Source organism: Haemaphysalis longicornis, unplaced genomic scaffold (genome assembly GCF_048455015.1).
Source record: "Haemaphysalis longicornis isolate Haplotype H1 unplaced genomic scaffold, Haemaphysalis longicornis Haplotype H1 scaffold_1, whole genome shotgun sequence".
NCBI lineage: Eukaryota > Metazoa > Arthropoda > Arachnida > Ixodida > Ixodidae > Haemaphysalis > Haemaphysalis longicornis.
In genome coordinates, this window is record NW_027526203.1 from 33,529,276 (window position 1) to 33,601,364 (window position 72,089).

Genomic DNA, 72,089 nt, shown 5'->3' on the forward strand with positions numbered 1-72,089 from the left:
ACAGGAATGTTTGGATGACCTCGGACATTTTTCGAGGCTGGCTGCAGCAGTTAGATCGGCACTTCACGTCTAAGAACCGCAAGATAATTATGGTTGTTGACAACTGCAGTGCCCATAACTGTACAGTGGAACTGATGAGCGTAAAAGTAGTTTTTTTGCCGCCCAACACTACATCTTTTCTTCAGCCGATGAACAAGGGTATCATTCACTACGTGAAGTCAAAGTACCGCAAGCACCTGCTGGAGCAAATGATCTTATGCTCAGAAGTTGGAAAGTTGTATCAAGTGGACTTACTCGGCGCAGTGCACATCATCGCCCACGTATGGGAAAATACACCTCCGCAAGTCATCGCCAACTGTTTTCGGCACAGCGGTTTTGTGAGGCCCGAGCATGCGGCAGTAGCCAACGATGGCGACGACGAGGTGAAAGTCGAGTTCATCGACGATGACTGCCCGACCTTCAATGTTGTCCTTCCCACAGATGTGACCCGTCAGGACTACATCGCGATTGAAGATTGTGCTGTCACGACTGGTCACCTGACCGATGAAGAAATTATTAATGATGTCACGGGCGCCCAGGAAGACCAGGATTCTGACGAAGAGTCATGCGAGGAGGTGCATCCGCGACATCGTAGCACCTCACGAGAAGTATCGGAGGCGCTTTTGATATTGGAGGACGTTTGCCTGAGCAGTTCTGACCCTTTGGTCACTTGGAAGAGTTAAGAGAAATTGTAATTTCTGCCGGAGTGTGCACGAGAAATCATACGGCTATTACAAAATACTTCAGCAAATAAAGGTATGCTTCTCCAACGTGATTTTAATGTGGTTTTTTCTGTTCATTCATTAGTTCGGCATTCAGATAATTCGAACAAATGTATTTAAACCCAACTGATCTGCACTATTTGTATCTTTGAAAAAGACTGGTCCCCGGTCGAACCGTTAGAATAAATGTTATGTTTGTCAGTTTTGACTTCACTATTGTACAGCTAACCTCATAGCCAGGAACCTTTTCTTCTAACTAGATCTATATAAATATATATATATATATATATATATATATATATATATATATATATATATATATATATATATATATATATATATATATATATATATATATATTTATATATATATATATATATATATATATATATATATATATATATATATGATGATCGTTGGATGTTTATGGCGCAAGGCCAACTGGGGCAAAGAGCGCCAAAACAATAGTCGATGATAGGGGTGAAACCTTAAACACTAAGTAAAGTCAGCAAAAACAAAAGTAAAATCACAACACGACAATGAGCATGGCTGGTGTATAGGGCCAGATTTCATGATGCGTGATAGGAAATGAGGTTTAAAAACTTGACGTCGGACAAATACTCAAACACACGTTTCACGGAAACAATGGCTTCGTCACCTAGGAAAAACGATGGATGTAGGGGAATATGTTCTCTGTAGAGTTCTCTGAAGTGTTTGTGTCGTGTTGTGTGAAGTGCCTTGCATGTGATTAGTATGTGCACTACGGATAGGGCCTCTCCGCACCTGCTGCAGTGGGGTCTAGAAGATCCCGTCAGCAGATACGAGTGCGTCGCATGGGTGTGCCCTATCCGCAGCCTACCCAAGGCGACTTCCGTGTGTCTGTTGTGTGAGTCAGATGTGTACCGTCCCAAGTGTGGCTTTATTACATGTAGTTTGTTGTCTGTCTGTTCGTCCCAGTGTGTTTGCCATGTTCTACGCAAGTGTTGTCTTATGTGTGGCTTGAGGTCTGTATATGGTACGGTTGTTATGTCTACAGTGTTCCTGAGTGCAGCAGCGGCTGCCCTCTCGTCTGCCAACTCGTTTCCAGCGATCCCAGCGTGTCCTGGGACCCAGCAGAGGAGCAGCTGATGCTTCTGCGCATACACAGACATGATAGATTGAAATACAAGATTAACTATGTGGTTTTTGGGGGGTGTATGCGATGACAGTGCGCGAACAACACTCAAGGAATCTGTGTAGATGATAGAATTGGGAATTTGATTTTCAAGGATATGTCGTACAATCAGTAAAATTCCGTACGCTTCTGCTGAAAAAATTGTTGTGTGCACGCTCATGGTTCTGGATGCACTGAAATCCGGACCATGAGCAGCGCACGACACCATAGTGGAGGTTTTAGAAGCGTCACTGTAGAATTCAGCAATTGGGTATTTGAACTGCAAAGAAAGAAAGTGCTGAAGTATTGCAGCTCGCGGTACCCGATTTTTGTCAAGTTTCATAAAAGAAAGGTCACAGGACACAGGGCGAACTTGCCAAGGCGGTAAAATGTTTAAAGAGGACGACCTGTACACGTCTAAAAACGAAGCGCTCAGATCCGAGGCTCGCTCTTTCACTCGAAGTGAAAAGGGCAGAGGAACGGATGGGCGATTTACAAAGAGCAGAGATTTGGATGTATCGTTAAAGACAGGATAAAAAGGATGATTATTCAGCGATGAAATTTTAAAAGCATAAAGTAAGTCCATGTACGTCCGTTGGTTCTCAAGGCTCCACTTATTACACTCGGCATACAGACTCTCAGCAGGGCTAGTGCGGAAAGCACCCGCCGAAAGACGAAGGCCCAAGTGTAGCACTGGGTCAAGAATTCGCAAGGCTGTCTTAGTCGCCGACCCATACACCACACTGCCATAGTCTAAACGAGACCCAACCAAAGCAGTATACAAGCGAAGCAAGAGTTCTTTGTCGGAACCATAGGATTGGTGGGAGAGAACCTTAAGTATATTCATTGTTTTGAGACATTTATTTTTAAGTTCCTTGATGTGGGGAATGAATGAGAGTTTGTGATCAAACACCACACCTAAGAACTTGTGCTCCTTATTCACAGGAAGCGACACGCCATTAAGAGTAATGTCTGGGTCCGGATGGACCCCGCGCTTCCTGGAGTACACAACGCAGGAGCTTTTTGCAGGATTCAATTTAAAACCATTCTTGTCTGCCCAGCCTGCAAGTTTCTTTACACCAAGCTGGACTTGACGTTCGCAGATTGACATATTACATGATTTATAGGATATCTGGACGTCATCTACATACATGGAATAAGAGATTGTGGGTGGCAGTGCCTTAACAAGAGAGTTCATTTTTACTATGAAGAGAGTGCAGCTTAGAACTCCGCCTTGCGGCACGCCATTTTCTTGCACGTGTACCTTTGACAGTGCAGAGCCAACTCTGACGCGAAAGGTTCTCTCAGACAAATAGCTAGCAAGGGTGTTAAACATATTACCAGAAACACCGAATGACTTCAGGTCAGTAAGGATCCCATAACGCCAAGCGGTGTCATAGGCCTTTTCTAGGTCGAAAAACACAGTTAAACAGAACTGTTTATGAATGAAGGCATCCTTAATATATGACTCTAGTGCCACAAGTTGATCATTCGTGGATCGCCCCGCCCTGAAGCCTGCCTGGCAGCTCTCGAGAAGGCCGTTATACTCCAAAAAGTACACGAGCCTCCGGTTTATCATCTTCTCAAGAAGCTTACACAGGCAGCTTGTCAGGGCAATGGGTCGATAGCTAGCGGGAGAAGAAGGGTCCTTCCCTTCTTTCAAGAATGCTACAACTATGGCATCCCTCCAAGACTTTGGAATGTGCCCCGAAAGCCATATCTTGTTATATAGGTGTAAGAGTGTTAGAAGAGTGTCTGCGTGCAGGTATTGTATTATTGTATATGTGATGTTGTCTGGGCCTGGAGCTGAGGGTTTACACGTGCTCAGAGCAGCCCTCAGCTCATACAGTGAAAACTCTGAGTTATAAGAAGATGTTGACCTATTGTTATCTAGTATAGGCTTCTTTTCGGCCGTTTGTTTGTGTTTCATGAAAGTGTTTGTGTAGTGTGCTGAACTGGACACGTGTTGGAAGTGTTGTGCGAGTGTGTCAGCCTGGTCTACGAGTGTGTCCCCTGTTGTGCTGACCAGAGGCAGGCTGTGTGTTTGTTGTCCTTTGAGTTTACGTATTCTCGTCCATACTTTCCGTGTGTCTGTGTAGGAGTTAATTGATGTTATGAATGTACGCCAACTATCGCGTTTTGCCTCACGGCGCACACGTTTTCCAAACGCCTTGGCCCGCTTGAACAAGAGGAGGTTACTCGACGTGGGGTACCGACGAAGGATACCCCACGCCTTGTTCTGGGCCTCTCGCGCCCGCCTACAGTTCTCATTCCACCACGGCCTCCGCTGGTTGCGCGGGGCACCAGAGGTGTGGGGAATGGACCTTTCGGCGGCGTCGAGGATGTGCGCCGTGAGCAGTTGGGTAGCTTCTTCAACGTGTAGGTGTCCTATGGATGTGTGGTGTAGTTTGGATGTCTCTGTAAATGTATTCCAGTTAGCTCTTGCTTCATTAAACCTTTTATGGGAAGATGAACTGCTCGGGCCTGTACCTATATGCGTTAATGAAGTGGGGAAATGGTCACTACCATATGGGTCTGTGCCCACGCCCCATTCAAGACATGGAAAGAGAATTGCAGAACCAATAGCCAAGTCAAGACATGAGTATGTGTTATGTCCTATGTTATGGTATGTAGGCTGTTTATTGTTGAAAAGGCATGCTCCAGAAGATGTAAGGAATTTCTCTATCAGGCGACCTCGGGCATCCGTTCTGGAAGAGCCCCAAAGAGAGTTGTGAGCATTAAGGTCGCCTGTAAGGATGTATGGTTCGGGCAGTTGGTCAACCAGCGCCTCGAAGTCAGAGCTCGAGAGTGAGACATCAGGAGGAATGTATATGGAGCATACCGTTATCAACCTATTAAATATTATTGTTCGAATTGCCACAGCCTCAAGGACAGTGTTCAAGGTGACAGGGTGGCATGCTAAGGATTTCAAGGCGATAATGGCCACACCGCCAGAAGAGTGTGTGCAGCCATCCCTGTCTTTCCTGTATACCAGGTAACTATTCAAGAAATTTGTGTGTTTGGAATTAAGATGTGTTTCCTGGACACACATTAAACTTGGCTGATTGGCATGCAGAATCTCATGCACGTCGTCAAGATTATTCAGAAGGCCTCTGCAGTTCCATTGAACAATATTTTCTCTTCCCATTATGATGTGTTAGAGCTACTGGAGTGTGATTATTTATGTAGGGTCTTTCGGGGCTTGCACTCTTGGAAGGGGTTTTCTGACCTTCTCTACTGACCTGGACGTCGCAGCCCGTTCCTTCCGCTGCGATGAAAGCCGGAAGGGCTCGACGTCCATGTCGTCATCTGATGGCAAGGGGGTGGCCAGCGGACTGGGCCCCCTTGACGTGGTACCCTTTCGGGTGTTCTTTGCCTGCGCTGCCAGTGCCGAAGGCGTGGGGAGCACCACAGGTGGCACAGGCAGTGAGGCGGGCGAGGGGGTCGCTGCGACTGCCTCCGTCTCCATCTCCGTGCCCTTGCGTGTGCTTTGGGCCGGTGGAGAGGGGGAAACAGAGGGTGCAACGGCATCCCCAACGGACGTGGATGCCACCACAGCCGCTGCTGACTTAGCAGGCGGTGCGGTGGCGGTTTGGGCCGCCAGAGGCAACCCAGGGGGGGGCGGGGGCGGGACCAAGTCCGACTCGCGGTACTGGGTCCCCGCCGAAACCAGACGCCGCTCCGCCCCCCGGCGAGCTGCGTCGGCGTACCTCCCCAGGGGAAAAGAGGCGAACCTCTTTCGCGCCTCGGGGAAAGTGATGTTTTTTGTTACCTTTATGTTAATGATTTTTTTCTCTTGTTGAAACTTTTCACAGGCGCGAGAGTATGCTGCATGTGGACCCTGGCAATTCGGGCAGGTAAGGTTGGTTGCAGTGCAGTTGTCAGATAGATGATCATGCTGGCCACATTTGGCACATGTTGTTCTGCCACGACAGGAGTTGGTACCATGCCCGAACCTCTGGCACTTGAAACAGCGCCGCGGGTTCGGGATGTATGGCCGGACAGAACAACGGATGAAACCTGCGTTGATATGCTCGGGCAGTGTGCAGCGGTCGAAAGTCAGAATCAGATGTTTGGTGGGTATTTCTTTGTTCTCTCTCCTGATGACGATGCGCCTTACTGCTGTCACGCCTTGTTCTTTTAGGCCTTCGAGCAGATCAGTCTCTGTCTCGGTTAGGAGATCTGCCTCAGAGATCACACCTTGACAACTGTTGAGGCTGCGGTGGGGTGTGACCCTGATCTCCAGATCTGCCATGCGGGTTTGTTTCAGGAGGATTGTGGATTGCTGATTGGTTTTAACCTCAACTAGCACTTCACCAGTTCTGAGTTTTTGGCGTCATATGTTTTGCCGATGATACCTTCAAGGTATTTAGAAACAAGAAATACCGATTGAGAAGAAACCGGCTTCGATTTGTCCACAGATTCCATGATCAAAAAACGAGGGTAGTTATCTTGCTTTGGGAGCGAGATAGAAGGCAAAGAAGGAAAAGATACTTCGGTGCGGCCCCTTTTCAGGGACCGATCACGTTTGGGGGGGGGTTTAGAGAATGCCATACATCATAGTATAGAAGCAGGGGACGGGGGTTCTTTCTTCTCAAACCTTACCCTGATAGCCTGAGAGGTCCCGGAGCTCCCTGCCTGGTAAACAGACAGGGAGCCCATCCGCCGGAGCTTGACCTGGGCTCCGACGGCCACCGTTTACGGCTTCTACCCTTCACCTTTAAACACCTCGCCACGGTTGGATCCAGCTTATGTTTGGGGGCTCGGGGTCCGCGGTATCGCCAGTACCGTCACCAAGATTGCTCAAGGTGCCCCGTGCGGGGATATATATATATATATATATATATATATATATATATATATATATATATATATATATATATATATATATATATATATATATATATATATATATATATATATATATAAGAGAAGAAAAACTTCGTACAAGGTAAAAGCACGATTGTGGCCTACGTTTCAGCAAAGAGAACTTGCTTTCCTCAGGGCTTCCCTGAGGAAAGCATCGAAAGGCGTGGGTTCGGTCCCCACTCTGGGCGCGTGTTTTTCTTTCTTTCTTTCTCACGTAATTAATAAAAATTAATTATAATGTAACGTCACTAACGGTAAAAAATAGTCTAACCACTCCCCTATGCCTTCTCTGGCGTTGTAGACTGCCGGAATTTCTTTCTGTATTTCCTAACGAGCCCCTCAATTCCAAACCCTATATATATATATATATATATATATATATATATATATATATATATATTTATATATATATATATATTTATATATATGTATATATATGTATATATATATTGTAATGCGGGTTTATTGCCTTGACAGCGGAAAACCGGAGGGGCACTCAGAAATGGCACATGGCTCGGTGGTCCAGCCGGCAGAATACAGTTGCGGTAAATATAAATACACGATAAAGTGAAGGTGAACATTCACCCAGATAGCCGAATAGGTTAGGCAACCGAGAATCAATCGGAAGGCATGGGTTCGGTCTCCACTCTCGACTCGTGTTTTTGTTCCTTCCTTTCTTCCTTACATAAATTTAAAATTGTCCACTTCAATAACCGTCATAAACAAAAAGCCTAATCTTTCCGCTATACCCCCTATGGCGTTGTAGACTGCCGGCCTTTCCGTATTTCCTCAAAATTCCCTAATTATTTAACCATTTTATACTGCGAAAGCCTAGCGTGGGCCTGTGTTCTGGCAGACTTGATGCCAAGGTAGAATAGTAATTTTGTCCGCGAGTTCATCGGCCATGACAGGTTGTCGAAGTTCGAGTCACCCTCTGGGGCTTGAAAAGAAGGTCCCTCTCTCCCCGCGTAGTCAGAGAGGTGTGGCTACCACCGTCAAGCCTCAGGTGATATTGTTGTAAATATAAATACCCAAGAAAGTGGATGTGAACATGGACACCCAGATGCCGTATTGGTAAGGCAACCGCAATGAAATGGGAAGGCGTGTGTTTGGTCTCCACTCTCTACGAATGTTGTTCTTTGTTTCTTTCTTTCTTACATAAATTTTAAAATGTGATCTTCATTAACGCTCGTAAGTAAAAAGCCTAGCCATTCCCGTATGCCCCCTTTGGCGGAGCAGCCTGCCGGCCTTGCTCTATTTCCTCAAGAAGCCCCTCATTTCCTAACCACATATTAAACTGCAAAAGCGTTGCGAGGGCTTCAGCTCTGGTAGCGTTCATGCCAAGGTTTAATAATAGGGTACATTAAGTGGACGGTGCATTAATTCGGGTGCATTAAGTGGAGACGCGTCGAGTGTGGGAAGGAGCCGGATTGTATGAGCCGTAGGGTAGTTTGTTGTTCTCTGCAAGAGTCAGGGTAAGGCTAAGAAGGTTTGTTCTAGAGGTAGCCACGATGATGGCGTAGTGCTGCCCTCGATGTTGAGAGGCGTCAGTGTAGATAACTGCATGATCCCCAAAAAGGGTGGTGTTGAGCGCTTGAGCCCGTGCTTGTTGGCGACCCTCGTCGTGTGAGGGGTTCATATTTCTAAGCAAAGAAAGCCTCTTTAGTTCTTGTCGCCATAGCTGCGGTAGTAGATCAAGCGGAGTGACATTCTGTGCTGCAGAGCCAATCTGGTGAAGGATGCGGCAACCCACCGCAGTTCTGGTCATTCGGAGCTTCTGGTTAGAAAGGTGGCCCTCTATCAGCTCTTCCACCGTGTTGTAGAGCCCCGTGCTAAGCAGCCTCTCTGCGGATGCACTCAGGGGAAGGCCAATGGCCTGCTCAACCGCCATTCTAATCATTATATAAATCATCTATATTTACTCCTTGCCGACAAGAAGAAAGTGGGTTAACGCTAGTGATTCTCGAGAGGCCAAAGCTTGAATTATTCGAAAGGTATCAGAATTCTTGAGGCCTCGGTTTTTGGTGGCAACTCGCCTGATCATGTGTATGCGTTGATTGCTCGTGTGTTTGAGGCGCTGCAACGACAGGTCACTCTTGGTGTTGTCCTGGAGATGTAGGCCCAGTATCGTGATGCTGGGGCTTGGAGTGATGGCCTGGCCATCAAGGAGTAGTTGAATGTGTTTCTTGATGTGTCGTTTGGCGTGGGGGCGGACGACAACGAGCTAGGAATTTTTTCGTGAACACTGGAGGCCACAGGCTTTAGCACATGGACGTACTAAAAGTGAGACGCCATGCGTTAGTGTGAGCTTCCTTTAATTTTTGTAACTCTTTGCACACGCGCAAGGCGCGCACAGGGCCGCTGGATGTTCCGGGGACAGAGCGCAGAACGGCGCGTGACGTTGCGTGATGCGATCACGTGGCATTCAGCAAGAATGCAGGGGGTAATCCTCTAGATGTGCTTGGTGAGCCCGCCACCTGTATTCCCCGTCTCCGCGTGGGCTCGTAGCTAAATCGGTAACACAACGGGCTCTCGCGTTGTTACGCTATTATTTCCAGGTGCGATTCCTGGCGTTGCCAGTAAATTCTTTTATTTGTTCGCGTGAGTTTTCTGTTGACACCAACGGTCGCGAAAGAACCTTTGGGGGGTAGAGGTATAAACCTTTGCTGTAAAATAAAAAACAGCGAGTAATGCCACTCACCCTCCCCACATGTGGGCAACAACGTGCATGGTATTACGCAATTTTTTCTCCTTTTAACTTAGGTCCGCCTTAAGAAATTAAGACGTGACCATATTAGGCATTTGGTTATGCTGAGTGAATCACATTTCTGGACAAGGTCATTCATATCGAGGATTGAAAATGCGATATATATAAATGACACGCGAAATGATAGAGGACGGACGCACACTGACAACTGCTTAATCTTACCGAGGAATCCCCCCCCCCTAACTACTCTTCCGCATCCACAGAAACGTATTTTAAGTCATGCGTAACATTAGCAACACAGTATAAGCAATTACTGTCCAAAAATTGCATTTATTTTCGAGAAGGTACGGGAAGAATTCCAGCACACAGACGCGTGCGGGTGTAAACTACGTCCCCGGTTATGTATGGGCGATAGCACACGGGTCGTGTGCATTGCAATTGTTTTAGTTTGTTTCTTCTTTCTGTAAGGACACAGCGCAATTTTGCAGGGGTGTGGCAAAATTGACATTTGGCAGCGACGGCAGTGCAACGACGCATCGTTCCCGGCCTTACGCACGCAGCTGGTTCGCCACATCTACTGAGACCCGTGGACACCAGCCGGTTTATCGGGGAACCGAGCCTGCTGCACTGTCATGGACGACACGTGTGGAGCGGTGGTCATCCTTCTATCTTCGCACTGCGGGGATAGCTGCACTAGTGCTCCTCTAGACGGCTTTACTTCGGCTAGCACCACCATAAAAAAATTGTGCCAATCCACCCTGTGAATGCGAATGGAAAGCAACGCTGCCTCACGGCACCCACAGCGATTACCTCTGCGACGTCCCTTAAATTCAGTCACGTCGCTCTACAAATAGTGAAACAAGAGAGCAGTGAAATGTACTTAGCCACATCCTTTATTAGCTGTATTAGTGTACCACATGAGTGTAAATTTTTTAGATGCGAAGCATCTCATGCTCGGGGCTGTGTCACTCCCTCCTTCGTTGTCGTTGTCGTTGTCCGCCATCCGCACTCTATTGCGTATGCGCGTCTCTTCAGCTCCCGTCAGCATTTTAGCTGACGTCAGCGCAGCCCACTATAAAAAGAAATTCTTAGGCGGCGCCCGGTTTCGATCCCACGACTGCCTGGCCGCTACGGGAGGTACGTGGCGCTCTTCCCACTGCGCTACAAACCAAGACTGGAGCATGTGCTACGAACGCGCCTTATTTACTTCACTCATTCAAACTACATCAACAAGATACTGATACAACGAAGGTACACGAAGCTGAACGTTAACGGAAACGACGAACTGTAAACTAATGGGAACTTCAGTGGACCCCATGGCTGCTTCGCATACTACTAGGGTTCCCCTACGGGAAGATAGTGTAAGTTTTCATAAAATTAAAGCAAGATCAAACCCGCTGTTAGACGATCTCACTTCTCCATCTCTGCCGCCACGGACGGAGGCGACGAGAACGGCAGCTGAGACGGTGGAGGAGGACGAGAATTAGAGGGGGCGGTAAGGAGAAGGAGGAAGTACTTCTATTCAGATTTCGGAACGGCCCAGCGTGCGGCCCAGGGGAGTGGTTCTTTCTTCACTGGAACCAATTTGCAGTCCACGCCGCCGGTACTTTGCTCACAAACTGAAGCTCGGTAGGGAGACAGGGTCTCGTATGCAGCATCTCCGATGTCTGTCGTTCGGTAGTTGGCGTAAAGAGAAGAGGGTGTTCAGGGCTAACGTCGCACACCACGATTATGTGGCGGAGTGTTCCTACTACTCAGCAATATTTACATTCAGCGTCGTAGCGATTCGGGTGCTTTAAGGAAAGACGCGTTGGCGTCGGGTGTGGGAAGGAGCAGGATTGTATGTGCTGTAGGGTAGTTTGTTTTCCTCTGGAAAGGTCAGGGTAAGGCAAAGGTAGGGCCCTTCTCTGAAGGCGATAATGCTGGGTTATGTACCTGAGCAAGACAGCCGGGTGACTGTCCTCGTGCAGCTCCATAGCATGGGGGGTAAAGGCGCAGTCCTATTGGTGGGCGTATTCGTTGTCCTCTGTGGAAGCGTGAGCGGGTGTCCAGATGAGCAGAATGGAACCATTTGAGGAGTGGGTTTTTAGCACAGGCAGTTCACGTCGGGACACCCAACCTCACTGGCAATTCCGGCAAGCTTTTGTTTGGAATCGGTTACTACCTTCCGAACCCCTGGCTGAGTGAAAGCCAAGGCGACGGCTGCCTATTCTGCTGCCATCTTGTCTTGGGTCTTGAGTGAGGTGGACGCGAGGAGGTTGGATCTGGAGGTAGCACGATGATGGCGTACTACTGCTGTCGATGTTAGGAGGCGTCAGTGTAGATCCCCACTGCATGATCCCCACAGAGGGTGGCATTGAGCGCTAGAGGCCGTGCTTGTCGGCGACCCTCGTCGTGTGAGGGGTTAATATTTCTAAGCAAAGGGAGCATCTTTAGTTCTTCTCGCAAAGAGTGCGGGAGTACATCAAGCGGAGTGACATTCTGTGCTGCCCAGCTAATCGGGGGAAGGATGTGGTGACCCACCGCAGTTCTGCTCATTCGGAGCTTCTGGTTAGAAGGATGGCCCTCTATCACCTGATCCACCGTGTTGTGGAGCCCCGTGCTAAGCAGCCTCCCTGTGGATGCACTCAGGGGAAGGCCAATGGCCTGCTCAAAAACCTTTCCAATCATTATATAACGCCTCTTTATGTCGTCCTTGCGGAGAAGAAGACAGGGGGTTGAAGTAGGTGATTATCGAGAGGACAAAAGCTTGAATTAATCAAAAGCTATCGGATTCCTTGAAGCCTCGCTTCTTGGTGGCAAATCGCCTGATAATGTGTATGATTTGATTGATGCTGTGTTTGAGGCGCAGCAACGATACGTCACTGTTGGTGTTGGGCTGGAGATTTAGGCCCAGGATCTTGATGCTGGGGTTGATGTGTCGTCTGGCGTGACAGAGGAGGACAAGGAGCTGTGATATTTTTACGTGAACACTGGAGGCCAGAGGCTTTAGCACATTGGCGTACTATAAGTGAGACACCGTGCGTTGGTGTGAGCTTCCTTCAATTTTAAATGCAGAGCATTTCAGTAACTCACGACGTCACCCGCGTTGGCGTCCGTAGTCCGCACCGCACCCCTCCCTACTATATATAAAAAAAAGTACCATTTGGCGCCAGGTTTCCATCCCTCGACCCTGGGGGCAGAACGCAATGCACATGGTGCTTAACCTTCTGCGCCACAAAGCCGACACTTATTGGGAGGCTACAGACGCGCCTTATATCCTTGACTCATTCAAATTACTGCTGACGAGCGCTCTCTCGTCAGCAGTTGCCACAAGTGCTACAACCTTAACGTAACGCAAACTACTTAACGTCGTGCGCCCCCAGAAATGCTCAGCATTTGATCGTGCCCCTCGCGAGGGGGATGTTGTTGCGAGGGGGGATCTCTTGCAGAGATTGAGTGCAACCACCGAGAGCAAGGTCCCATGAGCGGCGCGCGCGCCGTGGAGTAGTGGCGCCATCTGTCAGACGCGACGCGAACTACTATCATGGCAGTGCGAAAAACGAACGCGCGAAATACAAACCGGGCTTTGTTTCTCTCTGAGCCGTTCCCACGAGTATGCAAATTGTTATGACAGTTTAGTTGGAGCAGTTATTTCAGTGAACGAAAAGCACACATGCGAGCGAAATATTAGAAGAAAAAAAACACACAAGCGAGTTTTAAGTCAATCAAAACAAGCGTAAAAATGAATCTCCCCACACCTTTAGAGATGTTCTACTCCCTCTTATTTGTAAATCCTAGCGCAAGCGCAAGCCGCGCGCAGGGCTGCTAGACGTGCGGAGCGAACGGCGCGTGAAGTCGTGTAACACTATCACGTGGCATTCAGCGAGAATGCAGGGGGTATAGATGTGCTTAGTGAGTCCACCACCTGCGTTTAGCTTCTCCGCGTGGGCTCGTAGCAAACTCGGTAAGATAACGGGCTCTTGCGATGTTACGCTATTAGTTCCAGGTTCGATTTGTGGTGGTGGCAGTAAATTCTTTTATTATTTGTTCGCGGGAGTTCCCTGTTGACACCAATGGTCGCGAAAGAACCCTTGGGGGGTAGAGGTATAAAGCTTTGCTTTAAAAGACGCGGAAACGACGACTGGGCATATTTGGCAGCGACGGTAGTGCAACGACGCATTCCCGGCCGCGGCCTCCGCGCGAAAAGTAAACATCTAGATTCCGGTGCGCAAAGGAGATACCAAACATCAAACCACCACGCCGGAACGCACGCCGATCAACGAACGCCCGCGCAGCTCCCCTGCCGTGGTTTGAACCGTGGCGACACCGACCGGAGCCGGCGGAAACTAGAATGGCAAACTGTTCGCATGGCGACGCAGTGAAACATTCCCCTCGCGTGGGGCACGATCAAATGCAGATCATTTCCGGGGGCGCACGACGTTAAGTAGTTTGCGTTACGTTAATGTTGTTGCACTTGTGGCAAGTGCTGACGAGAGAGCGCTCGTCAGCAGTAATTTGAATGAGTCAAGGATATAAGGCGCGTTCGTAGCATCCCATTCTGTGTCGGCTTTGTGGCGCACTGGGTAGAGCACCGTGTACATTGCGTTCCGCCCGCAGGGTCGAGGGATCGAAACCAGGCGCTGGATAGTATTTTTGATATAGGGTTGGGGGAGGGGTGCGGACTACGACTACGGACGCCTACGGACGTCAACGCGGGTGACATCGTGAGTTACTGAAATGCTCTGCATTTAAAACACCCGTGTGAACGAGATTTCGGCGCACGTTAAAGATCCCCAGGTGGTCAAAATTAACCTGGAGCCCTCCACTACGGTGCGCCTCATCGCCTGCGTTGCGTCGGTGCGTTAAACCCCCACAATCAATCAATTAGTGCAACGACGCATCGTTCCCGACCTCACGCACGCTTCTTTACTGCGCAGGTTAGTACGACTGGAAGGTTCTCTTGCCGTTTGCTTTGCCGTTGCTCCCGCTGATGATGTGTCGCGTATCTGTACGGCATAGCCAAATTCTGCGCAATGCCTACTGTTGGTGATCTGAACAACAAATTTCTTGAGCTTGAAGCCAGACTCGATGAGTGTCCTGATCAACTGGTTGAAGCTATCTTTAACAAGTTCATCGTAAAAGCACAGTTGTCTGGTCTGAACTTTCCTGAAATCAACAAAAGATTGAACGACTGGAAGCTAGTGCTGAACACATGAATAGCCTCGCGGAAGAGTTTCGCACTGATGACACCTCTCTGATTGCGGAGAACAAGGCATTAAAAGCGCAAAACGCGGCGCTATCTCAGAAAGTAGCGCAAATGGAGCAATACTCACGGATAAACAACGTTGAAATCAAGGGAATTCCGGTAACGGAAGGGGAGGACTGCGCAGCAATCATGCAGACGATAGGTGGTACTTTTGATTGCGAACTGGCACCCTCCTATCTCGACGTTGTTCACCGAATTGGGACCGTGAAAGCTGGTCCAAAAAACCTGCTTGCTCTCTTCTGCTCCCGGACGAAAAATGCCGAATTCGAGAGCAAGGCACGAAAGGCTAAACTGTGCCTCAAAGATATCGGATTCCCTGAAACTGCGGATAACCCTGTCTATATAAACGACCACCTGACCCCCGAAAACAAGGCACTCTTTTCTCAGGCGCATTCTCTAAAAAAGGCAAGCAGCTGGAAGTTCCTATGGACAGACAACTGTCAAATTCAAGCCAGGAAAATCACAGAAAGCAAGGTACTCCGCATCACCTGTGAAGCTGACCTATCTAAAACCTGCTAGAGAACCTAATCCAATCCGAAATGCTCCCTCTATTGGACTTAAATACATCCACCTATGGCTACATATTTCTCAACTGGCCAACTCAATCGCCTGTCTCCTCCTCTGCTATTCACATAAATGCAAGAAGCATCAGTAAACATTTTGACGACAAAAAGCATCTTCATTCTTCTTTTGAAAATCGCTATTCTTTTGTCAGTATCTCTGAAACCTGGCTTTCCGACTACGAGAAAAATTTGTTATGTTTCCCTTCTTACAAATATGAGTACTCGAATCGTGCACATAGCAATCATGGAGGTATAGCTATGTACATCAACTCTGCAACTAAGTATAAACGCCGACATGACTTAGAGTTAAATGTAACGGACTGTGAAAGTGACTGGGTGCAACTAAACCATAATTTTCTCAACCTTGACAATAAGAATTTTTTCTTTGGATGTGTCTATTGATCTCCATCCGCGTCAGTCATTATTTTTTGTGAAGCCCTTCATGAAGAAACAAATGTAGTGATTATGGGCGATTTCAATATAAACTTACTTGATCTTTCTTTTTCTAGCTGTTGAAATTTCTCAAGCACTTTTCAGAGCTTTGGTTATGAGTGTTTAATTTCCCTTCCCGCTCGGTGCATTAATGGTCTAAGCGCACTAATTGATCATGCTCTTTCTAATCTGTCACCTGCACCTGACGCAGGCGTTCTTAATGTCGACATTACTGATCATTATCCGATTTTCCTGCGCTTCATCAGCAACACCATTCCAACCAGCAAATCCTTCATCCGAGATGTTTTCGACAAGTAATCGTTCATTGACGCTGTAGAGCACACTAATTGGCCCTCAGTGATACCCTTAGACGATCCCCAAATTGCATTTTTAGAGTTTTCTTCTATTTTGTTGTCTCATATTTAATGCCGTACACAGAAACGTAAATGTAAAAAAACATACGCCAGTCCTCAGAGCCCTTGGATGAATGAAAAATTATTGAAAGAACTAAGAGCGAAAGAGAACCTTTATAAAAAAACAAAACGTAAGCCTTTTAATTTGAAGTTACTTGACCGATACAGGAAATTCTGTAATGCTCTTAGAATACGGCTGAAAAATGCAAAAAGGCTGTATTATGAACGCAAAAGTGAAGATGCTGGATCTAATGTGAAGAAGAAATGGGAGATAGTCAACTCTTTCTTCAACAGGAATGAAAGACACTCTGGCACAACTACTGTTCAGTATAATAACGAAACGTATGACAGCCCGCTAGAAATTGCTGAGGCCTTCAGCAATTATTTTTTTCCATACTGATGACATCCGCAGTGCTGATTACAATCTATCCCTACCTCGGCTGCCCCAATCTTTCTTTTTATTTCCGACCACATCTCATGAAGTTCATGATGTCATCCGTAGCCTGAAAACAACAAGTGCAGGTCTCGATGGTATTCACCCCACCCAAATAAAAATGATTGCGCATGCTGTTTCAGATATTTTGGTAACCATTACCAACCTATCTTTCAAAACTCGCATCTTTCCTGTTGAACTTAAAGGGGGTAAAATCGTTCCCGTCTCTAAAGAAGGCAACTGCAATTATATCGAACTATCGCCCAATATGCATACTACCACTTTTTAGTAAAGTATTTGTAAAATTACTTGAAATTAGCATCGCGAAATACATGAATAAATTAAGATTCTAACACATTCTAAATTTGGTTTTCGCGCGGCATATTCCACTGACCTCGCTTTGTTATCTTTCACCGATAAGCTGAAGAAAGCAATTGATGGAGGGAACTACGCAGGCTCTGTATTTGTAGACTTCACCAAAGCATTCGACACTATCAACCACCACATTCTTTTTATGAAGCTTGAAGCAATAGGAGTAACTGGTCGCACTCTATTATTAATAAAAAATTACTTACTCAACAGAAGTCAGGTTGTTAGTGTGTCAGCAATTAATGCTAGGCCCAAAATAACAAATATAGGCGTACCTCAAGGTTCTAATCTCGGCCCTCTTCTTTTCATAATTTACATAAATGATCTACCGAACTCTCTTAATACTTCAGATTCCTTACTTTAAGCAGATGACACAACAATTGTTAACACTGATAAATGCCTCTAATTTCTTATAGAAAAACTAAACAATGACCTGGGAAGCTTGGCAGCTTGGGGCTCTCATAATAAACTACAGATTAATCCTGCTAAAACCAGGTTCGTTGTTTTTTACTCTCACCAACGTGCAATAAATTATATCCCACGAGTATTTCTGAATCAATTTGCAATTGAAGCACAAGAAAGAGGCTGTTTTTTTAGGGGTTCAGTTGGACCGTTACTTGATATCTCACTCTCACGTTTCTTATCTGAGAAGAAAAATAGCGTACCGCTTATGTGTTTTGATCAAGGCGCGTGATATATTCTCTCAGCCTACATTACTTTTGTGATACTACGCTTTCGTCCATTCCCACATTAATTACTGTATTTCATCTTGGGGCAGTACTTACAGCACCCACCCTTCCTCCCTTCAAACTATGCAAAACCAATGTATTAGAATGCTTACCCGCAGTCCTTACCTCAGCGACGCCAAAACACTCCTTCTTGAGAACAACATTCTAAATATTGAAAACAGTTTCAAATACAAGCTAGGTATCTTATTGTTAAACAAATAACAATCAGCTTCCTGTGTTCATAATCCCCGAATGCAACCTATTAAATACTAACTTCACAAGGCTTGCACGTAATCACAATATAAATTTACCTCTAGTTTATTCCAACTTCGGCCAACAAACAGCTCTTTTCCCCGGTATCCGGTATGGAACACCATACCACCAGAAATAAAAATTTGCAAATCAATTGGAAAATTCAAATAAAGAATGTAAAACGTTTCTCACGTTCAAGCCACAATCACCATAATTTTAAATAGTTTTTACTTTTCTTCGTGTTCTTTGCCTTTCTACTTTCTGTCCGTCTCTTTTTCATAGCAGCCTTTCCACAACCTTCTGCCGATGAATTACCTCATTGGTGTTTGTTGTATATCGCTGCGAATAAATGTGGTTTTTTTGTGCGTTCTCATTTTTGCTACAGTCAAACCTCGATATATCGAACACGGCTATATCGAATTATTGCCTATATCGAACACTTTCTATATCACGCAAAAAATTACATGCATTTTTTATTTTTTATTTCGAACTGGGACGGACATGAAATGGGTATATCGAACTCCGCCACCCCAGACTGCCCAGACCGCTCGCGCTCTGTTGACAGGCGGCGAGCTATCCCGCGGTACCCTCGAGGATTAGTACAGCATGTTGTTGGGCTAGTTGGTGCAGCATCATGAAAGTAGAAAAAACTGCGGGTAAAAGACAGGACCGTGACAAGTAGACAGGACAAGCGCAGACTCACAACTAACTTTATTGAAACAATGAAGAAGAATATATGTCATTTCTGGCACATGCGCACACAGAAGCCAGTTCGTTTATCTTTTCCTGTCAGTGCACCATCCTCTTTAAAAATTCAAATTCATTGCCGTACAAAGCAACGGATGGCACGCTAACACAATTTTTGTCATTCCTGCGTATAAAAAACGCCTCCATCAACTCTCGGGCGATTCGATCACGGCCTTTGCCCAGCACTATAGTTTCATTTATCAACGGCCGACATGGTTTATCTTCACAGGCAAGACAATGGTGCGGAAGGTGGGACCCCGTTTTGTTTTTCATTGAAAGCTGGTGTTCCCTCAGGCGGTCATTGATGCAGCGCCCCGTCTGCCCAATATATACCTTCCCGCAAGTGAGCGGTATAGAATACACAACCCCCGTTGCGCAACGCACAAATGGTGTAGCATGCTTCGTTTGGCATGCTGCGGCCTTGTCGGATCCTTTTAGAATCTTGGGGCATAAGCCAGCCAACTTACGAGGGGCAGAAAAGACTATCGGCACTCCGTGCCTGTTGGCCAAATTTTTCAGGTTGTGCGCTACTTTGTGGGCATATGGCAAAACTACAGGGGTTTTCGCTTAGGGTTTTTTCGTTCAACGTAGGGGCGTGTGTATTGGATCGTGCGTGGCCCCAGTTCTTTGTGATATGTTTTTGGCCCGCATTGATCAATTTCTGGAGCACGACCTCGAAGGAAAGGTACTGAAGGTTTTTAGATACGTAGACGACTTCTTGATTATTTTAAAAGCATCATTGTTAACATTACCTGTTTCTAAATACATTGTCACTGCTAACGAGATTTTAGAAGTGTTTCAACGAGTGGAGAAAGGCCTCTCTTTTACCAATGAAATGCCGAGCGATAACTGTCTCCACCCCACGTTTTTACCGGATCATGTATGCTGGATTTACAAGCCAAGGGTACGTAAAGGGTTGTTGCCTTATAAGTCTGCGCAGTCAAAGACTGTGAAAAGGGCGGTTGCTATGGCATGTCTCCAAGGAGCGCTTGTTAATTCTTGCCACCACAGGGTGCGTGAAAGTTTTGTTGCCCAGGTGTCCAGGTTGCTAACTGCTGGTTTCCCTCTGATGGTGTTGATAGCGGTGGCTGAGTCACTGCTGAAAAAAAATCGCACCAATCCACCCCGTGAATGTGGTTGGAAAGCAAAGCTGTAAACGACACCCATAACGATTACCCATGCGACGTCACTTAAATTCACTCACATCGCTCCACAAATATCAAAACCAGAGAAAAGTGAAATGCACTTAACCACACCATTTATTACTTCAAAGAGATATTTTTCAAGCAAAGCTTTTTACCTCTACCCCCCAAGGGTTCTTTCGCGACCGTTGGTGTGACCAGAAAACTCAGCGAACAAATAAAAGAACATAATGGCACCCCCGGGAATCGAACCTAGAACTAATAGAATAACAAATCGAGAGCCCATTGTCTTACCGATTTAGCTACAAGCCCAAGCGAAGACTGGGAAGACAGGTGGTGTACTCACCAAGCACATCTACGGGTTTACCCCCTGCGTTCTCGCTAAATGCCACGTGAAAGCATCACGCGACCACTGACGCCCGTCTACCGGCCCTGTGCGCACCTTGCTCATGTGCTAAGAGTTACAAAAATTAAAGTAAGCTCACACCAATGCCTGGGATCTCGCTTCTAGTACACCAATGTGCTAAAGCATGTGGCCTCCAGTGTTCACATAAACAATCAAAGCTCCTTGTCGTCCGCCCTAACGCCAAACCAAGGAATACATTCAAATACTCCTTGATGGCCAGGCCATCACTCAAGCCCCAGCATCAAGATCATGGGCCTACATCTCGAGGCTAACACCAAGAGTTACGTCTCCTTGCAGCGCCTCAAAAACAGCATTAATCAAATCATACACATGATCAGGCCAGTTGCCACCAAGAAGCGAGGCCTAAAGGAATCCGGTACCTTTCGATTAAATAAAGCTTTTGTCCTCTCGAGAGTTACTCACGTCAACCCCCTGTTTTCTTCTCGACAAGGAAGAAATAGAGATGCTTTATATAATGATTAGAAAGGCGGTCGAGCAGGCCATTGGTCTTCTCATGAGTGCGTCCACACAAAGGCTGCTTAGCACGGGGCTCCACAACACGGTGGATGAGCTGATAGAAGGCAATCTTTCTAACCAGAAGGTCCAACCCAGAACTGCGATGGGTAACCACATGCTTCACCAGATTGGCTGGGCAGCCCAGAATGTCACTCCGCTTGACGTACTCCCAGACTCTTGGCGACTAAAACTAAATATGCTCCCTTTGCTTAGAAATATGAACCCCTCACATGACAAGGGTCACCGAAAAGCACGGGCTCAAGCACTAAACACCAACCTCGGTGGGTATAATGCAGTTATCTACACAGACGCCTCCAAACATCGAGGGCAGCAATACGCCATCATCGTGGCTACCTCCAGAATCAACCTCCTTGCGTGTACCTCGCTTAGGACCCAAGAAATGACGGCAGCAGAAGAGGCAGCCGTCACCTTGGCTCTCGCTCAACCAGGGGTTCGGAGGGTAGTCATCGATCCCCAGCAAGCCTACTGGAATTACCAGTAGGGTTGGGTGTCCTGACCTGCACTGCGCGTGCTAAAAAACCACTCCCCAAACGGTTCCATTCAGCTCATCTGGACACCCCCTCACGCTTCAATGGCGGTCAACAAATACGCCCACCCAACTAGCCTGCGCTTTTACCTCCCATGCTATGGAGCTGCACGATGACAGTCACCCGCTTGTCACGTTCAGGGAGATAACTCAGCATTATCGCCTTCTGGGACAGACCATACCTTCGCCTTACCCTGACCTTTCCAGAAAACAACAAACTACCCGACGGCTCATACAATCCAGGCCCCTTCCCACAGCCTACGCGTCTTGACTTAATGTATCCGAATTCCTACGACGCTGAATGTAAATTTTGCTCAGAAGTAGGAACACTCCGCCTCGTAATCGGGGTGTGCGACTTTAGCTCTGAGCACCCTCCTCTCTTTCCGTCAACTACCCAACAAGAGCAATGGGAGATGCTGCTGTCCAGGCCCTCTCTACCTACCCAGCTTCAGCGGGTGGACAAAACACAGGCCGCGCGGACTGCATATGGGCCCCATAGAAGAAGTAATCACTCCCCAGGACTGCACTCTGGGCCGTTCAGAAATCTGAACAGAAGTATTTCTTCCTCCTCCTCCTTCTATGCCGCAAATCTCGTCGCCTCCTTCCGCGGCGCAGAGACGGAGAAGACAGCTCGTCTAACACCGGGTTGGAGCTTACTTTAATTTTATAAAAAAAGTTTCCACTCTTTTGCTACACCAATACAACTCAACCAAACGCCATCAAAGGGGTAGCCTCATACAAACATCTGGTTTCAGCCTTCAAGGGAGTGACTGCTTGTTGCAAAACACAGTTAATGCCGCCAGCCCACTTCCGAGACGCCTGTTCGAACTATTATGAATAGTAAGCCAAACAGGCACACTAATAAATAGGAACCTCGCGGAAATCAAAACAAAAGTCGTTCGTATACCTTGATCATGGCAAAACCCATATTTCTACGTTCCATGTCCTTCTACCATCAACGTGGGTTCAGTAAATGCTGTCAGGGAAGGGTTTAACACGCCGAAGCTACACTTGGGCTATGAGGCGAGCCCTAGTGTAGGGCTCCGTATTAATTTTGATCTCCTGGGGATCTTTGACATGCGCTCAAATCTCGACACAGGGGCGTTTTCGCTTTGCGCATCCATCAGAACAGCAGCCGCGACAACCAGTATGTCTCTGGGCTCAGCACCACTAAGCCTTAGCCACAAAGCCACGTCGGCGGTTTGTGCCGTTAATGCTGATTTAGCCAATAACCCACTACACTTCGCTGACAAATTCCGTCAAGTACTTTTTTTTTCTGAAATAAAAATTTACACATGCACTGAAGATATTTTGTGTTTGTTGAGGTGATGCCTACTGGTGAATTACCTGGAATGGGTAATAATTGTGGGCGGGTATGTTGATGCCGCGAATGGGTGAATCGGTCATAATCTTCTAACGGAAGCTGCCATCGTCACTCGATAATCAAGCTGATGTATTTTCTCAGGCCTACGTTGGATAACTGCAAAGCGAAGCCTGAAGACGGCCCAAACAACGTCTCTCTCATTTTACGCCACGTGTGGGCACGATCTAGCGATGTCGGACAGGGACGATTATGCCACCGCATACTACCGTTAGCACCCCCGTGACCCGTCATAGCCAATAGAGGGGTTGTACCGGTGCCTGTTCAATGAGGACGTTTCGTCGGAGCATAACAGCGTTTGCAGGCAATGCGATAATACTTTTAAGTGGGTGCATTGACATCGCAACTGATTCATTGAATTTTTGTGCAGTCACGGTAACGGTGGCGACGCTGACACCGGATTTTTCTATTGAGGGGTATTGAGTGATATCGCCTTTTAAAACCACATACAAACCACAACAACAAAAATCAGCACACTTACCCCGTATATTATTTTGCTTTAACCTTCGGCATGGAGGCGCATAACTCGATGAGGAACTGGCAGCGCTTATCTGTGGGTGGCCCTGTTATTTCTCAGCCTAATGTGACCTAGGGACGTATTTCGGTAACCACTGCAATGAGGACAAGTACACGTACTATGCATAGGGTATTATTTTTTCTCTAATAGCACAATTTGGGTAACTATTCAATATGGCAGTCAAAGGCCCCCTTCCGCTACCGTTGCAAACCTTGAATTTGGCGTTGAAAAGTAGGTTTTGCTTTCGCTCCGTCAGGTGGCAGAACTTTTGCACAAAGCCAAATTATGTGGCCCATTGGCGCAAATCAAACAAAGACACAAAGATGACAACTGTGCAGTTGTTTGAGCGGTGCGAGCGCGAACGTATCAAAGTGATCAATGTTGCGGTGCGTACAGCAACCCCACACTATTGAGCGCCTGGTCTAGCTATATACAGTTTTGCCAAATGAGATACCTCATGTCTAGCTTCGGTGCGTTAGGCCCCAAATTAGAATTTTACTGCGCTGGCCGTATACTAGTGGACACTTTTCAGTGTGCGCGATGCTAGTGGCACAACCACATAGCAGCAGATTTCCACTTGCATACTGGAGGAGTTGGGTGTTTCTTGGAGCCTGTGCCATCGGCAAACACCACTGCCAGTTGTGGGTGCCAAATTGCCCAGCTACAGCGGCGCGGCGGCTCTCCGTAGCCAAAGGAACGCAGGTTCGCGTGCCACAGGCAGTTGCTCTCGTTGCCGCGGAACAATCTATTTCGAGCTCACAGAGCGTGAGTAGTGATGCTGGGACCACGTGATGGCGAATTCTGTTAGCAATATGACTATTCTAATACGAACTTGGCGCCTGCGTTGAGGATCCCCAGCAGACGTAAATTCAACGGTGGTTTACTCTGATTCCTAGGCCACACGATTGACAATACTTGGCCACCGTTGTGGCGTGGGGCTACGTGCAGCATACCTTCTCCATTCAAAGCGGCAAGGTACGTAACCAGGCCTGTACATTTGGAATTTAACGCTACTTTGCCAATATGTCCAGAACGACACGAGCCGACACAATGTGGCTAGGCGGAAACGCGAAGCGAGATCCCAAATGAACACAAAGTGACGATGCCATTACGATATGAATACCAATGCCGGTCCATTTCGCACCCCATTGATGGCGGGCTACAATTTCTCCCCGTCGGCCTACCGGGCACTCCCTTATCCATGTCGTTCAGTGTTTCAATAGTGCATGTGAACTCACCTTGAACTAGCATACTTGCAACTCATTTACAGGCAGTTGGGAAGCGTACTACCGTGCGGGGGAGGCGGAAACAGAACACAGTGCACTCCCACATTACGAATACCTTTGGCAATGTGGGTTGGAAGTCAAGTTTGTTGGGTATTCCGGAATTTTGCCATGCAGAAGTGCAGAAACTTTGAGGAGGTTTTCTTACGTACGTTTTGTCTACTCAAACAGACGGACAATTAAAAAGCTCAAAAACGTGTGACTTTCTTTTCTCTTCTAAACACTTCGTACTTTAACTTTATAACTTGTCAGTGAGGGTAGTCTCGTTTTCGCCACTTTTTTTTGTGTGATCAGATACAAAACCCTTGCAACAAAATTAAATTCACGCCATACTACTTACTTCTTCGGCATGCCACCATAGGCCGACTGTAAGTGGTTATATCCTGAGGCTTCCATTCATGTTCAAGAAAGGTTTCCAACGCACGCCACCACGCTTTCCGGATTGCGGCGGTTAAGCGCGTGGACCTCACTCCTGCCACGGTTAAGTGAGGGCTCTGCCCACTCTCTATGCACTTCTCTGCATTCCAAACATTTTTCTCATCTCCCGCGTCCTTTTCTCACCAAATATTCGGAGCGCCGCTTCACGTGCTGCCTCTATTTCCCAATTTCTCGTACATTCCTGAGATTGTTCTTGTCGAGTGTAGTTTTCCTCCCTTTTTTTTTTCTTTCTACCTTACTTCAATGCAGCGGCATCGCTAATAGCCATATACCGTTCTACCACCGTTGTTTCTCTGGTGCAAAATTTCAAGGACAACAACTTCAGGCCTTCCCTTCGTCAGCTTTATCTTCGCCTTCGTCTTCAGTCCGGCCCCTGGCACACGACAAAGAAACCAGCATTTGCCTAGCTAAGCCGCGCTGCCGCCGCTTCACCGCTTTTTGAGAGGAAGGAAGAGTTGAAACAACATTTCGCAGGGGAGATTCCAATTTAAAAATCAAGCGATATTACATGCTTTCTGCTAACGTGAGAATCCCCATCTCTGCAAAAAAGTGTTAAATATCCACGGTGAGGCATGCCAAGGGCCTTGGGAGCGTCGCCCGGCAAAAGTGGGACAAGTTCATGCGATGTAATCGAGAGCTTTGAAGGAAGTTGCGCGAAGCCAGGCGGTGGAAGTCACTTACCTGGATAAATGCTGCAAAAATGAAGAATACCTTTTCTTTCCGCATTCCCAATCGTTGCTTGTAACGCCGAAGGTAAGCAAAGAGTATGGCGACATTTCTTACGTACTTGCTAGTTTGCGGAAGTTACACAAGTCGAGTTTGTTATGTACACTCTTAGCCGAAAAAAAAAGATGGGAAATCATGCGAATTTTCTGGCTGCAGCAGGAGGGGATCCTGTTTTCACCCTATGCTTCCCTCTTTAAGGGTGCCTGTCGGTATATGCGGAGGCCAGCACGGATGATCGTTTCTTCCCCAGCGAAAAGAAGTCTTCTAGTAGGATGCAGATCTGGCGAAAAATTAGTGCCCTTCCCCCTGTGAAAACAGATGACCTGCGAAGCTGCACGCCCTCCACGGAGTGCACGAAACAAAACACGTTTGTTTGCAATTTACGCCTGAGCATATTTCCTAGCAAATTACGTGAACGAAATTGGGACAGACCCAAGCTTTATCATAGCGGACAAGTGTAGGGCTGCCTCTTTCCCTACCGCATCGTAGGCATCTTACTCTTTGTGTACCCCGCACACCCAATTGACTGCACCGCTGAGGACACCGGACCAATCGCATCGGGCTGTTTGACGGCCACTTTTAAACACCACGCCAACAAAGCGGACATGTCCTCCGTAAGGGCAAGAAACCTTCAGCTGCGCATGCCCGCCCCCGCTACCGTCCAGTCCCAATCCGTGCACGCATAAACCTTAGCGGGTTCTTAGAAGTGAAAGACACTGTCAAATATCTCGCTCTGGAATCACTTTAAAGGGATACGGAAGTGATTGGTAAACATTGCGGGATTACGAGCGCAAATTGTAGTCCGGAGTCCCTAGGCCCTGTTTCCACCACGCGAATTTATTTAGTAGACAAATCAATTCAAAAATTCGGTCCTCCTCTCTGAACCTTCGCCCACTTTTCTGTGGAGTTTTCGTGTGACGTCAGTAGGAGAGAAGCTGGCAATTGGCTGAGCTACTGCACGGCGCGCGCCGGCCTTCCGACAGAGTCAAGTCGGCCCAGCGTTTCGTCCGCCGGCCGCCAAACGCAATTCGTTCACTCAGTTGAAACGAAGCCAGGACACGTTTGTGAATGGAAGAATGTGCCTTTCTTTACTTTGTTAGTTTGTACACACTATCTAGCTCCAAGTCAAGGTCGCTTCACACAAGCGCTGCTCAAGCACACATGCGACGCTGCGCTTACTGGTACGCCAGTAGGAAAAGAAAAGGCCAATTCAAGGCGGGAGAAGAGTTAGCGAAGTCAATTTAGGTACAAAGGAAATAAAATCAGCTGAACATTTTACCGTACAGCGTAAAACTAGGGTGCAGGAGGAGACACTTTTTTGTGCTCGACGAACAAGCACAGCGGTAAGCAGCACGACTACGCCTCTGGGAACGCTTTTCCGTCAAAGAAACGCAATTGCTAGACGTGAGATATTGTGGAAACGTGGGGGACGCTTACTGCACGAGCGCAATACAACAAATAGTCACCTAAGCTGCTTGAAATGCTAAAACTAAAGAAAAGTGTAAACTGGCTATACATTATATACCTTATATTTCCGAGTTCAGCAGCTCCCGCCCGTAGCCGGTGGTCTGGGGCGCTAGGTGTAGTACTTGCAACTGCTTTCCAAGTCACCAGTTGGAATCCACGGGGGTACATTCTCTTTTTCATAAGTAGACTTTTTCGTTTTTAGGCCGATGTTTTCTATGCTGAGTTCACCTTTTTTTGGCCGTAACGTTCGCTGCTCCACGAACTAGTTCACAGAACGCGCGCAGGCTGGCACTGGCGCGCTAGCGAGTTCTCGTTGGCGTGCTGTTGCCATTAGCACCGACTGTTGCGGGCAGTGGGCACAGGCCAGAATCAACAGACCCTTGGCCTGGTGCGAACACGCGTTGTACGATACAGGCATGAGTTAGGTAAGCTCCAAATATGGGGGAAAAGCGCATGGCCTTTGAGCGTCTGCGGGGACGCGGAGGGCATTCATCCACTGCGTAGGCCTCGGCTAGTCATTTCTACGATTCCAAGCCGTCCTGGGAGGCTTATCTTGTGCATTTTACAGCCGACAACATGGCAGGAGCACGGTACGACGATTACTAAAATATCGAGAATGCCCATCCAACAATGCCGTCAGATGTGAAGCATGTTGCTTTACAGAACCGAAACCGAAACTTGTTTGAATGCTAACCAATCACGGTGCGTCTCTTGCCGTCGTCACAGCCTTTAGTTGGTGCGGCCGCTGCAAACCGCGCATAGTAGTTTTTCGTCTTTCGCGCTTTGTAAAATAATTACCGACATGTCAACCGGATAAACGATGAAAAGTGTGCTAATTTGAGAATTTGAGCCAGTCTACGCAGTGCAAGCAAAAACGGGAGCTTGACAAATTCACTTCAGTGTCCCTTGAAGCCGCGTTGGCCGCTTTTCTGATGGAGGCGAAAAGCAAAAATTCCCGTGTGCACAATATTTCGACGTACGTTAAAGATACCCAGGTGGTCACAATTAATCCTGAGCCCCCCACTACAGCAGGCCTCATCGCCTGCGGTGCGTCGGCGCGTTATACCCTACAATCAATCAAACAAATTCCTTGAAGCTGAAGAAGTGATATTGGCCCTCTTCGGCGTTCCGAGAGGACCAGTTGCAGCACATCCGGGAGGGATTCGGTCGCAGCTACACCAACAAAACGGACATGCGATCAGCAAGGGCAAGAAACCTTTACCTCCGCGTACCCACCCCCTCCCTCTCCCCTCCAAACTCGTGCACGGATAAACCTTAGCCGGTACCCATAGAAGTGAAAGACACTGTCGAACATGTCGCTCTGAAAGCCCTTTAAGCTGAACAAGGGATATTGGCCCACGGCGGCGTTCCGAAAGGACCAGTTGCTGCTCTTCCGGGAGGATTCGCAGCTACTCGACGAGCTGGATCTTTAGGTGGCAATGGCCGTGGCAGCGGCTTTCTGTTGTTTTCGCGGCCATTCACGCTTCTGTTCCAGTTGACGCTTCCTCAATTCCCGCTCTTCATCCTCCAAGCGAACACCAAGCGTCCGTCCCATAGCGAATGAACACCTCGAAGGCATTGACCTTCATTCCAGCGTACACGCACGTGGGTGTCTTTTTCGCTTCCCTGTCGTAGACATCTCATTATCTGTGCTACACACCAACCCCGACCCAAACCGTTCGATTGCAGAGGACAGCTGAGAGGGCGCCCTGAGCCATGAGGCTCCCATGTTTAAATCTCCCAACACAGCAGTGGGTCTGTGATCAGTAGCGGCATTAAAGGGGTCCTGAAATGCCTTCCGCCGATGCATGGATGTACATGTAACCAGATAAAGCAATGTATTATCAATCTCCTCCTGCAAGAATTTTGTTAAAGCGATGAGTATTAGCTGAGAAATCGTAAATCAAAAACCGCGAATTATCGTCGCGCCGTATTTCCTCCTCCTTTCAACTGTTTCTTCGCTGTTGGCCTCCCCTCCCATGATGCTCCGCTCCTCAGCGGTGACGTACTTCCGCTATTGCGCTCCCACAGACTGCCGTCTGCTACGGGCCAGCTCTTTCGGCTTTTTCATCTCTGTAGACACCATGGACACAGGCTGGAAAAGCGAACGAATGACCTGGCCGCATGTGTGCGGCCTGGCCTTGCCCTTTCGCTGTGTACGTAGCTGCAGGGCTGCAGTTGGTATCGGCGGCGAACTCGCAGCCGCGTGGGGAGAATCGTCCGCACGTTCCCTTTGGTTCACCGCGCACTGTTTATCCAAAAAGCGCGGTCTCAGATGTGGCCCCGCTGGTGCCGGGTGTTATTTTGCGGTGGTTGCAATTCCTACTACCGGCGGCACGTGAAAAAATACATTTTCAACCGACACAGAACCCGTGCACAAAACGCGCCGGATCGGATCGCTTTATCAGCGGCGATGAACGTGAAGGCGAAGAGCAAACCAACGCTGCACTCGATCAGCGAGAACCCGTGTTCTGACAAGCTGCACCCATGTGTTGCATTCAACACTGACGGGAAAGCGTTTGTTTGCACTTGTTTGGATAGTCGTAAAATGTCCAAACACTCCGGCACTCCGCTAGCAGATCAGCCGGCGAGACATTTCGGAAAACATTTGACAGATGGCGCCGTATGCATTAGTGTGTCGCTACGCAAAACTGATGAGACGCTCTACTAAAACTCCCATCGCGGTGTCACTTAGCGGGACGCAAAAATTTAGCGTTTAGCGTATGCAAAGGCCACAAACGCTGTACTAAACTCTATTAGCAGCAAAATAGCGTGCGTATGTGAAACCGCTTGCGTTTACAAAGCTGCACGCCGAGCGCGTACGTTTCAAACCTAGTGACATCGTTTAAATACACTGGCAAGCACAGTGTAACGTAGTCAGATATCAACCGTATGCTCAGGCGACAAGCAAGAGCTTGTTTTATGTGGGGCGGAGATTGCGCATAAAGGCCCGTTCGCACTTGCGACGAAAGCGAGTGAGAGCGGCAGGAATTCCGTCGCTTTGTCGCGCGACGATCGTTTTTGTCGAATGGTCGGGACAAATTTTGGTTGCGCGACAGAATTCCCGTCGCTTTCGCTCGCTTTCGTCGCAAGCGGGAATGGAAAGTTCTGCCGCGCTGCCGTCTGCTACGCAGCTCGGAGGTAACCGCGCGATCTGCTCGGGCCGGATGAACGCGCACACTCCCGCACGGCAGCGCCCCAAGCGGCAGACGGCCGCGTACATCGCTCCCGGCGCCCGCCTGGAGCCCGCCCTCGGCACACTAGCCAGTATATTTCAGGCACTATAATGGAGGAAAGATTTTTTGCTTCCGATGAACCTAGTTCTTTGCCCCTGTGTTTTTAAATACGTGAAGTGGTTAGCACGTCGTCCTCACGCAGCTCTGTATCGTCGTAGCATCGCTGATTGTCCGAACGAAGCTTGCAGCTAAGCCAATGCAGCGACCGAAGCTGTGTGTGTGTGTGTGCATCGCCTCCTGTGTGTTGTGGACGCGTTCGTTTCGCGATGAAATGCGACATTGTACTTCTGCGGGTGGATAGTGCTTCCCAGGGTCTGGATTATCTTTCTCGAACGACGTACCACTCAACCTCGCATGGGGTATGTGCAGTGTGCCTGGCTAAAAGCCTTCTCGCTTGCGCGCCAGAGTTGTGACTTGCTGCTCGTCCCCGCAAACCGGGTGTGAGGTGAGTGCCGTATTTACGACGGGCAGGAGGAGGCAACTCATCGTCTGTCAATCGCGGTTCAGACTTGCAACGCATGTTGTGACGTTGCGTTCGTTCGAAACGCATCTCTGGATTGTTTTGAAGTTGAATAAAATGTACGCGTCAAACCCAGGCATTCGGCTCAGGGCGTTCTCTGCGATTGCACCAAAGAAGTGCCACGGGACTTTCTTTATGGTACGTACTCACGTAAGATAAAATCCACGTCGTGTTATGGCCGTGTTGCATTCAATACAAACGGTTAAGCGTTTGTTTACACTTGTTTCGTTTGTCGTAAAATGTCAAAGCACTCCGGCACTCCGCTGGCAGATCAGCCGGCGAGCCGACGCTGAGCAGACGACTCATCTCTTTGCCGGAAGTGCGTGAAAAAGCCGCCCAATAGCAGGATGTCTAGCTCATGACGAACATCTGGGAATCGATGATGTAGACATGTGAAGATGGCGGCGTCCAAAAACACGAAGGAAAGGGTGAGAAAAAAGCGACAAACTTTGCAACAAAAGTGTGAGCTTTCCGCTGCGCGTAAAAGAGTAATACTTGGCACAGGTGACGTTGGCGACCCAATCTAGCGATTGCGCTAGTTCATTTAGTGTGCTCAAAATGCCTTTCAGGGCCCCTTTAAGCCCTGCTGTGCGTGCTTGCCCCCTCCCTCCAGCCGCAACCCGTGCACGCCTAAACCGGCCACCGGGGATGGACGCATATGGGAGGGAGAGAGACTGTATATGCGGCCAGACTAATATCTGTTATTTGTCTGCCAGAAGAATTATGACCGGCTGGCCAACGAGGGTCCTCTGGGTGGCTCTCAAGCTAAATAAGAATAATGTGCTTACGCCGGCGTTTCAACGGGGTAGGTTGCTTTCAACCGGCAGGGACCCGCGGCTAGTGGGTGAGGTGGAATTTGAGGCGGCGTCCTCAGCGGCTACATTCTCGGCGCCGGCGGTGTCGGAGGCTTTCGGACGTTTTAAGTGCGAATGCACTTTATAAGCGACCCCAAACCATCCACCGCCGGGGCGGCGGCGTCGGCGTCCGCAGTGCTCCTCTATATTTAAAAAAGAAACAGCATCCGGCGCCAGGTTTCGATCCGAGGACTTTGCGGCCGCAGCGCGACGCTCTACTGACCAAGCCACGGACCCGACGCTGATATCAGTGTTAGTGACGCGCCTTATATCTTTAACGCATTTAAACTACGTCGTCAGCGGCGTGCGTTGGCGACTCAGCGGCGTTATAGCGGCTTGATAACTGCGTGGTGTACACGTGATACTACAAACCCGATGGAAGAGATGGAAGAGAAGGCGGCGAGGCGGTGGGCTGCGGGGGCCGAGCGCAAGCGCCGCAAGCGGGCCGACAACCGTGCATTCGCACTTTCACATTCTCCCCCTCGGGGAAATGCGGGGGAATTTTCTTCAGTTGATGAAGTATTTATTTGCACCCATTCGCGCTTCTGTAGATTCTCCGCAACCATCTTATAACGGCGCTACGGCCGCTGACTGCGCAAATTATGAAAGAGGTATCGGTGGTGGGGAGGGGAATAACCGTTCGGATAACCGTTGTGAATGAGGGATCGGCGGTGGTGAGGAGGAGCCCAGGAGCAGCGCCGAGTGAATCGGCTTCACCGTTATGAAACTGGGGGGGGGGGGGGGCGCATACATACACTGCTTCGCAGTAAGAGTAAACGGGGCATTATAAATATATTGCTACACATCACAACAGCTATTGTTTAGGAGAGATGGATTTAATATTGCCGCGAACAATGCAATGAGTTTGTTTATTTATAATTTATTTTTACTGCCTGGCCGCGCCCGGCTCTGTTATCTGTGTCCCAAGTGAAGCGTGTGTTCCATTCTTTATTTTTATGCCGCACGGGCTACCTCGTTCGGATGAGAAGAGTGTATCGCCCTGACGTCACTAGCCTCGAACATTATTCTTTGATCTAGAATGTTCTGGATGTAAAACGATGGTTAGCGAAACACTCGCGCCGAAAAGTAAAAGCCAGCGGAGCAGACGCCGCGGTATTCGATTCCCCGAAAATCGCCTGCGCACTCAGCTTTGTTGACTGCTGCTTCGCCGGCTCTGTATTCCTTGAGTTGTTAGGGGAGCACCAGTTCGCTCCAATCAACGCCGCCTGTATAAACAGTGCCTAACACGTGAGCGAAAAATGGCCAAATAGCCACTCTCCTGTTGCTCTCTCCTACCCTTCCCCGCTCCGTAGCATTCCAGCGTGCTTTCGTGTCCGCCAGCCAGCGCCGCTTCTCGGAAACTATGCAAAATAGTGGAAAGTTTGTTTAGCGCTCCCGAGGCGGCGCTCCTACGCCTTCTTGTTTTTCACCATGCCTGTCTGGCTTGGTCTGTCACTGATAAAACTTCCTTTGTCACGAAGCAAAATCCCTTGCGCTGCCGCAGGCTGATGCCGGCTTTGCGCGCTTATCTACTCGGATCACAGGCCCTGAAATTTTCTGAGTGGGGCATCCCCCTCTATCCCCTCCGCATTCAGGTATTGTTTTGACCCCCCTGTTCGCACTCCGCATCGGTACGCACTTCTAAAATTGAGGACTGTACTGTAGAAGCGCCCGGACAGCGTGGCAGGATCGCAGCTGCTTATCCTTTTGTTTCCTATAATTTTCTGAAGTTTAAAAGCACGTGATATTATTGGAAAGTACTCGTAGAAGTGAGCGCCTGAACAAAAAACGTGCACGCAATTTTTTCTTCTCTAAATACCCCAGAAAGAAAAATATCAGTAAAATAATGGCTGCCCCATCCGAAAATATCGTTTTCTGTTAGCTATATGTCTACCCGACAATCAGTATGTTCTTAGACTATTTCAGTCTGCCTCCGTCTTTATCTTTGGAAAAATGCAGCAAGTATGAAGCGAGCGACACGTTGAACGAGATCCCCAGTGCACCACAGAACTAGGGTCCCGTCACGGCTAAGATGTAAGCGAAACGGCCCTTGAAGCCCAACAGGCAAGCTGACAGACACACGTCGTAGAAGTGGGTGCAGCGTTCGCGACTCGCGAGCAGTGACGTAAGGCGAGATGTCCGCCGGCACGCGCCACATAGCGGATCAGTGCCTGAACTAAGCGTCCCTACCCTTCCCATTGAAAAGCGCGCGACGCGTCAGGCAATGTTAATACAGGCGGCGTTGCTCCAATAAACTTGTTTTTCCTTCAAGACAACTGCGTCATCTTTGGCGTCGTGACAATATTCATTTCCTTTGGGACGCGTCGCTCGGGCAGGCACTTCGTTCCGACGGTGCGTGAATTGTTCTGCAGACACGTGCGCATGTTGGTGCGCGTGTGTGCATGCGTGCGTGCTCACGCGCGTCCGATGGCGCAAGGGCGCCGTCGTCACGACAGCGCCCAGACTGTGCAGTGTGACAATCAACCGTGATATTCGCGCCTATAAGAGGTATGGTGTGAGTGTGATGCCCTTCAAATTGGATAATGTATGGGTGTTCATACAGGGCTCAATGTAAGACGTGTTGCTGGGCGAGTTGGTTCCTATTAGGGAAATGAGATTTAACGCAGCAATGACAAGGAGGGTGAACGGTCAGGACACGCGCTAACTCGCAACTGGATCGCATTGATGAAAGGACGTGCATATACACTTTCGGCTAATCGCACACATGTAGAAAAATAAACAGGCATCCGGTGAAAGCACACACCAAAAACATCAAAACATAAAAAAAATTATCAAAAAAGGCACACTACTTTGCGTAGATTAGCAGCGCTGGCACGCTCAAGCAGTAATCTCCCTTTCGCTTGATGTAGAAAGCTCTCGCTACTTCACGTGCCGTGACGTTACGACTTCGTTTCGGAATTTTTGTTTTGTCCAATTCAGGCACGCATAACTCTCAGTATAGGACGTGCAGATTGGCATAATTAGTGTTTGATGGCATGGCAGTGGCAATGGTGAAGGCGCTAAAGGCGGCAGCAACCTCGAGGCATGCTCCGTGCCCCTGCAAAGAAAGGTCCCACTCCAATCTGCGGCCCCTTCCGTACCGGCCTCAGCTATGAGCGGGTGTGTGGTTACGTACCGTAACAGATCCAGTTGTAAAAATCTGTTTGTGTCTATTTAAAACAAAAGGAGTTTGGTTGTGAGCATAGATTATTTCGTTAACTATAACGGGGGATGTTGTGGAAACTATGTTTCAATTTCAGAAATGTGCCACCGCCCCGCATGGTCATAGACTGTACATTCAAACAGGACATGAAACACAGAAAGCCATCCCTCACATTCGTTGCAAATTGCGGGTTGTGTTTAATTTAATTAATGTGCATTTGTCGTGTTCGTCTAGCTTGACTGTAGAGTTCCTCTCTTGGCGATTTTGTAACGTGCAGTTTGAAATATCCGCGACAGAGGCTTGCTGCCTCTGTCGCGGATATTTCTGCCTACCAAAAGTTTCGCATTTCGTGCCCAATGCCAGCACAACTGTCGGTCATATCATTTCCCAAATGTCCAGGAACCTCAGATATAACTACGCTGACACTTGTAGCATAGGGCACCACCGCCTCTTGATTAGATCATTTAAATCGATTTTGGTGTTCAGCAGAATGGCTCCGGGTGGGAATCGGCTTGAATGTACTGTCATGAGCTGCAGTTTACGGATGACGGGAGTGATGGCGAAAACTAACCGCTGCTGTCGACACGACGCACAGCGCAGGCGCGGCCTAGCAGTAGAACATCACATGCCGCTATCGCTTGCTTTTTTTCGCGATTGCCTCACGCTCCAATAAATTCGGGCCAGGGGAACCTCGCTGCCCTTTGGCTGTCTTGTGGTCAACACATCTTCTGTGGAAACCGAACGCTCGCGCGACACGCGATCGGTGACAAGGCTGCACCGCTAGCATAGTTGGTGCGCTGGTGACTATCTCGTATTAGAAACCATCGAAAAAGGACGCAAAACACACGGAGTGATGAGACAGCGGATTAGCTAGAGCTTAATATTTATTTCCCAAGGCTCTAAATACATGTGTGGGCTAGCCCAAGCCAAAAATAGGCTTGTAGCTTTTTTTTTTTTCAAACTCCTCTGCGTCATATATTGAAGCATAAAATAAAGCAGAATAAAATCACTGCGGTCGAACAAAATAAAAAAAAAACACCATCTTTGCCCCACTTTGAGAATAGTTGCGAAATTATAGCGCACAGAGAATGTAAGCGACCTTGAAAAATTATTCATGCCAACCTTACGGGCTAAGGTTTTGACAACCACTGCATGCAGTGTTTAGGTTTGTACTATACCTTGCTTAATGAAACTTCGTTTGCCGTATGCAGCCGATGTGTCATTTCGTAATGCTCGCGAACATCAAGCTTTACAATTCTTTCATGTTCGAAGTAGCCACCTGTACAATCATTGTTCAAAAAAACTAGCGCCAATCCACCCTGTGAATGTTGTTTGAAAGCAAAGCTGTAAACGGCACCCACAACGATTACCCATGCGCGGTCACATAAATTCACTCATGTCACTCTACAAATAGTGAACCCTAAAGAAGTGAAATGCACTAACCACACCCTCTATTACTTCAAGGAGATATTCTTGGTAAGGTTAACTTGATGCATGACTCATGAACGGTGGTTGGTTGAGTTGTATTGGTGTAGCACAAGAGTGGAAACGTTTTTATAAAATAAAGCTCCAACCCGGTGTTAGACGATCTGACTTCTCCGTCTCTGCGCCGCGGACGGAGGCGACGAGATTTGCAGCAGAGAAGGAGGAGGAGGAAGAAGAAATACTTCTGTTCACATTTCTGAGCGGCCCAGAGCGCAGCCCTGGGGAATGATTCCTTCTTATGTGGGGCCCATATGCAGTCCGCGCGGCCTGTGTTCTGTCCACCCGCTGAAGCTGGGTAGGTAGAGAAGTCCTGGACAGCAGCATCTCCCATTGCTCTTGTTGGGTAGTTGACGGAAAGAGAGGAGGGTGCTCGAGGCTTAAGTCGCACACCCCGATTACGGGGCGGAATGTTCCTGCTTCTAAGCAAAATTTACATTCAGCGTCGTAGCGATTCGGATGCATTAAGTGAAGACGCGTAGGCGGTGGGAGAAGCCCGGATTGTAAGAGCCGTAGGGTAGTTTGTTGTTTTCTGGAAAGGTCAGGGTAAGGCGAAAATACGGTCTGTCTCAGAAGGCGATGATGCTGGGTAATCTCCCTGAACATGACAAGCGGGTGACTCTCCTCGTGCTGCTCCATAGCACGGGATGTAAAAGCGCAGTCTTGTTGGGTGGGCGTATTTGTTGCCCTTCCATTGAATGGAATGGAACAGTTTGGATGGAACAGTTTGGACAGTGGTTTTTTTTCACGCGCAGTGCAGGTCAGGACACCCAATCGGACTGGTAATTCCAGTAGGCTTGCTGGGAATCGGTGACTGCCCTCCGAACTCTTGTTGAGTGAGAGCCAAGGTAATGGCTGCCTCTTCTTCTGCCGTCATTTTTTGGGTCCTAGCGAGGTAGAGGCAAGGAGGTTGGTTCTGGATGTAGCCACGATGATGGCGTATTGCTGCCCTCCATGTTTGGAGGCGTCTGTGTAGATAACTGCATGGTCGCCATCCAGGGTGGTGTATAGTGCTTGAGCCCGTGCTTTTCGGTAACCCTGGTCATGTCAGGGGTTCATATTTCTTAGCAAAGGGAGCATCTTTAGTTTTAGTCGCCAAGAGTCTGGGAGTACGTCAAGCGGAGTGATATCCTGGGCTGCCCAGCCAATCTGGTGAAGCATGCGGTTACCCACCGAAGTTCTGAGTCGGACCTTCTGGTTAGAAAGATGGCCTTCTATCAGCTCTTCCACCGTGTTGTGGAGCCCCGTGCTAGGCAGCCTCTGTGTGGATGCACTCATGAGAAGACCAATGGCCTGCTTGACCGCCTTTCTAATCATTATATAAAGCATCTCTATGTCTTCCTCGTCAAGAAGAAGACAGAGAGTTGAGGTAAGTCACTCTAGAGAGGACAAAAGCTTCAATTATTCGAACGCTACCGGATTCCTTTAGGCCACACTTCTTGGTGGCAACTCGCCTGATCATGTGTATGATTTGAATAATGCTGTTGTTGAGGCGCTGCAAGGAGACGACACTCTTGGCGTTAGCCTTGAGATGTAGGTCCAGGATCTTGGTGCTGGGGCTTGGAGTGATGGCCTGGCCATCAAGGAGTATTTGAATGTATTCCTTGATTTGGCGTGAGGGTGGTTGAGAAGGAGCTGTGATTTTTACGTGAACATTGGAAGCCACCGGCTTTAGCACATTGGCGTACTAGAAGTGAGATACCATGCATTGGTATTACTTTCTTTATTTTTGTAACTCTTAAAGGGACACTGAAGTGAATTTGTCAAGCTCCCGTTTTTGCTTGCACAGCGTAGACTGGCTCAAATTAGCACACTTTTCATCGTTTATTCGGTTGACAAATCGGTAATTATTTTACAAAGCGCGAAACAAGAAAAACTACCATGCCCGGTTTGCGGCGGCCGCACTTACTAAAGCTGTGACGTTAGGAGGAGCCGCACCGTGATTGGACGATGCCCAAGGTGAGCAACCAAACAAGTTTCGGTTTGTTTGGTTGCTCAACCAAAAACACAACCGTTGGCGTTGTCGGATGGGCATTCTCAATAACTCAGTAATCATCGTACCGCGCTTCTGCCATGTTGTCAGCTGTAAAAATGCATAAAGATAAGCCTCCTAGGACGGATTGGAATTGTAGCATTCACTAGCCGAAACCTACGCAGTGCATGAACGCCCTCCGCGTACCCGCAGACGCGCAAATGTCATGCGCTTTTCCCCCATATTTGGAGCTTGCCTCCCTCATGCCTGTGTCGTAAAAAGCGTGTTCGCACCAGGCCAAGGGTCTGTTCATTCTGGCCTGTGCCCACTGTCCGCAAGCAGTCGGTGCTTATGGCAACAGCACGCCAACGAGACCTCGCTAGCGCGCCAGTGCCAGCCTGCGCGCGTTTTGTGAACTAGCTCGTGGAGCCATGAACGTTGCGGCCCAAAAAAAGGTGAACTCAATATAGAAAACATCACCGGAAAACGAAAAAGTTAACTTACAAAAAAAAAAAAAAAAGCAGCACGTACCCGCGGGGATTCGAACTCGTGACTGCAAAATACTCCAGGTGGCACAACTAGCAACCCAGACCGCTCGGCCACGAAGCGGGCTCGGCTGGTACCGGTAATATAGGGTATATATTGTACATCCAGTTTACACTTTTCTTTAGTTTTGACATTTCAAGCAGCTTAGGTGACTATTTGTTGTATTGCGCTCGTGCAGTAAGCGTCGCCCGAGTTTCCACAATAGCTCACGTCTAGCAATTGCATTTCGTAGACGGAAAAGCGTTCGCAGATGTGTAGTCGTGCTGCTGACCGCTGTGCTTGTTCGCCCAGCGCAAAAAAGTGCTTCCCGCACCCTAGTTTTACGCTGTACGGTAAAAATATCACTTGATTTTATTTCCTTAGTACCTATATTGACTTCGCTGACTCTTCTCCCGCCTTCAAGAGGCCTTATATTTTCCTACTGGCGTACCAGTCAGCGAAGCGTCGCATGTGCGCTTGTGCAGCGCTTGTGTGAAGCGACCTTGACTTGGAGTTAGATACAGTGTACAAACTAACAAGTAAAGAAAGGCAAATTCTACCATTCACAAACGTGTCCTGGCTTCGTTTCAACTGAGCGAACGAATTGCGACGACCCGTCGGCGGCCGGCGGACGAAACGCTGGGCCGACTGACTCTGTCTGAAGGCCGGGGAGCCGTGCAGTAGCGCGGCCAATTGCCAGCTTATCCCCTCCTGACGTCACACGAAAACGCCGCAGAAAATGGGCGAGCGTAAAGAGAGGAGGACAGCATTTTCGAATTAATTTTTCTACTAAATAAAATTGCGTAAACGCGCCCAGGGAGGTCGAAACATGGCCTGGGGACTCCGGACTACAATTTGCGCAAGTAATCCCGCAATGTTTACATATCACTTCAGTGTCCCTTTAACACATGAGCAAGGTGCGCACAGGGCCGCTAGACGGGCGTGAGTGGTCGTGTGAGGCTTTCACGCGGCATTCAGCAAGAACGCAGGGGGTAAACCCATAGATGTGTTTGGTGAGTACACCACCTGTATTCCTCGTCTCCGCTCGGGCTCGTAGCTAAATCGGTAAGACGACGGGCTCTCGCTTTGTTAGTCTATTAGTTCCAGGTTCGATTCCCGGCGGTGCCAGTAAATTCTTTTATTTGTTCGCTGGAGTTTTCTGGTGACACCAACGGTCGCGAAAGTACCCTTAGGAGGTAGAGGTAAAAAGCTTTGCTTTAAAACTTCATTGAGATATGAGATACCATTGAACAGGGCATTGGATGCATAACGATTACCGATAGGCATGCCAACTAAATTCTTGAATTGGATTTATTCGCGCTTAGAAATAATAGTGACAATTATTGCACACTTTTGTGTCAGGAATTGAAATTGAAGGATGTGATCCGGAGCGGGATCGGCCGTGAAGCCCACATACACTAGCGCTAGGCATTTTCTTGGTTTTTTTTAACTGCCAGCTTGTCGCCGCCGTCTTGGCCGATCTCTTTAAGACGGCGTGTTTAAATGACAAACGTTGGCTGGAGATGCTGGGCGGTCGTCGCGAAGCATGCACACACGACCTCTAGGCATTTTCTTGGTTCTGTTAACTGCCGGGCAGTCGCCGCGAGGCCCGCACTCATGTGCGTGCTCTAGGCAATTTTGTTTTTTATTTCTAACAGCGGACACGAAAAATGATGATTTGCTAAACAGCTTCGCTGTTAAAAAGCCAAGGCATCTCTATCTCTAATATTTACCAGGACAGATGCTATTAACAAAGCTCTAAACAACAACCGCTTTGTGTGTTTTTAGGTATTAGAATGGCGTTCGACACAGTTGATCTTAATATCTCAGGCCGAAATCTTGAACGACACAGATTCAGAGGCCAGTCCATCCAGTTTTTTAAGAGATACAGTTTAACCTGGATAAATGAAGCTCTACGTAACGAATTCTTGTATTTAAGGAAGTCTTTCAATTCCCCATTGCCACCCCGATTGAAGCCCGTGTGCTTGCGACCTGTATGTAACGTAAGGTCGCGGCGGTTAACCTTGTTGTAACGAAGCTGGCGAGCTGACCAGTCATTGCTTTTTGCACTTTTACTTAAAAATTGACCTGACAAATGAACTAATTTAGCGACTAGCAATACCGTAAGGAGCCAGCAGCAAAGAAAACGTCTGGAATCGCCCAACCACGAAATTCATCATCGTGATGAGAATGAACGGAGGGGCTAGCACCATCCCGTAGCTAACGTAGCAGCCACGTCTGGTTTTGCTTGTGTAGCCTGATACCACCCCAGCTAGCAAGAGTAACTACCCTTCACGCTTTTTTCCCCCTCTCACAGCAAACTACCGTGTGTTTGCACGTATGAGTACGGTTTCGGTTCCACACTTAAAGGAGCCATGAAGACAAAATACAAGTTTGTTTTATTCAAAACATTTCGTGTTTTATAGTACCCCCAGCGGTGTGTCTGGACACAAACGATGCTTTATTCACTGAGAAATTAATCAATGTCAGTTAAAATTTTGATTTTCTGGCTAAATCATCTGTTTTCGTGGTCTGCAATGACATTACAGGAACCGACCACTCTGCAGCCTAGGGTGCCTTGATCACGCGTCCGCCTGATTCACGCGTCCGCCGTACAGGGTGGAGACACGCATACAATGGCGCCGCCATTTTGGGTCACTCCCTCGCCGCCGAAGCTAGTCATTGTATCAAAACCGTGCTAAAAGTATCGTCGCAACGCGATTTACTGGCGAAGTTTGAATAATCTTATCTGTTTCGCGTTGCTGGGTCTCGTGGGAAACGAAAAGAAGAGCGCGATGAGCACGTTGACCCAATTGCGGCGGCACGGGACCATTCAAAGGGTGTCTGCACCCGGTACGGCAGCGCTGGCATCGAGGTACCCTACGGTGGCGTTCGCGCGTTTGTTTACGTTACTGAGCCTATATGGCGCCACCACACCGCGGCAAGCCGTTTTCTCCCTTTGGTTTGTTTTTGACCGTATTTAAACGTGGCTTGTATTTGTTCTGGGAGAAAATAATCATTTCGTGAAACATAGTGCTCGCCTCGACAAGTATGGTCACGTAAGACACCGTTGCTTGCGTCAATTGGCCAATGTCGTCTGAAAACCCCAAAGCCCCGCAGTGCTGTGCAGCTAAACCAGGCGTAGTGCGCGCAGTACCAACAGCAGTACACATCAGTACTTCTATGTTTGCATGAGCTTTCGTAACTTTCACTGTTTGTCCCACCATTCTGATTGCTGTAAAAAGAATGTGTCCTAAATGTCAGCACAAATAGCTTGTTCTGCAAGCTTATAAGCTCAGCCTAATTTGCGTTTGCTTTGCCGGCCTCCGCCAGTCGCAGAGCAGGCTGGTATGACATCATAGGTTCTGTTTCGGGAAATGAATGAGTGGGTCGCATGGCCATTCCCCTTTTTCCTAATTATATAGCTTATTTGAACGAAGCTTACGTGAAAACTGCAGCCAGCATGATTCTAACGAGGCCGTCTTTTGAATGAAGCAAACTTGTGCTTTGTCTTCATGGCTCCGTTAAGTATTGAGGTGGAACGCCGTGCTGTCGGCGTGTAGTCGTGCGTCTCCAGTGCTATCTATGGTATCGATTCGTTGGTGATGAGTGTGCTACTGGAAAACGAGAAGTTATGTGTTTTCAAGAAAATCGCACAATTTTCGACGCCGTCTCCGCTGCCGAAAAGGACGGGTGTTGCCCCATGGTACAGTGTCCCAGCTAGCACCCTCTCAACAGTCTTGAGTGCAGTAAGAGCATCAAAGTTCGCAAAAAAGGCCCCCTTTCAGCATAAATTTGGTTCTTATAAAACGTTAAGGTGCCGAAAAGTGCAAAACGCAAAAGTGATACTTAGGTTACTTTTGTTAAATCGGGGTAAGTGACCTTGCTTCTTTGGGGAGCCACGTAGTGCCTAAGCTCATGCGAAAGCAGGAGGCGTAACTCACGCAGTTTTTCGCTGTGAAATAAATCCATGAAGGGTGAGTTTAGCTTTACTGATGTGTGGCATATTGGCTTCGTTTCTGCTTTATTCCCGCGGGCCTTAACTAGAACCTGCAGGTAACGAAAACTTTGATGCAACGAAAAATAGCGAACGTTTTTTTTATTGCAGTGTTTCACGCCCCGACGCAACGCAGGCGATGAGGCGCGCCGTAGTGGAGGGCTCCGGATTAATTTTGATCACCTGGGGATCTTTAACGTGCGCCGAAATCTCGTACACACGGGCGTTTTTGCTTTTCGCCTCCATCAGAAAAGCGGCCGCCGTGGCCGGGAATCGAACCCGTGACCTCATGCTCAGCAGCGCAACGCCTTAGCCACTGAGCCACCACGGCGGGTGATAGCGAACTTTTGTCAACTTCATTACATCCAGGTTTAACGGCATCTGAATGGGCGATACCAAAAGGTAGTTATTGACAAGCATGTTTCCAATTTGATTTCTATCTGCACGGGAGTGCCACGGGCTACATTCTGGCACCTCTTATTTTTACGTTATATATTAACGGTTTAACCCATCGCCTTTTTAAAGTAAGTGCCGTAATGTGCGCGGATGACACAGCGCTACATATTCCCGCCCCGTCTCTTCATACTGCGGCATAGATTTTAAACGACGAACTTTAAAAATCAGTGGGTGGTTCGCGACAAAGAAACTTACTTTGCACACCTGCAAAACCAAATCTATAAATTTTAGATCCCCCTAGAAAGATCACACTATGGGCAAGCTCAAGGTCAACGATAAAGAAATAGAAAAAGTCGATACGGTTTTATATTTAGGTGCAATGCTGGACTACGTGTTAAACTGGAAGCCCCATTTAGACAGGCCGGGAGAGAAACTTTCCTCTGTCTGTTTTGCCCTAGCCGACGAAGCCCGACAGCATTTTGAAACTGGTATCTTGCACCGCCTCTGCTTCTCTCTGTTCCAATGTCAGTGAACATATTGTATCGAGTGTTGGGGATTTACCTATCACACATCTATCAAGCACATGATATACCTACAAAAGAAGGCCCTGAGAATAATAAATCACGGTCTTGGTATATAAGACCGTGATATATAAGCTGTCTTGGTATATAAATCGCTTGTAACAACTTTCCTTTCACCCGAACTATGTTCCAAACACTAGGTAAAAGTAGCGGCTCTGCCTCCGAAGGCGAATGTTTAATTCCTCTCTCACATAACACATACCGACAACGCCATCTCAAGTACGTCGGAGTTAAAGTTTTGAATGATCTTCCGTCAGGAGTTTTACGATCAACAAGTGTATACTAAGCTTTGGAAGACTTTTTTTCGCATCAAGCAATGTCCCCTACATTGATGAACATAAACTATGAAATGTGGAAATAGTATCACTTTACAATACCTTCTACATGATTTGGACTGCTGCTGTCTTGGCGACGACAGTCATATATTTAGCATTTTACCACTGACGATGTAGGTCATTCCTGAGGTCTGGCCTGCTGTGTTTGTATTAATAAAATACAAAGTACATATCTCTGTTTTCTTCTTTGTTTCATTAGTCTATAGAACCGAGCGTTTGTTATTAACAGTGTTTTTATTCGTGAACGCATCTTTTGTATTCCTACGCATGGTTTATGTTGACAATCTACATACTTTATTTCCTTCAAACATATGATAGTATGTAGCATAAGTCCTCATTGCCTTTGCCATATGTTTTAATGGATCCATTACTAGCCAGCAGGCTATAAGGATCCAGACACTGATGCATATATTAGTTGAAAAAGAAAAAGAAACAACAAACAATCCATCAAACCACCTCAACCTGAGACGGAATAGAGCGCGAAATAAGGCATTTGATATCAAGAAACACTGCGCAAATTCGAGCCATGAGCAGAAAGGGACCGGAGTTTTAATTAGGGGTTCAGAAACATCGAAATGTCGCCATGGTCCACTCTACAACACCATTGGAAAGGTCCCTGAAATTCTATTGAAACTGTCGTTCTTCGATTTCACCCATGTTTACCGCTACCAGATGCGTCATGTCTAGTTGTATTGATAAGTATGAGATAGTTTATTTTGTTAGGACAGAATGTTCAGCCTGCCTAAGTTACGTAGGGCTTGAGTGGCAGAATCTGGCAGCCATAGAAACTAAAGACACTTAGACGATACACGTAACAACAAAAGCAAATAAAAGAACAAATTGGGGCAATCTGAGTGTACATGCAGATACATTCCGTCATTGCTGGCCCGCTGCTCGGTTTACATGGCTCACTTGGTTTAAGTTCACTTCCACCAATGAAAACGTATGACAGCTAATGTACTGCTCCTTATACGGTAAGCAGAAGAAAACCAGCATGAGCACTGTAAGTCGCGCCGATGCTCAGTTCCGTGGCTCCGTCAACTATGGCCCTTTCAGCTCGAACTCGCCGGATGTATACTTCCACCTGGTTCGAGCTCTGCGTATCAAAGGCAATTTACCGTTCATTCCTTAAGAAAGTTGGGAGAAGCGCGAAAGCCAAATGTGTGTCCAATCGATCGTCATACCTTCAAAGGCGCCAAACCCAAACGGAGAACGAACCGATGCGACAATCTCTGGCGCACTAAGTGAACACATCTATAAACGGTCTAAATGTAAATCGATACGTGGTTTATGGGATAAAGGTATACTATTGTACGCCTCCTTCCTTTCTCCTACTCCTTCTTCGCTCGTTTTTCTAGATATTTCAAGTATTTCAAGTAACCAAGTCACACAATAAAAACCCGGTTTCACGAACGTGCTGTGTGTAAAGAGATCTCATCCCAGCTTTTCAGTCGACCAACCGGTCTGTGGTGAAATGCATTAGTTTTTTGACAGAACGCCGTCGTTCCCGATAAGAAAGCTTTCGCTTTAAAGGGGCCCTAAATACGGTCGCTACAGGCCCTAGGGAAAGTTCTGTGGCGGGTAAGAGCGCGAAAACTGGACGAAAACACGAAAAGGAAGAGACACAAACGACCGCTTGTTTGCGTCTCTCCCTTTTTGTGTTTTCGTTAAGTTCTCGCGCTCTTACCCGCCATGGAACAATACCAACTAGCCCACCTTACAACACTCATAGGGAAAGCTCCAGTATCTAAATAGGACCTGGAGCTTTCGCTCTTTCCTCGCGCCTCAAAACGCTGTGAATGCTACGAGCTGATAATTTCGAAGCAGAGCTACCTAAAGAAACTTGTCAGGGCCCTTGCCCTCTGAGGTACGCGCAGCCAGCCGCTGGGTTCGGCGGGTCGTCCGGATTTTCATTTTTAGCCGCCAACGCGCATGCTCCGCCTACTGCTGGCTGCCTAGCACTGCTTTTCGCGTCGGCCGTGCAAGCGACGGCACGCCATTTCTGCAATAGAGGAACGAGTGGTTGAGGGCCAGACATGGGGTCCGCAAACACAGCATGCTCGCTCATGAAGCTCATTGAAGGTTTCCACCAGCGACGAGAGACCTTCTTGCGTTTCTTGCATGCGGCGCTGTCGCGGCGAATATTTACCTCCGAGTTCTGGTCGCGAAGAAAAGGCTTAGCATCGCCGCAGTTATTCGGTCACCGCTGTATGAAGCCGCGCCCACGACGACCTCAACCCAACCTTTCACAGCCTTACCGTACCCTTTCACGCACCCGAAAACTGATTTTCAGCAATAGCCAGGATCTGACGGGTGGCGACGAGCAGTAGCTGCTGCGGTGGGTGCGTATTCCGGTTTCGGCGATGCATCACCCACGAATGGGAGAAAAGGAGGAGTGCGAGAGGGAAAGGCGAAGGGTTGCGGGGCTGTTCTGCCGGCGCACACACTCCCCGCTCTTGGCCCGGCGGCCGGCCGGCAGCGAATACCGAAGCGTGCGCCCTTTTCACTTGCGCGAACCGGCAAGTGTTTCAATCGCGCGTTGGATTTCGCCTTCTGGGACGGCTACGCTGTGATTCAACCACACTCCTAGATCTGGATATTTTAAGGAAGTTAAAAGTGCTTCAACTGTGCCTGTGTTGGATTTCGCGTCCCCTTGTGGTGCCCGCCGCTGTGCATTTCGAAATGCTTCAACCGGGTCGTTTGATTCAGTTTTACTCTGCAACAGTGTTCTAGGTAATATTACCTAAATACTTTGACATCCGTGCTCTTTTGCAATCGCAGTGTAGCGTTCGCAAATCGTCGCGTGAACGGTTGCTACGCAAGCGTGCATCCACAGTTCACCCTGTGATCGGCCGCCGCTGTGAAAGTCGTCAACCTTTATTATGAATGAATTCCTGGAGTGTGACAAATATAAATTTAGCCTAATGCCCCATAAAGTTGGGCCGAAGTCACGCTGGGAATACGCGATAAGTATAATCACTTGTCGCCCACCTTGAACATGTTGTACTCAGATTTTCTGACGATTGCTTTCAACCTTGTCACGATGGTTGGCACTTTGTGCCCTGCTGCTTTTTACGTGATGGCACAAACAACCTGTTTGCTTGTTTTGTTTTTTTCTTTATCGTATATCTAGCGCTCCGCCCAGACGAAACGGCAGTTGACACTAAAGTTTTGCCCAGGCACAATTAAAACTGTCAAATACTCCTGCTCTGATCTTCGCCTCTTAGATTTAGACACGCAGGACTACCTATTTGCACCGGCTCCTCTTCGCGATCGTGTGTTCACGGGTCTTTTTCTTTTTTACTTGCAAGCCCCAATGGTGCTAGCACCCACATTTATTTACGAGTTGGACTATGAAGCCTCCACTGATGACTTACGTTTGTCCACACACACTGACCAAAGCTACAAGGGGCTTTGGTATCCAGTATTCTTACGCTGGAGCATGGTTCAAGGCATGTGATCACAAAAGCACTTAAGTTTACAGCAAATACAGGTTCTCAAATTGACTGAAAAACTGAAGCATAACATTAAGCCTTATAAATCTTTACCTAGTATGTGTGCTAGTTCTGCATCAATTGCTAAAAAAAACCCCGCAACACATGCTAATGAACTGATCATGAAAAAGTGACGTAGTGAATAGTAAATCTGTCTGCTGAAAACAATTTTTTAATAAAACTACAGATTTGAATATAGATTACTTGTTGCAATGTATGGGCATATGAAACAGCAGAAACCAAGTCCCAAAGCTCGAAAATTCTTTATTAAATGCTTTATAACCTCAAATATACATACAACATTTTACGTGCCCATCACGGTTTAGGCCAGGAACATCTCGGCTCAAAACTTTCCACAATTTCTCAGTCAGCACCTGCAACACCAAAAGAAACAAATAAACGCTTCCTTTTACAACCACGCCGCAAACGTCAAGTGAATCAAATTCACAATTGATGGTGTATTTTGTCTCATATATGGCTACATTAATATGTACACAAAAGTTAGTTTAGCCTGCTTTTGAACTATTCTAACTGCTTATTCTGAATTTTTTTTCGACGTGACACCAGAGATCCTTTGCTGATGCAGTCTTGTGTCTAAAACCTGCTTTAGTCCCTTCACACCAAACGGTATTTTTGACTTTTTTGAGAATTGGTACAAGGCCAAATAATGGCTTACACTAGTAGGATTAAAGTTCTGAGCTAGACTGCTTTGATCTCTGATCTCGTTAACAAACTGCACTGCCTTACCCAATAGCTAAGCAGGTGCTTACAGTGTATCTGACAGAACAGCTGTCACGCAATGGCCATACAGGACAACTGGATCGGTTTATCAGTCAGGAATTACATGAGGGGGCACTAGGCTGAGCCCAGCTCATTGCACCACTGCTGCAAAAACAAAGTTGAAAAAGATTCTATTTGGGGGGTTGAAGGTGCCGAGGCCACTCTTGGGCTATGAAGCGTGACACAGTGCTAGGTTTGATCCACGTTATTCCTGACATTTGGGTATCTTAACTCGCACTGAAATCTCCACACACGGGCGTTTTCGATTTTGTTCTTTTTGCCTTCACTAAAAAAAAGGAAAAGAAAAAGTCCTTGGGCTCAGCTGCACAATGCTTTAGGAACTGCGGCTGCTGCTCAGGCACAAGTTGGAGCCATTACTTGACTAGGCACAAATCCTCAAGAGTTGAAAACTGATTTCAGCGCAAAGCGGCAAAACAGCACTTTATTAAAAACAAGAGAAGTGGGAAAGACCTTATAACAACACGCGCTAAAGAACGACCTTTTTGAAATAACACAGTGTCACTTTGTAAATCGTCAATGCCTGGATAGCATATCCTTCATGCACGATAATACTTAGTTGCTCCTTTAGACCGACAACGATGGCCAGAAGAAGTCAGGCTGCTGCCTTGCACGCCTTGTACTTGCTGCTTCGCCTTAATATTACCATAAGTTAGGAGACAAGTATCTGAAATACCCATCTGTTCGATGCTTTGAACGTGCCGTGTAGGTGTTGTCGTGCAGTAATCCTCATTGGACGACGAGAACGAATGCAAATTAAATGACTCGCGAGCGAAAAATGACGTTACCAAAGTTGATCAGTTCACAACTCTTGCACCGCTTTACCATTGAGCCAATGCTGTGGACTTGTTTGTAAACAACCTGTAATTTTTCCGCGCCACGTAACATCATTGATAGTGGTTGCGGACTGAAGTAGCGTAGAAAACCGGGCTAGTTGGTGTAGATTCATCTTCGCAGCGCACAAATAACAGGACAAAAAGGAGGATAACACTGGACAACCAACGAACCAAAACTGAATTTTTGTTCGTTGAGAGACAAACGCTCTCAAGTACTGCTCTCTTCAAGATACGCGAATTCTGCATCTAAAAGCGTTTAAGACGAGCGCTAACACACGAGACAGACATTTTTCGAATTTTATGTGCTTCCACTATACTTCCCTCACCTTTTGTTCATGGTGCAAGAACAGTACCGTTGTATCATGAAGGAAAAGCGTGCAAACACAATATTTGCAATGGGTGGAAGAGGGCCAGAAGGCACTCAGTGAACTGGCCAACATCAAAGCGACCACCATTGAAAGGAATGCAATAAACCACATTTATTCTATAAGGAACAACCTGTTTCTCATGTTTCACACCACAGCGGTTTGCTCGGCCCTTATTACTAATATTCTTTTCGATGGCGGGACAGCTGCAGTTTAACTAAATTTTGGCTGAAAACACCACATTGATGTTATATCTGCTCCCCACTTCTTTCAAGCGGTGAGATACATCGTGCAGGTACGAGATTACAACTATCTCTTCCTTCACAACATCACAAGCAGGAGACAAGTTTTCTTCACCAAATCCAACAACTGAAGACAGGCCGACCCAATGACTCCGTCGCCGTAGCCAGCATTTTTGGGTCCAACTAACTGTTCACCAAAGCTAGACTCAATTAGGTGAAAACAAGACTGAAAACAAAACAAGATGGCTGACCTGAGGCAGTTGACAACAATTCCATATTTTGCAATCCTAGAACGTGCTGATGAAGAGTTCAGTAAAGGCTTCTTCGATCGCGGGCTATAGAGCCAACATACATGATTCTGCTCGAATTTTAACAACAGGTCCAAAAACTGGATTGTTCTTTCGTTTAGCGCCTTGGACGTAAAGGTCAGCCTAAATGCGTGACGTTTGAATGCTTTTAAAATGTCTACCAATTTTCTTGTAGGGTCATAGTTTCCATAAAGTACTAGGTAATCGTCAACATATATGAAAATTTTAATTGCCAATCCCTCCAAGTCACGTTCCAATACACGGTCAACATGAGCCAAGAAAATGTCACTAACAAGGCGAGGAACTTTAGAACGTCTACAGATTCCAGATCTCTGCACAAAGACACCGTCACACCATCCTACAATAGTTGATGCTAAGTAGAAACGCAGAAGCTCCAAAAAGGATTCCATGGAAATCCCGCAACTTTGCATAAACTTAACCTAGCCGTTGTAGATGGTGATACACTCTTTCACAGAGACCAAAACTTGTTCATGCAGAAGGGAGTAGAAAAGGTTTTCAGCGTCAATGCTGAAAGGAGAGCACCAGCCTGGTATACTGCACGCACAGTAACCTCATCTGCGCGCCGTGAAGATGAAGAGGCTTGCGCAGCGTGCCCTATCCTGGTCCTCTTGCACTGCAGCATCTGCTACCTCAAAAGCTGCACAGTGGACACCAGGTCGGCACAGAAATTTTCGCACTCGATGGAGCCCTCTGGCTGACTATGCCACTTATGGTCGTCTCCCATCCCTGCGACCGCAGCACCTTCTGCGGCACTGACGTTGATGACTGGACAAGCACCTACGAGAGTGCGAGCGCTCATAACAGATGGGATGCAACCTTGGGGCTGGCCAACGTAATATTTTACCTCAAGGGCCCAGCCAGACTATTGTTGGTTTCAGACACACGAAGCAGACCTGACAAGCTGGGAAACCTGCAAATTGACATTACGTGAGCTGTTCGGAAAGCTTGTTGGCCACCAACTAGCCGCGAAGGAACTTTCTTCCCATGCCAAAACCTCGATGGAGTCATCCGTCGCCTATATTCAGGATGGTGTTGCTCTGTGTCACAAGATAGATGCCGACATTCTGCGACGCCCGCTGACGCAAGTTACTTTGTTGACCGCTGCTTCGCCGCCTCTGTATTCTTTTGAGTTGTTAGGGGAGCACAAGTTCGCTCTAATAAACTTGTTTCTCCTGCAAGACAACTGCGTCGTCCTTGGCTTCGTGACATCTGGTGGAGGTGCGGGGTACGCACCCTTCATGCTCACTGCAACCTCGGGAAACCGCCAAGCCAGTCCAATAAGAGCCAGCCTCCGCCTGCAAGATTTACCACCCGAGTTCGGTTTGATGCCAGAAGGGCCCAAGAGAAGGAACGCTGCAACTAACACCATGGTACAAGAAATAACGTCGCCAATCATGCTGCAGCCGCCCCGGGAACCGCCATCGTTCCGGGGAGCCCCCGCTGAAGATCCAGAGGAATGGTTGGAGAAGCTGGAGCGCGTGCGGATCTTCAACAGGTGGGACGACGAAGAAACCTTCCGGCATGTTTACTTTTACTTGGAGGATGCAGCCCGAACTTGGTTTGAAAACCACAAGAGCGCCTTGACCGACTGGACGCAATTCATAAGCGAGTTCCTTAAGACCTTCACGACCGTGGTGAGAAAAGAACGAGCTGCAATTTTACTGGAAACTCGAACACAACACTCGAACGAAGGAGTCGTAATCTTCGTCGAGGAAATGAAGCGACTTTTTCGCCGTGCGGACCCAGGAATGACGGAAGAAAAGAAACAACAGTTTCTGATGCGAGGTGTGAAGCAAGAGCTCTTCGCGTGCCTTGTTCGCAACCCCCCCAAAACCGTGTCCGAATTCGCGTCTCAGGCCGCCGCGATGGAGAATACGCTCGAAATCCGAACGAGGCGGTACGACCGCCCAATCAATGCGCTGGTTTCGGAGACGCTTGGTGCCAGCGCTATCAACTCCGACTCACTACGCGACACTATCCGCGAAATAGTGAGGGAGGAGCTGCGGAAACTGCTCCCGATGCCGCCGCAACCACAAGTCGCTTCTCTTACCGACGTCAGTAGAGAAGAAGTGCAGCAAGCGCTGGGAACTTCAACGACGCCAGTAGCACCTCGCGAGCCGCAAGCCATGACCTACGCGGCTGCTGTACATCGCCCTCGCCCACCTGCACCTTATCGTCACGAGGCTCCGTACCGCCGTCCCCTCTCGCCGGCCCGACCACCTGCGGCGCAACCCCCTGCCCCAAGGAATACCGACGTGTGGCGAACGTCCGACAATCGTCCGCTGTGCTACCACTGCGGAGAGGCCGACCACGTCTACCGTCGCTGCCCCTACAGGAGGCTCGGTTTGCGAGGGTTCTCCGTCGACGCACCCCGCTCCCGAACTGGCCAGCGCCCATCGGAGATCGAAGAGTACCTGTCCAACACCAGCCGTCGACCAGCCCGTTTCAACCGTTCGCCGTCACCCTACCCATACCAGTCGCCGAACCGCTGTAGCAATGCTGAGTTATCACGTGGAAGGTCCCCCAGCCCACGCGGGGGAAACTAAAAGCAGCAACTTCTGGAGGTAAAGTTGCACGATCGCGGAAAAATGAAAACCCTCCAACGACGCAACGACTCGCGGAAGACAGTGACTCACAACATGCCCTCATCCCGACGACCCGACCCAGACCTGACGAGACTCCCGTACACGACGACAGCTATACGCCGCGACGCGTACCCGACCGGACCGAGACGTCCGCTGAGAAGACGATGACAACGACGACGCACAGTGCCCGACCGTCAACACGCACAAGCCGAGATGCGACGCCCCGACGCACCCGGAACTCGAGGAAGGCGGCATCCGACGTCAAGGTGTCCATCGACGGCTTTGATGTAGTCGCCCTCGTAGACACGGGAGCCGACTACTCCGTATTGAGCGGACCATTTGCGTCTAAGCTAAAGAAGGTTATGACCAGATGGGACGGTCCGCACATACGCACAGCAGGAGGCCACCTCGTGACGCCAAGTGGAACGTGCACATCGCGCGTCACCATAGACGGCACGACGTACCCTGCGGTGTTCGTCGTTTTGCCCAACTGCTCCCGCGACGTAATTCTCGGAATGGACTTTTTGACGGACAACGGCGCAATAGTCGATCTGCAGACGAAGTCGATAACTTTTTCCTCCGACCACTCCATGACGCCGGAATCGAACCCCGAACACCGTGCAGCTGTAAGGATCGCCGATGATCACGTCACCCTGCCACCCCGCGCAAGCTTGATGATCACCGTCTACTGTGAAGGTGCTGCTTCCGACGTCGACACTATCGTGGAGAGTGACCAAAGGTTGCTTCTTGACCGCGGTGTGTCTGTCGCAAGAGGCATTGCGCGGTTTAAGCAGCGCAAATCCCACGTTTTGGTCACCAATTTCACCGAGGAGTACCAGCGTTAAACAAGGGCGCTGCAATTGCGTTCGTCGAAGAAACGCAACAAGCAAGTGACGTGATAGCAGTCGCCGACTTTGAACGCGCACCCGACGATACCTTCAAGCTTCCAGAACCCTTCGATGTGAATCCGGCGCTACCGCAAGAAGAAAGGAACAAGTTATTGGCTTTGCTGCGTCGCTACAGCGAGTGTTTTTCGTCGAACTCAAAGTTACGTCAAACACGTCTGGCGAAGCACCGGATAATAACCGAGGATGGAGCCCGACTTACCCGACAGTCACCGTACCGCGTCTCTTCCCACGAGCGCGAAGCCATCCGGACTCAAGTCGACGACATGCTCAACGACGACATTATACAGCCATCGAAAAGTCCGTGGGCTGCGCCGGTCGTACTCGTGAAGAAAAAAGACGGCACACTAAGGTTCTGCGTTGACTACCGGCGATTGAACAGGATCCAAGGTAAATATAAATGGTAGCGAAGGTTCGGGCAAAAAGCGGTTCAGAACCTATTGCCAGCGACATCAGCATGGGGGCTTATGGGAGTGGCGATTGAAGCGCGACTAGGTGAGGAGGGAACAAACACTAGTAACAAAAAAACAAGTTTTGTTCAACAATAAAACAACAATTATATTTTACGAACTATATTTATTTCTGAATCACATTTATTTAGGCACAGTGTATAAATAATTTATGAAAGTGCCGTTCATTCTCAAAAACCTTTTTTGTAGCGCCTTCTGAAGAATGGCACATGTCATTGCTTTGTGATGCAGTCCTTGTAGTGATCGGAAAGGCGCTCCTAAAGTTCGTCTGCTAGGAAACGCCCCTCGCGTGTTTTGGTGGTGCGCATTTGCATTCGTTTTTCCTTGTTAATTTGGTGTGCACTTAATTTTTGCTGTGCGTGGAGTTGCGAGGTGCGTTGTATCGTCGGTGAACACGTGTAGTACTGTGCCCGGCAGGCACGGTGAACTACGGGACGATGCTGCCAACGGTTGGAGCGGAGCGCTTTCGTCGGTACCTACAGAAACGATGTGCTGTACAAGTTGCAACAGCAACTCCCGTCCACCTGGCGTTTTACTGCACCATTTTCCTCTCATTTCCACAGGTAACGCGAAACTATTGTACTGTTAATATGTGCACGGGGGTTGTGTAAGGGGACGTGGTGGTGCTTCGAAAAAAATGGGTCTAAAGCTTTGTTATGTCACAGTTATCGCTTGATTTCACCTCAGGCTGGCTCAGAGCAAGTTGTGTCAATTATTCTAGGACTTCTCGGCGTAGTACCACTCGAATTTAAACGAGTCGCTTTAATTGTCTATCTCAGTGTCTTCTCTATTGCATTACAACGCTTGTAGTGCTCGTTGCTTCCCGAACTTGTATGCGCAAGCATTATTTCCATCGCAGTACTGTGTTGTGCTGCTCCGTGCTGCGCTGCTGCCCGATCTTTCCTGCCATGCGCTTTTACATACTGCCGTCGCTTTCGTTTGCATTGATCCATTTTTCCTCTTTTTACTTATCTGTTGCGACACTTGCCTAATAATGCAACCAGGAAATTGCAGGCGTGAATGCTGAGTGAACTTCTGTAGAAACCCTTGTCTACTTGATAAGACGCCGGGACAGCTGCAGTGTGCTCGCTGCACTTTCGTGAATCGGCATTCCTGCGGTCCGGTTTTCTACGTCAAGATGCAGTGCCTAGTTCTTTTCTCTTGTTTCGAAGTAGTTCTGCTGTTGACGCTTTCATTGCTCATAATGGTATGTGTTACGGGTAAAGTCAATTTTTCGGCGCGTAAGGAAAACCATAATGCATGTAGTGCCCACGAACATTTTGTACTTATTGTATACGTGCTCATTTTGTGTAGTGTGGTAAATTTGTTTTATGTTCATCCTGGAATAAAATCCAAATGCCTTGATTATAGCATGTTTTTGCGTTTTTTCTTCTCTTAGAACAGAAGTACACAAACTGAGCAAGCATTATATAACCTTGATCTATACTTAAGGCACGCACGCCTACCTGCGTATGTGCGACGCAATTAAACTTAGCAGTGGCGTTGGTAGAAATTGGTATCGGGGTAAGGAGTGGGCACGTTTTTTGTATAAAAGGGGGGCCGGGGAGAGTGGTCAAGTGTCATTTTGGGCTCTGTATCCCAAGGCAGAAAAAAAATTCCGGTCATGGGGTGGGGGTGTACGTTTGCCACCCGCTGCAATCAAAATAAACAACTGATTGCTTTTATACAGCAGTGGAAGGCATGATTACAGAATAAAGGTTCAGAGAAGATGCAAGATGCTTTTATAAACACCGAGGCGAATAATACGACAGTATGCTAAAGTGCGTTTCTCTAGTCACGAGTATAAGCTGGCGTTGACTTGAAGCACACACGCCAAGTGCTCGCCAACTTGCGTCAGATGGCAATGACATGAGCCCTCAGCGATCAGAGTCCTGCTAAAGCTATTTTGAAGTCAAATTTTCCCGCTAATGCCACCAAAATGGCGTCACTTTCTGACCGGATCTTGCGTCACATCCTGTTTATTTTTTGTTCCGCCGGAAGTGTTCCCTCCTCACACAGATGGCGCTAAGCCCCATGAGCAGCTTAAGAGCCGCCATTTTCTGAACGTATGGGCTTCTATGGAAGCTTCGCTACCAGTTATATTTACCTTGCAGGATCACCAAAAAGGACGTGTACCCCCTGCCACGAATCGACGACGCCCTCGACCACCTCTGCCATGCGAGGTACTTCTCGTCGATGGACCTGAAGGTCGGCTACTGGCAAATTGAAGTGGACGAGAGAGATCGAGAGAAGACTGCATTCATAAACCCGGACGGCCTATACGAGTTCAAGGTAATGCCGTTTGGGCTATGCACGGCACCAGCAACGTTCCAAAAAGGACGTAATTATGACCAGATGGGACCAGATGGGCCCTTTCAAAGAGTCATGGACACTGTGCTAGCTGGCCTGAAGTGGCACACCTGCCTCGTATACCTCGACGACGTTGTGGTATTCTCCCAGACTTTCGACGAACACCTCGCAAGGTTGCAGTCTGTACTCGAGGCCATCCGTACGTCGGGGTTAACGCTGAAGCCTGAAGAGTGCCGCTTCGCGTACGAGGAACTGAAGTTTTTGGGCCATGTCGTCAACGCCGCGGGAGTCCTGCCTGACCCGGCGAAAACTTACGCCATAGCGAACTTCCCAAGGCCGAAAGATAAGAAGGGCGTGCGCAGATTTCTTGGACTGTGCGCATACTACCGGCGCTTCGTCGCAAACTTCGCACGCATTGCAGAGCCGCTCACGCGCTTGACGAAAGATAGCACCGCTTTCAGCTGGGAAGACGACCAAGAAAAGTCATTCTGCGAGCTGCAAAAACACCTGCAAAGCCCGCCCGTGCTCGCTCATTTCGACGAAAGCGCCGAAACGGAAATACACACGGACGCCAGTGATATAGGGTTGGGTGCCGTCCTTGTCCAAAAACAAGGCGGGTGCGAAAACGTAATCGCCTATGCCAGCCGTGGTCTGGCGAAGGAGGAGAAAAACTACTCTGCCTCCGAAAAAGAGTGCCTGGCTATTATATGGGCCATTTCAAAATTTCGCCCATACGTGTATGGCAGACCGTTCAAGGTTGTAACAGACCACCATGCGCTGTGTTGGCTCGCCAATTTGAAGGACCCCTCTGGCCGTCTTGGGCGGTGGAGTTTGCGCCTGCAAGAGTTCGCCGTTACAATCGTCTACAAATCCGGCAGGAAACACTCCGACGCCGACTGCCTGTCCCGCGCCCCTGTCGACCCACCACCACAAGACTCCGATGAAGACAGTGCGTTCTTCGGGGTTGTTACGGAGAGCGACCTAGCCGCCCAGCAGCGTGCCGACCCCCACTTGCGAGTAATGATCGACTACCTCGAAGGACGAAACGGCGCCGTGCCTAGAGCGTTCAAGCGTAACTTACCAGCATTCAGCCTCAAAAACTCCGTCCTCGTGAAGAAGAATTTCAGCCCCGGAACAAGAACGAATTATCTACTTGTCATCCCCGCAGACCTTCGTGACGAAATTTTGGAAGCGTCCCACGACGACCCGTCTTCCGGACATCTCGGCACAGCTCGCATTATTGCAAAAATTAAGGCGAAGTACTTCTGGCCTCGCCTTACATCCGACGTCACCCACTACGTTCGGAGTTGCCAGGACTGCCAGCGACTGAAAACGCCGCCGACAAGACCCGCCGGACTTCTACAACCGATCACCGTCCCGTCGAGGCCCTTTCAACAGATTGGAATGGACCTTGTAGGCCCGTTCCCGACGTCACGATCGGAGAACAAGTGGATTGTCGTAGCGACAGACTACATGACGCGCTACGCAGAGACCGCCGCTCTTCCGCGGGGGACTGCACAAGAAGTCGCCAATTTCTTTATAAACCAAGTTGTGCTGCGACATGGAGCCCCTGAAGTCCTAATCACGGACCGCGGAACGGCCTTTACCGCGGAGCTGATGCAAGGAATCTTACGCTACAGCAACACGGATCACCGAAGAACGACGGCGTACCACCCCTAAACGAACGGACTAACAGAACGTCTGAACAAGACAATTGCGGATATGCTGTCCATGTACGTCGACGTTGAACATAAGACTTGGGACGAAGTCCTCCCGTATGTCACGTTTGCGTACAATACAGCGACGCAGGAAACTACGCAGATGACACCGTTCGAGCTTGTCTACGGAAGACGACCGACTACGATGCTCGACGCCATGCTTCCGCATGTAGAAGACGACGACCTCAACGCCGACGTCCAAGGATACCTTCAACGTGCCGACAAGGCCCGCCAGCTCGCTCGAGTTCGTATAAGGGACCAGCAGCTGGTGGATGCCGGCCGCTACAACCTCCGACGCCGAGACGCCGAGTACCAACCACGGGATCGTGTGTGGGTTTGGACTCCCATCCGACGACGTGGACTGAGCGAGAAACATCTGCGACGGTATTTCGGACCCTACCAGATTCTGCGACGTGTTGGCCAACTTACCTACAAAGTGATCCCCGATGGTGACTCCGGCACATCACGACGACGTACGCGGTCCGAAGTCGTCCACGTGGTTCGCTTAAAACATTTCTACGAACGATGACAAACTTTTATTTTCATTTTCGGACTGTCGCTTATGTTAGCATCGGGTCGATGCACTCGTAGAGGGGGGGGGGGGTAATGCCGCGAACCATGCATTGGGTTTGTTTATTTGTGTTTTGCTTTTACCGCCCGACTGCGCCGGTCTGTCTTATCTCCGTGCCAAGGGAAGCGCGTGTTCCATTCTTTCTTTCTGTGCCGCATGTGTTATCTGTTCTGATAGGGAGAGCATTCCGATCTAACGTGAACATCCCGGAATAATCTTCTTCTTGCATCTACAATGTTCTCGATGCGAATCGACGGTTCCAGAACCACGCGCGCCGAAAGATAAAAAGCCTGCAGAGCAGACGCCGGGGCATTCGATTCTGCGACGCCCGCTGACGCAAGTCACTTTGTTGACCGCTGCTTCGCCGCCTCTGTATTCTTTTGAGTTGTTAGGGGAGCACAAGTTCGCTCTAATACACTTGTTTCTCCTGCAAGACAACTGCGTCGTCCTTGGCTTCGTGACAATATCAACACCAACGATGCTTCACTAGTGTACAGGTGGCCCTATTGCGTATCACTTGATGAACGACTCGTCATCCAAAAGGTAAAAAAAATGCTCAGTAAGGATACAGTCGAACCATCTTCCAGTCTGTGGGTGTCTCCAGTCATGTTGGTCAGAGAAAAAGATGGGACGTAGTGCTTCTAGATGGATTATGCAATGCTCTGTGCTTCCCGCTCCGTTCTTTGTTCTCTTTCTGCGCTGTTCCTGTGTTCGGTGGTGTTGCTTATGAGGCCATTTTTGTTCTTGTTCTATTTGACTAGTCTTGTTCTCCTTAGGCTGCCTTGTTGCTGTGCGGGGTGTGCTGCCAGGTTTGTGGCTATGTCGAGGAAACGGAAGGCACTCAGTATAAAAAGAAAAAGTGGAAATTGTACAGAAATTGGAAGAAAACCCGAAGAGGAAATGCGTGGATTTGGCACACAAGGTCGGTTTGCCAGTGTCAACGCTCAACACTATTGCCGGTCAGCAAAAGGAACTTCAAAAGAATCTGCAAGTTTCCCGCCCCGACACGAAACAAGCACAAGGTGCGAAGCATGACCAAATGGAAGACATCCTGCTCACATGGTTGGAGGAAGTTAGAGCGCCAGGATGAACGCCGATAGGTCAGTACTACGCGAAAAAGTTGACAACACTGCGCTCTCCTTGGGCATTGAGGACTCCAAAGCGTGTGGTGGCTGGTTTCACCAATTCAAGGCACAACGTGAAGTGTCATACAGAACAGCGTCTGCCCAAGTGAAAAATCCCAGCAGCTTTTTTTAAATGCATAGCATTTTAGTAACTCACAATGTCACGCGGCGTTGGCGTGCCTTGTCGTAGTCCGCAGGCGCGCCTTGTCGTAGTCCGCAGCCAGGCCACTACACTATAAAAGAAATAACAGCTTCCAGCGCTCGGTTTCGAACTTATGACGCCGCGGGCGGAGCGCAAGGTGCCCGGCGCACTACGCACTGAGCCACGAAACCGACACAAATTTCGATGCACCGAACGCGCCTTATATCCTTCACTCATTTCTGGTTTGTTTCGAAAGCGCCACAAGTTGTCCCGCGCCTCCGAAAGATGGCGACACGGGCCCCGCGATCGAGAGATACGACTTGTCGGCGCACCCCCTCGGAAATGCTGTGCATTTGTTCGTGCCCCTCGCGAGGGGGATGTCTTTTCGAGCAACAATTCTAACTCGGGCTTCACTTCTTCCTGCTCGAGTTGAATTTCATGCTCTAGGTGCTTGTTCTCCCGTTGGAGTCCCTCTCGCTCGAGCCTCTTTTTTATTTTTACATTTCCGGAGAATTTTCTCCCCCACTTCGAAAAGAAAGTGTAGCACAAATTTACCAGCTACTCCACTGTTGCTTAATAAAATTGAGTTGCTGACGGAGAATGCAGATTTTTTTCCTTTTTTTAACAAATTCTTTGGATAATACGATTTTCACATAATACTTTTTATTTCCCGGTTCCCCTGAAAAACGTATCAACGAGATTTCACTGTACATGATACATAGACAAGATGTGGCAGGCAACTTGTGAAGGGAGGTAACTTCGTGCAACCAAAGCCTGATTAGTCATGCTAATTCCTCCTATATTTCAATATGGTATAACACCAGCTACTCCACTTCGGCAGAGCCAGTGGGGAACATTTCAACACCACTGTCACTGTGTACTGCTGAACGAACATCCATCCCGCATTTAAAAACCCTGCACACGAAGCTGCGTCGCGCAAAGTTCTTCTATGGCCACTGAATGTCCTCGCTGAATGTCAAGGAAGCGTCCTCACCGACGCGCTTTGGCGTCGTCTATCAGCGGATTCGTATGTATGCAAGCGTTTACAGCAAGAACGGTAAATATATTTCTACGCCCTTCAAGCACATGTCGGCAAAATGCGATTACTTCGCCGCGTTCGCAGGATTTCGCCGCGCAGTAGAGAACACAGTCGTGGCATACTAGCAGGAATGAACGCATCGTACGGCTTCTTCCACGTTTCGTCACCCCGGGACTACAGTTTACCTCAACACCGATTTATAACCATGACACAACACAACACGTACACAACAGGCAAGTGGCTTCGGCTTGACATGGCTTGACCAGTGTTGCTTTTGCCTTGCGCAAACTTTATTCAACTCAAATTCTCTGTTACGCGACTTTTATACCCTGTTACCTCCGCAAATAACAAATTACAAGCGGCTATATTTAGCCGGTCGTGTGACAGAGTTTTTAGTTAAATTAAGTTTGCCTAAGGCAAAAGCAACACTGGTCAAGCCATGTCAAGCCGAAGCCACTTGCGTGCTGTGTACGAGTTTCAAAGCGCAAGCCAGCATCAATTTCTTGTAGATAACGAAACCTGCTGCTTTCTCCTCGGCATCTTTTTGCGTCATAAACGAAAGGTAAGATATTTTTTAAGCGCTGGTATCAACAGGGACGGGTAATCATATACCTGTCCGTGTACTGCAAATGTCGTGCGCTCTCCGTATGTTGGACATAACTGGCTAGGCACATTCTGAATGACAATGTAACTAAAGCACTCAAGAAATCATTTGTTATTCGCAAACATGGGCTAAATTTAAATACGTTGTTCTAGAGCCCCCAAATACACTTTCCTTGAGGCTGTCAGCGGTACGTTCACGTAGCCGCGTCGACGACCGCATTCGCATTGAAGTCGGCGCTAGCTACGACGTGATGTGCGCGGTGGCTACGCTTTTACATTCACTCAAGGTTACCAGAAAGTTTGTAGCGCATTTTAGCGTGTAAGCTCTTTAAGGGCGTGCGTTATAAATTGGTGTTGAGGTAAACTGTAGTCACGGGGTGACGAAACGTGGAAGCAGCCGTACGATGCGTTCATTCCTGCTAGTATGCTACGACTGTGTTCTCTACTGTGCGGCTCAATCCTTCGAACGCGGCGAAGTAATCGCATTTTGCCGACATGTGCTTGAAGGGCGTAGTAATATATTTACCGTTCTTGCTGTAAACGCTTGTATACATACGAATCCGTTGATAGACGACGCCAAAGCGCGTCGGTGAGGACGCTTCTTGACATTCAGCGAGCACATTCAGTGGCCATAGAACAACTTTGCGCGATGCAGCTTCGTATGCAGGGTTTTTAAATGCGGGATGGATGTTCGTTCTGCAGTACACAGTGACAGTAGTGTTGAAATGTTCCCCACTGGCTCTGCCGAAGTGGCGTAGCTGGTGTTAGACCATATTGAAATATAGGAGGAATTAGCATGACTAATCAGGCTTTGGTTGCACGAAGTTACCTCCCTTCACAAGTTGCCAGCCACATCTTGTCTATGTATCATGTACAGTGAAATATCGTTGATACGTTTTTCAGGGGAACCGGGAAATAAAAAGCATTATGTGAAAATCGTATTATCCAAAGAGTTTGTTAAAAAAAAGGAGAAAAATCTAGCCCCCGTGAAAATGGAAAGAGCATTTCTAGCAAGAAATCATAATTTCCAGCTGCATTTCTGACTAGATTATTAGATTCTAGCTGGAATCGACAACTTCCTAACTAGGAAAATTATTTGTCTAGCTAGAAACGATTATTTCCAGCTTGCGGTTTTTTCCTTCTAGCTGGACTGACAAATGCTAGCTAGAAGTAAATCTCAATCCAGCTAGAAATGAACTAGAAACTGAATTTCTAGCTAGAAATTCTGCTATTTCTAGCTAGAAATCTGCTATTTCTAGCTAGAGATTTGCCTTTTCTGGCTAGAAGAAATTTCTAGCCATTTATAGCTAGAAGAAATTTCTGGTTCAATAATCCAGCTAGAAAAAAACATATTTTCACCTGGGCTGCATTCTCAGTCAGCAACTCAATTTTATTGAGCAACAGTGGAGTAGCTGGTAAATTTGTGCAGCACTTTCTTTTCGAAGTCTGGGAGAAAATTCTCCGGAAATGTAAAAATAAAAAAAAAGCTGCTGGTATTTTTCACTTTGGCGGGCGCTGTTCTGTATGACACTTCACGTTGTACCTTGAATTGGGGAAGGCAGCCACCAGACGCTTTGGAGTCCTCAATGCCCAAGGAGAGCGCAGTGTTGTCAACTTTTTCGCGTAGTACTGACCTATCGGCGTTCATCCTGCCGCTCTAACTTCCTCCCACCATGTGAGCAGGATGTCTTCCATTTGGTCATGCTTCGCACCTTGTGCTTGTTTCGCATCAGGGCCGGAAACTTGCAGATTCTTTTGAAGTTCCTCTTGCTGACCGGCAATAGTGTTGAGCGTTGACACTGGCAAACCGACCTTGTGTGCCAAATCCACGCATTTCCTCTTCGGGTTTTCTTCCAATTTCTGTACAATTTCCACTTTTTCTTTTTATACTGAGTGCCTTCCGTTTCCTCGACATTGCCACAAGCCTGGCAGCACACCCCGCACAGCAACAACGCAGCCTAAGGAGAACAAGACTAGTCAAATAGAACAAGAACAAAAATGGCCTCATAAGCAACACCACCAAACACAGGAACAGCGCAGAAAGAGAACAAAGAACGGAGCGGGAAGCACAGAGCATGGCGAGAAGTTGGGGAGGGAAGTCGTCGACTGTCAAGAGCATTGGAACCTTCTTCGATTATGATAAAAGTGAGAAACTCTATGATTATGATATGTTTCCCTAGATGGCACAGTGCCTCGCCTCACATATCATCCTCATTGAACAGAGCGCCCACGCCCGGCAGCAGTGTTTTTGTCGCAGAACCGGCGCTGCCATGCCGGTCATGGGTTGTTGACATTGTGTTTGAGCTAGTATACCGAAGAATAAATGTAAGGTTTCTAAAAATGGTCAAGGTTTACTTTCGTGGTCGTGCTATCAAATTTTTAGCAGAAATGTGATCGTATCAAATGCACGAAAATGCATTATTTCTAGGGGATTTTGGCTTGGAATGAAAAGAAAAACGTATTATGCAGAATTGTATCAATGAGATCCCACTGTATAAGGCCTTCCTTCATAATAGTAAAGTTTGCATAATCCATCTAGAAGCACTACGTCCCATCTTTTTCTCTGACCAACACGACTGGAGACACCCTCAGACTGGAAGATGGTTCGACTGTATCCTTACTGAGCATTTTTTTTACCTTTTGGATGACGAGTCGTTCAGCAAGTGATACCCAATAGGGCCACCTGTACACTAGTGAAGCATCGTTGGTGTTGATATGATGGGTGACTGCAGAAGTTTGGGTCGGTGGATGGTTGTCTAAGTCGAAGATGTCCTTGCAGGAATCCAGAAGACGAGGGAGATCGGCGGTATGATCCCGTGGGAGGTCTGAAGCAGCCACTGCCTTGATTGATGGTGCTTGATGGGACGCCTGCACTGCAGGAGGTAAATCTGCAGGGGTGCTAGCATTCATGGCAGAAAGGGCACATCATTGCAAGCGAAATCCCCTTGGGAAGGACTTGAGGTGTGAAACTGAAGTTGAAAAACTGAAAGGGAAGGCAGGTTTGGTTCTCTACCACAGTAATGATGATGTGTGGCAGAGTGACGTTTCACAGAAGCAGCGCATCTGTAATAGGGAAGACCATATAATAACTTGCAAAAGAAAAGCGAACACTGACTAAGAATAAAAATATATTGACGTTTCGGAGCCACATACGGGTTCCTTGTTCACTACGTAAGACAAGCCGTCGTCGTCAATTATATAGGCAGCACATGACGTAGAGAGCATGCGTAGACAGGAGGCAAAGTCCCATCCGTCCGGTTCATTGCGGCTGGCGTTGATTGGATAAAAAGTGACTCTAGCAGCCGCCAAGATGATGTGTTCTTTTCCTTAGCTAAAATTGCGGTGTTCTCCTAGTCAATCTTGTCAGAATGTTTGTGCGCGTGCTCCGGAATGGCAATGGCATTCGTCATGTGATTATCATTTCTTACATCACGTTGGTGCTTTTTCAGTCGTCGCGGAGCTCGCTGGTCGGTACATGGGCAATGCGCATGTCGTATTTTGAAAAGACGTGCGACAATGCTTCGCTTATTCCTCTGACGTAGGGGATGGCTGCGCGTGCTCGTAATGTCCTGTTGTTGGCCATTCTTCGCTGTAGTACCTTATTCTTGGTTCGGCAAATAAGTCGCTTAGGATAGCCATTGGCGATTAGTTCGCGGCGAATCGTTCCTAATTCACGTTTCAGTGCACTGTCATCTGAGCAGATGCGTACGGCGCGCTTTATCAAGGACGACACAACGGATGTCTTGTGGCCGAGAGGGTGGCAAGATTAAAAACTGGGGTAACGACCCGTGTTTGTGGGCTTCCTGTACACTGAGAAGGAGAGAGCGCCCGCATCGCGGCGAACAAGAACATCCAAAAAAGGGAAGCATGTTGTCTTGCTCGAAATCCACGGTGAACTGTATATCCACATTCTGGGCGTTGAGGCTGTCCAGAAGACATGGGACATCTTGCTTTTTTAAAATACAAAAACAGTCGTCGACATACCGGCAGAAAAACCTCGGTGCCGGTGTGAAGGTTGCCAATACCTTCGCCTCTAAAGCCTCCATAACTAGATTGGCCGTAGTAACTGATATGGACGCACCCATCGCCGTCCCATGGGTCTGCTGATAGGGGCTTCCCCCGTAAGAAAAATAGGTGTTGCTCAGACAAAATATAAGCAACTCACAGAGCTCGGGGACGTCAAAGGGAGTGCGATCGGTATGACTAATGTCCGCGTTTAGTGCTTCTTCGCACATGGCTACTGCCAGATCCACTGGGACACTAGTGAAAAGAGACTTGACGTCGAACGAAACCATGACGTCGTCTTCAGTTAGAGTTACGTCCTTCAGCTTCGAAACAAAAGAGGACGAGTTTCCGACGTGCGTGGGCGTCTTACCGGCTAGAGGGCTCAACACTTGGAGAAGGTAGTCTGATAGTCGGTAGAGCGGTGACCTCGAGAAGTCGACGATAGGCCGAAGAGGAACTCCAGGCTTGTGGATTTTAGGCAGACCGTAGATTGCCGGGGCTGAACCGTTCGTGCACAGTAACCCGTAGTAGAGGCCCTTGTGGTGCGGAGGGACTAGCTTGAAAAGCCTGGTTAGCAGTTCTTGAAGCTTGGACTGTAACCTGCTAGTTGGGTCACGGGCTAGAGGAGCGTATGTCTGCTGGTCTTCGAGAAGGGCCAACATCTTCGTGTGGTAGTCACTGCTATCTAGCAAGACCGTGGCATTGCCTTTGTCAGAAGGAAGGATTGCGATACTGCTGTTATTCCGCAGGCTCCTGATGGCTTGCCTCTCCACTACCGATAAATGCAGTCTTGCACAATGTCTTCGCAAACCAGAGAGCACACCAATAGCACGGGTGCGCGCTTCTTGCCGTACTTCAGAGGGAAGCTGGCCGACCGCGCGTTCGACCGCACAAATCACCTTTCCTGGCTCCGGGGGTGCTTCCGTGTTAAAATTCAAACCACGGGACAAAACCTTAGCCTCCTCTTCGTTCGGTGTGTACGGAGATAGGTTGATGACCTCTTGGGTGCATTGTGGAACGTCCGGCCGGAGTGCTTGCAGTTTCCTCTCTTGCGACGTTCTATGACGGCCTTCTGCCATGCTAGCAGTGTAGTTTGCGTGCAGCTGCACATCTGGGAAGTCCTCAGAAATAAGATACTCAAGTTGCCGGCGTGCAAAGAAGGTTTGCTTCTCCAAAGCTCGTAGCTTCTGGCGGCACTCAAGGATACGTGCTTGTAGTAGCTTCCGCTCGGCTTGTCGAACAATCTGGTGAAAAATAACTGTGAGAACCGGGTGGGCTTTATCACAGGGGAATGTATGTTACTGCATTTGACAGCAAATGGACATAATCTGTGGAACGAGAACGGTGCTTTTGAGCATTTTTGGCAGAAGAAAATTCAAAAGAGAGAAGTCCCGCAAAACAGTCAATGAGAGCGGTTCGAAAAAAAATTGGCGCCGAGGATAATGTCATGGGGGCATTTTTCAAGGACGGTGAAGAGAACGACACTATCGTGGTCGGCAATCCATATTCAGGCGGTACGCATTCCGGCAATTGAAGGTGTGCTCTCATTGGCAACTCGAACAAATATTTGCATGGGTGGCGTCAGAACTTTGCGGAGATGCCAGCGGAGGGTTAAGCTCATTACAGAGATGTGAGCATTTGTGTCAGTGAGAGCCTGGGCTGCAACACCATCAACAGTAACGTCTAGTAAATTGGGCTTCGACTCCTTGGTTAATAGAGGATCTGTCATCCAGGTCACAGATGGAGTATTACCTCCTTGAGCTGCATTAATTAGTCTTGTGGTGAGGCGAAGGCTTAGCGTGGCAATGTCGAAAGCTGTAGCGGGCCACATGCCCACCGTGACAGCAGTGGAAGCATATTGGCTTGTTTTCAGGAGTACTCAACTCTTCGGAATTTTGTGCCTGAAAATGGCGTGGGGCATATTGGTGGGGACCAGTTAAGACACGAGGAACAGTGAAAGCGTTTTTCGGGTGAGCTACAGAGCAAATGCGTGGAATGGTGTGGCTTGCGAGCTCTTGCTGTATATCGCATGGATTAGGGAGATGGAAGGTGACGTTCCTTCACGGGTCGGGGCTAGTAGGCCAGCCATAGCCGTAGCCTCCAGCTCACGGCGTACTATTTTCATTAAGTCGTCAAACAAAGAAGGGCAAATTCCAGTGGAGTGGTATACTCGTAATAGGATGTGGGAGCCGTGTTAGGCACTCGAGTGAACTGTGGGGCAATACAGTGAGCTTTCGCTTGTTTCTTTCTTACTTTATTTGGTACCCACAGCGCCTGTTGGCATTACAGTGGGGGGAATAACAAAAAGAAAGGCATCAACTAGTTACTTTGATAACCAAAGAAACATTTTCCAGAGGCTGCGAAGCCCTTTTCAAGATGTTTAAACGGTCTGCACTCTATAATGATGCCGTCTGTGCTGGTGCAGTGCTTATAAACAAGCAGGTTGAAAGCGCCATCAGCAATTCCTTTCTGCACATGGCCTACTTTGCCAGTTTCTGACGTGTCGGCATCTATCTTGTGACACAGAGCAACACCATCCTGAATATAGGCGACGGATGACTCCATCGAGGTTTTGGCATGGGAAGAAAGTTCCTTCGCGGCTAGTTGGTGGCCAACAAGCTTTCCGAACAGCTCACGTAATGTCAATTTGCAGGTTTCCCAGCTTGTCAGGTCTGCTTCGTGTGTCTGAAACCAACAATAGTCTGGCTGGGCCCTTGAGGTAAAATATTACGTTGGCCAGCCCCAAGGTTGCATCCCATCTGTTATGAGCGCTCGCACTCTCGTAGGTGCTTGTCCAGTCATCAACGTCAGTGCCGCAGAAGGTGCTGCGGTCGCAGGGATGGGAGACGACCATAAGTGGCATAGTCAGCCAGAGGGCTCCATCGAGTGCGAAAATTTCTGTGCCGACCTGGTGTCCACTGTGCAGCTTTTGAGGTAGCAGATGCTGCAGTGCAAGAGGACCAGGATAGGGCACGCTGCGCAAGCCTCTTCATCTTCACAGCGCGCAGATGAGGTTACTGTGCGTGCAGTATACCAGGCTGGTGCTCTCCTTTCAGCATTGACGCTGAAAACCTTTTCTACTCCCTTCTGCATGAACAAGTTTTGGTCTGTGTGAAAGAGTGTATCACCGTCTACAACGGCGAGGTTAAGTTTATGCAAAGTTGCGGGATTTCCGTGGAATCCTTTTTGGAGCTTCTGCGTTTCTACTTACCATCAACTATTGTAGGATGGTGTGACGGTGTCTTTGTGCAGAGATCTGGAATCTGTAGACGTTCTAAAGTTCCTCACCTTGTTAGTGACATTTTCTTGGCTCATGTTGACCGTGTATTGGAACGTGACTTGGAGGGATTGGCAATTAAAATTTTCATATATGTTGACGATTACCTAGTACTTTATGGAAACTATGACCCTACAAGAAAAGTGGTAGACATTTTAAAAGCATTCAAACGTCACGCATTTAGGCTGACCTTTATGTCCAAGGCGCTAAACGAAAGAACAATCCAGTTTTTGGACCTGTTGTTAAAATTCGAGCAGAATCATGTATGTTGGCTCTATAGCCCGCGATCGAAGAAGCCTTTACTGAACTCTTCATCAGCACGTTCTAGGATTGCAAAATATGGGATTGTTGTCAACTGCCTCAGGTCAGCCATCTTGTTTTGTTTTCCGTCTTGTTTTCACCTAATTGAGTCTAGCTTTGGTGAACAGTTAGTTGGACCCAAAAATGCTGGCTACGGTGACGGAGTCATTGGGTCGGCCTGTCTTCAGTTGTTGGATTTGGTGAAGAAAACTTGTCTCCTGCTTGTGATGTTGTGAAGGAAAAGATAGTTGTAATCTCGTACCTGCACGATGTATCTCACCGCTTGAAAGAAGTGGGGGGCAGATATAACATCAATGTGGTGTTTTCAGCCAAAACTAAGTTAACCTGCTGCTGTCCCGCCATCGAAAAGAATATTAGTAATAAGGGCCGAGCAAACAGCTGTGGTGTGAAACATGAGAAACAGGTTGTTCCTTATAGATTAAACGTGGTTTATTGCATTCCTTTCAATTGTGGTCGTTTGATGTTGGCCAGTTCACTGAGTGCCTTCTGGCCCTCTTCCCACCCATTGCAAAGATTGTGGTTGTACGCTTTTCCTTCATGATACAACGGTACTGTTCTCGCACGATGAACAAAAGGTGAGGGAAGTATTGTGGAAGCACATAAAATTCGAAAACTGTCTGACTCGTGTGTTAGCGCTCGTCTTTAGCACTTTTAGATGCAGAATTGGCGTATCTTGAAGAGAGCAGTACTTGAGAGCGTTTGTCTGTACAGTTGCTTATAGTGGGTTCATGTGTCATGTTTTTATCTGTTTTATACCTTCGATGGCTTTATGTTTGTCTCTTCAATAAAAATTCGGTTTTGGTTCAGTGGTTGTCCAGTGTTATCCTCCTTTTTGTCCGGTTATTTGTGCGCTGCGAAGATTAATCTACACCAACTAGCCCAGTTTTCTACGCTACTTCAGTCCGCAACCACTATCAATGATGTTACGTGGCGCGGAGAAATTACAGGTTGTTTACAAACAAGTCCACAGCATTGGCTCAATGGTAAAGCGGTGCAAGAGTTGTGAACTGATCAACTTTGGTAACGTCATTTTTCGCTCGCGAGTCATTTAATTTGCATTCGTTCTCGTCGTCCGATGAGGATTACTGCACGAACACCTACACGGCACGTTCAAAGCATCGAACAGATGGGTATTTCAGATACTTGGCTCCTAACTTATGGTAATATTAAGGCGAAGCAGCAAGTACAAGGCGTGCAAGGCAGCAGCCTGACTTCTTCTGGCCATCGTTGTCGGTCTAAAGGAGCAACTAAGTATACTTGTGCATGAAGGATATGCTATCCAGGCATTGACGATTTACAAAGTGACACTGTGTTTATTCAAAAAGGTCGTTCTTTAGCGCGTGTTGTTATAAGGTCTTTCCCACTTCTCTTGTTTTTAATAAAGTGCTCTTTTGCCGCTTTGCGCTGAAATCAGTTTTCAACTCTTGAGGATTTGGGCCTAGTCAAGTAATGGCTCCAACTTGTGCCTGAGCAGCAGCCGCAGTTCCTAAAGCCTTGTGCAGCTGAGCCCAAGGACTTTTTTCTTTTCCTTTTTTTTCTTTTTAGTGAAGGCAAAAAGAAAAAAATCGAAAACGACCGTGTGTGGAGATATCAGTGCGAGCTAAGATACCCAAATGTCAGGATTAACGTGAATCGAACCTAGCACTGTGTCACGCTTCATAGCCCAAGAGTGGCCTCGGCAACTACAACCCCCGAAATAGAATCTTTTTCAACTTTGTTTTTGCAGCAGTGGTGCAATGAGCTGGGCTCAGCCTAGTGCCCCCTCATATAATTTCTGACTGATAAACCGACCCAGTTGTCCTGTATGGCCATTGTGTGACAGCTGTTCTGTCAGATACACTGTAAGCACCTGCTTAGCTATTGGGAAAGGCAGTGCAGTTTGTTAACGAGATCAGAGATCAAAGCAGTCTAGCTCAGAACTTTAATCCCACTAGTGTAAGCCATGATTTGGCCTTGTGCAAATTCTCAAAAAAGTAAAAAATACCATTTGGTGTGAAGGGACTAAAGCAGGTTTTAGACACAAGACTGCATCAGCAAAGGATCTCTGGTGTCACGTAGAAAAAAAATTCAGAATAAGCAGTTAGAAAAGTTCAAAAGCAGGCTAAACTAAACTTTGTGTACATAATAATGTAGCGATATATGGGACAAAATACATCATCAATTGTGAATTTAGATTCACTTGACGTTGGCGGTGTGGTTGTAAAAGGAAGCGTTTATTTGTTTTTTTTTTGGTGTTGCAGGTGCTGACTGAGAAATTGTGGAAAGTTTTGATCCAAGATGTTCCTGGCCTAAACCGTGATGGGCATGGAAAATATTGTATGTATATTTGAGGTTATAAAGCATTTAATAAAGAATTTTCGAGCTTTGGGACTTGGTTTCTGCTGTTTCATATGCCCATACATTGCAACATGTAATCTATATTCAAATCTGTAGTTTTATTAAAAAATTGTTTTCAGCAGACAGATTTACTATTCACTACGTCAGTTTTTCATGATCAATTCATTAGCATGTGTTGCGGGTTTTTTTGTAGCAATTGATGCAGAACTAGCACACATACTAGGTAAATATTTATAAGGCTTAATGTTATGTTTCAGTTTTTCAGTCAATTTGAGAACCTGTATTTGCTGTAAACTTAAGTGCTTTCGTGATCACATGCCTTGAAGCATGCTCCAGCGTAAGAATACTGGATACCAAAGCCCCTTGTAGCTTGTTTTGGTCAGTGTGTGTGGACAAACGTAAGTCATCAGTGGAGGCTTCATAGTCCAACTCGCAAATAAATGTGGGTGCTAGCACCAT